This window comes from Urtica dioica, chromosome 1 (genome assembly GCF_054948205.1).
Source record: "Urtica dioica subsp. dioica isolate 48M chromosome 1, U.dioica_male_clone48M_v1_H2, whole genome shotgun sequence".
NCBI lineage: Eukaryota > Viridiplantae > Streptophyta > Magnoliopsida > Rosales > Urticaceae > Urtica > Urtica dioica.
The window spans coordinates 51,835,100-51,907,188 of record NC_142756.1 but is presented as its reverse complement, the minus strand read 5'-3'; the positions used below and the strand labels follow the sequence as shown (position 1 = coordinate 51,907,188).

Genomic DNA, 72,089 nt, shown 5'->3' with positions numbered 1-72,089 from the left:
CATGACTTGATCATTGGGCCTTGTGAATTAATTTCGTTTCATGAGAATTTTATTGAAAATTCTTAATGGGCCTTTCTCATGTTGTCATGAACAAATGAAGAAGCTTCTAGAAGCTCCTTCTAGAGAGACTTGGGCGCCTACCCTAATAGAGAAATAGGAGAGTTTATTTTGTGCATAAATGTATTTAGATACTTGCCAAAAGAAAAAGAGGAAACAAATTTGCATAAGGATGCACAAGGGAATCGGCCAAGTGAGAGACAAGGCAAGGCCTTGAACAAAATTGGAAACAAATCAAGGCTTCTAGAAGCCCTAGCTTGGCCGAGTATCTCAAAGGGAAAAAAGAGGAAATTGCTCATGAATATGTGATATTCTATAGAAGAGGAAACTACCTTATTCAAGGTGAGACCTCTCCTATAAATAGGAGCCTCATTTCCTCACAATTCATTCATCCAAGTTTAAGAGATTTGAGAGACTCTCTCTCTAGAACTTTGGCCGAAAATCCTCTCTCTCTCTCTCTAGTTTATTTTCGATTATTTCTTGTCTTGGCACCTAGGTCCTCACTCGACCTAGTGTTTAGCTCTGCGACTTCGAGACTCGTTCTCAAGTCGTAGTGTTTAAAAGTGCCCACTCACTGATTCCTTCTTTTCGAGTGATTTAGTGATAGAAACTTTCGTGGTTGCTCGAGGTGCCGAGGAAAGAAAGAGAGACGTGCTGCGAGGGGAGACGAGCGTTGCAACTTTCCAAAAGCTTCTACAAGGTTCAAGCTTCAAGAAAGGTTAGTAACTTTAATAGCTCATATTAGTTTTTATTTACATGTACATGCTCTTGTCTAGGTTAGTAAAAACTAGTTTTACTTAAAAAGAAAATTTTTAAAATTCCGCCGCTTAACGAAGCGTTAAAGTTTTTCTCAAACCCTAGATCGATTCCAACAATTAGAGTAGGATTATTTAAACAAGAAAACTAGGTCAAAACAAGTTCAAAATGTTGAACTAGACAAGTTTTACGAAAATTGTCGAAAGGGTAATTTTGTCCTTTTGGACATAGGATGGTATGAATGTCTATAAATAAGTTTTTTTGACATTGTCATATGATGACAATGAATTCATGTCACACGGCCATACTTGTATATTGGGCCTTGAGGATTGAATTTCTTTACATGATATTTTATGTGAAAATTCTACATGAGCTTTTCTTATGTTTTCATGAACAAATAATGAAACATCTAGAAGCTTGTTTATAGAAGCACCAAACCGTCCAACCCAATAGAGAAAGAAAATTATTTTATGCATTGATGTATGAAGATACTTGCCAAAAGAAAAAGAGGAAACAAATTTGGTCTATGAGGAAACATGTTGGGCGGCAAAGAGAGAGGCAAAGCAAATGAGGAAGCAAATCCAAGTGCCTTGGTGGCATGTTGGACGTGCAAGAGTAGAGAAAGAGGAAACAAGGATTTGCTCATGAATATGTGATATTCAACGGAAAATCGGAAACTACCTTTTCAAGACAAAACCTTCTCCTATAAATCGCCTACCTTATTCACAATTCACAACACAATTTTAGAGATTGAGAGCCGCTCTTTCTAGAATAGTTGGCCGTCCCCTCTCTCTCTCTCTCTCTCTCTCTCTCGATCTCTTCTTGTGCTTTTGTTTTGGCACCAAGGTCCTAGTGTTTTGTTTTAGCTCTTTGGCTCCAAGACAAGTTCTTGAGTCATAGTGTTTAAAAGTGCCCACACGCTAAATCCTAACCATACTGAAACGTTCTAGTGGTAGAAACTTTCGTGGTTACTCATAGGTTCAAGAAGACTAGTGGGAGGCGAGCTAAGTGTGGAGACGAGCGATTCAATCTTCCTAAGGCTTCTCAACGCTCAAGCTCCATTCATGGTTGGTACCTAGTGAAAAGTCAAAGTGGTTTTAAAATTTTAAATTATAAGCTAACGCACTTTATCTAGGTTGTGAAAACGTTTTACGAGTTTTTAAAGAAATTTTTATATTCCGCCGCTTGCTAGAAATGATAATATTTTCTTAAACCCTAGATCTATTCCAACATCGACCCGATCAAGGATACTTCGAGTTGACGTTCAAGTCCACGAGTTGACTGACAAGTCCTCGTGTCAAGTCCACATAATTCCTCGAATGGAGCTCACTCCTTGAGTCGAGTCTCACGCCCACGAATCGAGTAAAAAGTCCTCATGATAGCCCAACAAGATTCCTCAAGAGTTGACTGATAAGTCCTCGTCTCGACACTATGAAAGGTTCCTCGAGTCGACGTTCAACTTCTCGAGTCGAATCCAAAATCCAAGAGTTGACCAATATGTTCTCGTGCCGACGCTATGAAAGATTCCTCGAGTCGACGCCCAAGTCCTCGAGTCGAGTCCCAAATCCACGAGTTAACTGATAAGTCCTCGTGTCAACCATATGAAGGATTCTTCGAGTGGACATTCAAGTCCACAAGTTGACTGACAAGTCCTTGTTTTAATTCCACATAACTCCTCGAGTTGGAGCTCATTCCTTAAGTCGCGTCTCACGCCTACGAGTCGACTAAGTAGTCCTCATGACAGCCTAATGAGATTCTTCAAGACGAGTCCTCTCTCCTTAAGCCGAGCTTTGGGTTCACGAATAAACCCTTGAATCCTCGCAGCTGGACCCAAGTCAAGAAGCTGACTTTCAAGCTCTCTTACGAGTAACCATAATACTGTCCCTAACGACGTACCTAAGTTTCCTTAACGGCGTGCCAAAGCTTGCTCCGCGACATGCACGCCAAGACATCACGCTCACAAGGGTACAAGACTCAATCAACGCACTAAGGTGCCACACTCGCTGGGGGATCAAGTCTGCATTTGGCTCAACCCTGCATAAATGAGGACGAGTATCACGCTTACCGCCCGATAAAGCAAGTCGTAAGGCAAAAGGCCATCGACGACGCCGGGTTCAAGGTCTGCATCCACATGATGAATAACTGATTTTACCGGCCGTCCATGGGAACTCAAGTCCTCACAAGGCCATATTTAACCCCAACTATCACAAGACATGCACACTCAAGGGTGCCACATTTGCATGGGGTGGCCGGTCATGCTCACCGCCCGATAAAGTTTGTCGTAAGCCAAAAGGCCATCGACGACACCATGTTCATGGCCTCCGTCCGTAGGGCGAATAACCGGTTTGGCCGGCCGTCCACAGGAATAAAGACGCCCATGAGGTGCACCAAAGATGCCCACGAGGCGCACCTAAGATGCCCATGAGGCTCACCGAAGAACCCACAAGGCGCACCTAACACGCCCGCGAGGCACACTAAAGGTGTCCATGAGTCGCACCGTAGGCGCCCCTAAACGACGCCCCAAAGACGCCCACGAGGTGTACCTAAAATGCCAATGAGGCGCACCGAAGACACCCACGAGGTGTACCTAAGATACCCTCAAGGCACACTAAAGGTTCCCATGAAGCGCACAGAAGACACCCACGAGGTACACCTAAGACGCCCGCAAGGCACACTAAAGGTTCCCATGAAGCGCACAGAAGACGCCCCTGAACGACGAACCAAAGACACCAACGACGCACCCCTAAGAAACCGAAACAGCGCACCTAAGACACAACCGTGGCGCACTAAAGATACCCACAAGGTGCACTAAAAGCACCCCTAATGGCACAATCAAATCCGTCTCCTCTCCACGCATGGATCCGACAAAGTTCAGTCTTGAGTTTCCACTCGACCTACGGTCGATAGGAAACTCACGGGGCTAATGTTATACGTCTATTCCGGGCCTCCCGCTTGAGGGTCGAGTATATCTAAAGTAAGCTCGCTCGGAAGGACCTCGGCCAGGCGGAGACATGCCATGCCTTCACCCCAGGCTACATGACCGGTCGAATGATCGTGCGCTAGACCAGCCGGTCATGGCAAGGCAGTCGAGCATGGGGCTGTTTGGACACAGCCGGATGGCTCTTTAAGGAGCAGCCGACCATGGCCGGACAGATGGGCAAGGCACCAGCTGGCCATGGCCGGATGGAAGGCTATAGGAGCAGCCGGCCATGGTCGGGCGGCCGGGCAAGGGACCTGCCGGCCAAGGCCGAGCGGCCGGGCAAGTCACCTGCCGGCCATGGCCGGGCGAATGGCCAAAGGATCCGCTGGCCATGGCAAAACGGATGGGCAAGCACTAGCCGGCCATTGCCTGACGGCTGGGCAAGGCTCCAGCTAACCATGGCCGGACGGTCGGGCATGACACCAGTCGGCCATGGCCGGACTGGTGGGTAATCAATTGGCCTTGGCCAGCCTGCTCGACAACCAACTAGCCATGACCGACCGGGTGGGCAACCAACCAGCTATGGGAGGACGGTCGTGGTTGTGACCCGGCCGGCAATCTCCTTCTCCTAAGCACTTCAGACCTCTTCTATAAATAGGTACCCCGTCCCTATTTGAAAGGTACTCCATTTTTTATGCCTAAAATGCTGCCGAACATCCGGGTCACTCGTTTTACTCATCCTTGCCCTCTCACCCTCTAAAACCTCTATACTCGACCTCAATCCCTCTACTGTTGAGCGTCGAAGAGGCACCCCTCAGTTTCCCGTGTCTAGTTCATCATTTAGTCATCCATTTCACGTACAACGACGAGCTCGGCTACCAATCACAACTAGGGAGAACTCGGGACACCGAGTTCAGGACGCTCAAGCCCGGACGCGACCACTTGGTCCGGCCTTGGGTCAAACCATTTTGGGGCTTCTAAATCGCTCTCCAAAAATGATTGATAACATTTGTGCGCTAGAAGGAGGATACTTCTCAACCTTGGCATCTTGTTCGCTCAACATCAACGATCTTGCTCTCGGGAGATGACTAAAGCACCCGCCACTTCCGCAGTGGACCATCGAAGCGACCACGATATTCGAGCGACTAGCTCGAGGTATGAATTTCACCGAATCCCAAGACCATGACTACGTTTCAGACGATAGGGTCGTTGCGACCGAGATGGGTCAATCCTTTACCCGATCACCAACTACTCCTGGTGACGAAGAAACACGCATGCCCTCATGGGGACACTCTCGAGCGACCATTTCAAAGCGTCAAGATTGGAGGAGCACTTGAGGAGGCACAGTCTCAAGATCCCGCAAGGGGTGTTCCAAGTTTAAAATATACACCCAATCCCCCAGAGAGAGGGTGGCAACGATAGTCAGGATGTCGTTCGAACAATATTCCCGCGCGGAGAGTCGTGGGAACGATTAATGGAGATCTAAGGGATCACCTCAATTCTTGAAGGGAACCCTGAGAGGGAGATTTGAGGCATAGATTAAGACCCTCCGTGGGGCCAAATGAGGAATAACTCTAGCACACCTGCCAGCCAACGTTGTCGATCAAGCATCCAACAAGAGGCATGTCACCACGCCCATGGCCCCGACCGTTGGTCCTACCAACAACTTGGACATGATCACGATGATCCATTGCCTCCAAAATCAAATAATGGAGTTGCGAGAATCGGGAGCTGGTGGCCACGGGCCATACAGTAGGGTGGAGACATCGTACTTACTCTTCACTGCTCAAATCCTCGCATAACTCTCTGGTGGGAATTTTTAATTCTAAAATATGTTTTTATAGTAGGAGAGAGAGAGAGAGAGAGAGAGAGAGATGTTGCTCTTTAAACTAAAAGCGAATTAGAAGCGATATGTCGTTTCTCCTAGTGGTGCCACTTTTAAAAGCTGTTTAGGAGAGAGAGAGAGAGAGAGAGAGAGAGAGAGAGAGAGAGAGCTCGGATTGGCTTAGTCATTAAAAAAGTATTTGGCATTTCACGTGTTTATTCTGTGAAAATTTTAATTAGCTCGACTAGTTATTGCTATTTTTCTTATGTCTAAGCTATTTAGCCGAGACTAATAGTAGCTAGTTTTAGTTGTGTCCGAGTTTTTAATTCATTCTACTGTAATGTGTTAAAGATTTTTGGAGAACATACTTGAATCATCACAAACTACGAGTATTATAAGTAGGAAAATGGACGTGAGATTGACTAAATGAGATCTAGTAAATGTAAATGATATATTTTTCCTCAATAAATATGGGCGTCGTAGTTATTTAGCCATTACAAAACTTAGAATTTGCTAGTCGGCAATATTTAGTTGATATTACATAATAGTCATTCACCTCAATAAACGAACTTTAAAATGCAAAAATATCCTTCATTGAATATACAATTACCAAAAATAAATTAATTAACGAAAATAAAATAAATAACTACCCTTCCTATTGTAGATCCCCAAAATTTATTGTTCACAAAATTCATACGCATTTGAAAAAAATATATTGGGATCTTCACGTCCAACCTGACCGACCATGAGAGCTTCACCGTGGTGTCGTAGGCTGCATCTTAGTCTCATAGATTTATTCATGTTCTGTTTCAGTAACATATTTACCGATACCAACATAAGTATACCGTTAGTTACACAAATATACGTAGACATTATCACAAATAACCACAATATACTGATCGGACTGTGGAAGAACCTCTAGGAGTCACATTGCGGACCGGCCCACTGAATCCGATGCCTGATATGTCATTTACTTATAAATGGAGATTTTTTGCGGCCTTCTCTAGGAGTCACACCTTTCGATTTTATCAAGTCTTAAAGAAACTTAAACCCTAAACCAAAGACTAAATCACAAACTTGTTTCAACATAATTAAGCAACATGTCTCTCAACCATTTCTCCATCATCCTTTCCTCGAACAAACTCAAAAACGAAAAACTACGTAGATTAGAAACTTAACCTCGACATAATACCTACCGTTAACAAGCACAAATGAATACTCACAACCCCGTTTCCTCCTCTGACGAATGATGATTCGACTCAAGAGGACAAAGACGCCTTAGCGGCCTGGCTTCGATCCGATGAGATTGTGAGATGCTATATCTTAGCATCAATGAACAATATGTTGCAACAACAACATCGTGACATCAAGACTACCGCTGACATGCCCTACAATCTCCATGAGATGTTTGAAGGGCAAAGGCGTCAAGAAAGGCAACAAGCAGTCCGAAAATTTATGAACTGTCACATGAAGGCTAGGACTCCTATCAGAGACCTTATGATACAGATCATTAGTCATCTGAATGAAATGAAAATCCTAAGATCTGAGATTGATGGGAATAATATCATAGATATGATCTTAGAAACTCTCCCCGCATCTCTTGATACCTTCAAGATGAACTACTCCATGAACAAGCTAGAGTACAATGTTACCGAGCTTATGAAGGAGCTTCACACTGCTAAAGGTCTAACTGAGAGAAAGAGGAATCATAAAGAGGCACATGCTACTGAGCACAAAGCTTCAGCCTCTGGATCTAAGAAGAGACCTTACAAGGCCAAGAAGAAGAACTGCACTGCCTACCTCAAAGCAAAGGAACATAGTATTGTACTAATTACCGAAGCATGCTTAGTAGCTAATAATGTATCAACGTGGATTCTTGACTCCGCTGCTACTAACCATATTTGTTGTTCCTTGAATGGTTTCAAGAAAACCAAAAGCTTAGAGGAAGGCGACTTCTGCTTCAAATGGGTTGATGGGAGCCTGGTGTCTGCGAAGGCTGTGGGATCTGTGACGCTGTTTTTTGAAGACCGCACTTAAAACTTGAATAATGTTTATTTTGTTCCTACCTTTGGGAAGAACTTAATATCCGTTGCTCGTCTTCTTGAGCAATATTATTGTTTAAAGTTCATTAAGAATGGAATTCGTATTTCGTTTCGTAAGAATTCTTTTGTCACTGATGCATGTATGAAGAATGTTTTTTTTTTACATTCATCCCACTCAACCTTCCCTTTTAGACACCGAAATAGATAACGATCTAATTAGGGAGCCAAAGAGGATCAAACTTTCTGAATCCTCCAATCTAACAAAATCAACATACCTCTGGCACTTAAGACTTGGTCATATCAGTCTAGACAGGATTAAGAGACTTGTGAGGGACGGTCCACTCCAAGCCTCTGCAATAGGTTCACTACCTACTTGTCAATCCTGCATAGGAGGAAAAATAAATAAGCGACCTTTCTCCGATAAGGGACGAAGAGCCACTGAGTTGCTGGAACTAGTACATTCTGATGTATGTGGTCTGTGTTGTCAATGGTGCCCACAAGAAGAGTTGTAATCTTTATATTGTACATTTGATGTAATAAAGTCTCATGAAGACTATTGCTTGTAATTACTTATTCATTAATAAAAAGTTGAAACGTTCATTCATTCCTCCTTGTCTGGTTGAAGCTTTCTGATAAAACATTAGTCTTTAGTCCATAAACAAACTAAACAACTCACGAAGAGACAAATGTAGATTTGCATGAACAAACTCTTCATAGTTTGCTTAAAAAGATATATTCGCAATCTAAGGGTCAAAGTACTATTGACCTCAGTATGATTGTTAGGAGAATATATGATGTCTGGTTATGGGGCACTGAGAGTTGGAGACTCTATAGTTCTTCTAGGTATCTTCCGAAGGTACTGAATTGACCACTGCACTTCTAGAGACAAAATAAGAACAAACCATTTAACCTCTTATGTCTCGAAGTCACTACGTATGAATAGCATCGTGCTTACCTTAATCCTGAAATGAGACATGCCATTTCACACCTTAGTATTCTCATTTGAGAAAGTAAGAGTTCGGACTCACTATGTGATTCCGAACAAGGCCTATTGGTGAAGTACTAAGTTGTGAGAATGTCATGAGTAACTTTGTGAAGTTGTCATAGATATGGAATTCATGTACAAGATTGCTGAAATGCAATGTATATCACCTCATGCTTTGTTACTTGGAGTGTGAATAAATGAACTGGCCAGTGTCCAAATTGAGTCCTGACTCTTTTGGATGAAACAATGTGACTTGTTAGCTCTTCGTCAATACATTGTTTCTAACTTCTTCACAAGCAACAAATGAGTTGAGGAAATAACAGCTAGAAGGGTAAAATGGTAATTTTGTAAATCCCGACTAACTGATGATATTCATGAAGGGTAAACACTGATAATATTATGTGAATCCACTCATTACAATTAGGTTGAATTCTTGAGTAGAAAATAAATTCATTTGAACCGAGAGATTTTCAGTGTCAACTCTTTAGTGGAGTCAGTTGACATTAAAGCTAAACTTGGAAAAGGTTTTGTGAACTTTTGAGTCCACGAACTTTTGAGTCAGTTGACATCAAGCTTTGTTCATTTGGATCCATGAGGTCACTGTCACGAATCACATCGAGTAGGAATAGTTAAACTGGAAGCTAAGTCAAAACAAGAACGAGATAAGTTTTACGAAAATTGTCGAAAGGGTATTTTTGTCTTTTGAGACATAGGATGAAATGAATGTCAATAAATTTTTGACAAGGTCATTTAATGACATGTATCACTCGGCCAATATCAGTCTTATTGGGCCTTGTGAATTAATTTCATTTCATAAGAATTTTATTGAAAATTCTTAATGGGCATTTTTCATGTTGTCATGAACAAATGAAGGAGCTTCTAGAAGCCCCTTCTACATTAAATATGGGCGCCTACTGCCCAAGGGAAAGAGAGAATATTTTGTGCATAGATAAATCAAGAGACTTGCCAAAAGAAAAAGAGGAAACAAATTTCCAATGCATGGCATAGAAAATTTCGGCCAACTAGAGAAAGGAACAAAATAGGAAACAAATCAAGACTTCTAGAAGACCTTGTTTGTCCGAGTATCTCAAGTGGAAAAAGGGGAAATCAATCATGAATATGTGATATTCTATAGAAGAGGAAACTACCTTATTGAAGGTAAGACCTCTCCGATAAATAGGAGCCTCATTTCCTCACATTTGATTCATCCCAAGTTCTAGAGATTTGAGAGCTTCTCTCTCTAGCTCGGCCGATCCTCTCTCTCTCTCTCTCTCTCTCTCTCTATTCAATTTCGTTTTATTGTTTTGGCACCTAGGTCCTCATTTGACCTAGAGTTTAGCTCTGCGACTTCAAGACTCGTTCTTAAGTTGTAGTGTTTAAAAGTGCCCACTCACTAATTCCTTTTCTCTCGAGTGATTTAGTGATAGAAACTTTCGTGGTTGCTCGAGTTGCCGAGGAAGGAAGAGAGACGTGCTGCGAGGGAGACGAACGTTGCAACTTTCCAAAAGCTTCTCAACGTTCAAGCTTCAAGAGATGTTAGTAATCTTTAATGCTCATATTAGTTTTTATTTACATGTGCTTGCTCTTTGTCTAGGTTAGTAAAAACGTTTTACTTGAAAAAGAAAATTTTTTAAATTCCGCCGCTTACCGAAGCGTTAAACTTTTTCTTAAACCCTAGATCAATTCCAACATTTTTATTCATCCCTTTAAACACCGGCTAAGTCTTGTAATCTTATAATTTTGGTTTATTATTTTTGACATCGTATTTTAATTTTTGTTGTGTAGAGGTCATTGGACATTAGTTGTTATTGATGGTTCAGGTAAGATGGATTATTACAATGACCCACATAGACAGACTATGAGTAAAGCTACTTATGATAAGATTGACGAGTAGTGTTTTTCTTTATTTATTATTGCACTTATTTGCAAGGTTTAAAAATTTTGAGAAAATACGTGAAAATTGCACCAAAATAGCGGTAGTTTGAGAAGTTCGGCACATTTACGACCTTATGTGCGTTTCACCATTTTGTATTGTTGCGGGTATTGTGTCGAAATTGCGTGAAAATTTCCATATCGTTGTGTCTATTAATGTCGTTTAGCCCATGGTATAAAACACAAAAAATCGTGTCATTTTCGTCACAATTTTCGCGCATTTCACGCCGCAATTTCGATCGCGTCATCCAAAAGACAAAGTTAGTGCAAATTCAACAATATTTCGGGAAATTGTGTGGAAATTGCGTGAAAATTGTGTTTATTTGTGTTTTTAAGCATATAAAGTATAATTTTTAAGGTCTTTTCATTTTTTTTTCATTGGATGTTGTTTGTACTTGTTTCATGGTGAACATATTATTTTTTGAATATTTTTGGAAAGGTTACATATTTTAAATTGATGTTAATTGAAAGTTTATTGTTAGAAAACTGTAGTTATATGTATGTATTCGTAAACAAGTATTTGAAAATATGAAAAATAATACCATGTTAGTGAATTTCATATTTGGGGTAGTACATGAAATTATGATGTGTTTAGAACTTATTATGTGTGTTTCTTATATTGTGCTTGACTTTGATAATTTTGAACTTATTATGTGTGTTCATTATATGTATCTGACTCTGAAGTTTGAACTTATTATAGTTGTGCATTATGTTTGTTTGTAATTGAAATTGTATTATGTATATTTAGAACTTCTTATATGTGTAGGAAACTTATTTTTTATATTTGAAATTGTGCAACATTATTTCCTTCGCAATTTCCGTGTTTTGTCGCAATTTTCGTCCATATAATTTTTTCAAATTTTCACATTATTTCCGTCGCAATTTCCATCAGCCATCGCAATGTCCGCTTTTTTGGACTATCAGCATAAAATTGACAACCGGAATTTTAAACCTTGCTTATTTGCGATGACGCATACCTTTTTTTCTCACACGTACTATATAATCATGATAGAGCGATGATGAAGTTTGCATTGCTCAAAGGACGTTGCAAAGTACATCCAAAAATTTGTATTTTAATTTAACACATTGGAATGTAAGTATAACTGTATTTTTTTCTTATAAATCGTGTGTTATTTTCTCTTTGTATGTTTTTCAAGTAAAAATATTGTATCAATGTTGTAAGTCTTTTTTACATATTTTGTGTTGTTGTCATTATAGTGCCCAAGAAAACCATCGAATTTCGAATGCGGCTTTTATGTGCTAAGATTTGTGCACGAACTTATAACCGCACGTGACTTTGACACCGTTGTCTATTCACATGTAAGCGTGTATATATATATATATATATATATATATATATATATATATATATATATACTAGTCTGAAACACGTGCTTCTCACGTGGTGTTTGTAATTGTAATCAGTAAATGATTAAAATATTCTCATGAAAAGAGAAGTTAAAGTGAATCTTTTAATTTCTTACCAAAGTCGAACATTTCTCTGTTCTTATGACCATGATCATTCCCAAGAGCAGTTAAAAAAAAAAGGCAATAAACTAACCCAAAAATACATATTTTTTTTTTCACCACTCTATTATGTGCCTCTTTCTTGATAAGAGCTACAAAACTGTAAACATTTGATTGAATAAATTTACAAATGAGATTCATTAGAAAAGCTTTAATTTTAGGTCAAATATTCCATTCAATATATCCAATATATTTGTTGTTTAATTGGAATAAAGACAATCACACATATTTGTTTGAACATGAAGTAGGGACAATTAATAATGGACACGTGTTATCCATTGTCTCTTGGTTGCATTTACAGTCTGTGCGTTGTAATGAACAAAAAGAGAGAGAGAGAGAGAGAGAGAGAGAGAGAGAGAGAGAGAGAGAGAGAGATGAGGTGAGGTGGCATGATATTATTGGCTAAGAATAAAATGAAGTCTATGAATAGTAATTTTGCATTGTGACTTATTTTATTATATAGATATATATATACATATATAGATATATATATACATATATATATATATATATATATATATATTCTTTTTATGTATTATTGATATAATATTTTTCTGAACCCTATTTGGTTATTTTGAAAATGCAGTTTGATAAGAAATAATTATATACGGTTGTTGAAATCAACAAGGTGCAAGCGATTTCGACGGGATGTGTAATTGAAGGATTACAACTTAAGTCTAACTTTAAGTTATGCAAGAAAAATGAAAGCAGCGAGCCTCTTCTCAAAGTGAAAGTTCAAAGTTGTATAATCTTTTATGAGACAGAAGGTTGATTGAACATCTCTGGAATCGTTCATCTGCAAGGCTCAAGGCAGGCTCTTTTTGACACTGTTTTCTTTTGAATATAACATTGTGGCTGTTGTTTTTTTTGTTAATTTACAAGACACAAGACATACTCTTTTTTTCCACTATTTTCTTTTGAATATAACATTGTGGTTGTTATATTTGGTGTTACTACATTTGCATTTTGGAATGTTATATTGCAATTGGATAGATATATTGCATTTTAAATTGCTATTGTGAATTTGAATATTATAAATGAATTTTATATTTATTTTTGGTGGTGTTATTTTTTTTAATATTGATTAGGTATTAAATATATGATTATAATTATTTAAATTTCTCAAAAATAATAAAATTAACGCATCCACGTCAGCAAACCGAAACGCTTATCGAATTCTACATATAATACATATAAAAAATGTCTTTATAAAAGAGTCCATGTCAACATTTCCTGGTTACGTCAGCTTTTATTGAGTCATTTTTTAAAGAAATTTTAGAGACGTTTTAAAAACGTCTTCATACATTTCTCCATGTCATCATATACTGTTGATGCGGACCCATTTGAAGTCGTTTTCTAGAGGAATTGGAGTCGTTTTTTTTTTTGTTCTTTCGAGACATATAAAAACCGTCTTCAAAGACATATCCATGTCAACATATTTCTTTCTTCGTGGACACTCTTTTAAGAAGTTTTATTTAGATTTTAAGTCATTTTTTTATGGAATTGAAGACGTTTAATAAACGTCGTCTTTAAAATATAGACTTTGTAAGTCACTCACTTAGAGATCGTTTTTTGGTACGACTTTGAATGCTTTTTAAGTCACCATTTTGATTTCTTAAAACGTAATTTTTGAAGTAGTGGACCCACAAAATGAAACCAAAGGTTTACCAAATCCCTATGATTGATAACCCATAGATGGTACGGGAATGCTGAGAGAGCTCAAGGGGAAAGAGCAGTTGTGAAGAATTAAGTGATTGGGGAGAGACGACCAAGAAGCTTGTTCTCATCGGCGACGAGGTCAAAGCACCACACCGAAGATAGTGTTAGCCCAAGCTCAGGCTTGCATGGTGGCGTCGGAGACTCCCTAGTTGGCGATGCCAAAGTGGCCGCCAAATCGTGGATCGTAGGTCATTCCGAATTCCAAAATATTTCAATCTTATAGTGCAATTGTTATGAAATTGTTGACTCTGAAATTCAAATTGTTTCACTCTTATCAATCCGTGTGGTCAATATTTTTTTTTAATTGAAACAATATAAATTCTTGAAGATGGAGGGAGGGGCAAACAGATAATTATGACTCTAAATACAATCAAAGAGAGATATTTTGCTTATTATTGTTTATTTTTTTAAATGATTTATTACTGTATATTATAGTACCATTTCATCTGAGCCGTTTATTTTTTTAGAGAATAACGATGCTACTAAAAGTAAACTTTAGTGATTTTTCCCATCGTAAAAAAAGAATGAAGAGTAAACAGTTTACTCTTCATTCTTTTTTTCCCGAAAGCAAAAATCACTAAAGTTTTACGTTGGATACAATTTACTGTAAATTGTATCCAGTTTTGAAGTTTCGTGATTTTTGCCGCCATTTTTCCTATGTTCTATAACAAGACCGATTGAGTTTGAGTTTATGGTCCATAGGTATATAACCATATTGACAGTTTCACATTGCTAAATAACCAACGTTTCGAAAATCTTAGGTAAATAACTATGTCCATGTATTTATTCGTGTAAATTGATGTGAATACCCCACTCTTTTATTTAAATGAACGGATAATCCAAGAATGCTACGTCATTTTCATGGCTATTTATCTAAGATTTACGAAACGTTAGCTATTTAAAAATCTATAACGTTTTAATTGACTGGTTATTTAATTTTTATTTATTTTTTTAATTTTTTTTTTTTTTAAGTTATGGTCACCATTGCGCAATGAGATTGTATCACATTGTAGTAGAAGAAAAAATAAAGTAAAGATGATAAGAAACACCGGTCCAGCTTTCTGACCCACTACTTCATTACCCACTACTTCATTACCCAACCCAAGTCAATATATATTGAGTTTCAAGGAGGCAGTTCTTATTTTTCTTTAACCTTCAAGGAAGCAGTTCTACCTGACATATATAATAATATAAGTATTATTTTTTTGTTATTGAAAAATAAAAATTATAACCCAGTACTGCGGACTGGTTTTCTTCAAAACCGGTTAAAATTTTCTTTTAAACCATGTAATTAATTTAAAGAATAGTACTAAAATATTTGTTCTTATAGTATGATATTTTGAAATTCATCAAATTTGAGGGTATGTGAATGATTTTTCTCAAAATTTTATTGTTAAGTTATATTAATTGGTTTAGCAAAGTTAAAATTATATAAACAATATTGGAGACAGTTAATCAAAATAAATTTTCACATAACTCAAAAATATTATATGTATATATATATATTTTTGATATATTCCATATTATCTACAGTGACCAATCTCAACCTAGTGATACAAAAGAACACTGTTTTTTTGTAAAAAGTATTGTGGATCTCTGTAATGAGTCAAAAGAATATATTAGTTAAAGGAGCTAGTGAGGTGGCTATGCCTAAGCCCATGTTAAGGTCTACATTAATTAGAGCCCTGTTTTCATACATACACACAAGTCTATGGATTTTACCAAGCTCTTTTACATATTATATCCAAGAGAAATTTCATTAATTGGCTTAATAAGCCATTAAATATCAAGATTAGACCCTAATATTTAAAAATATCTAAATATGGACTTTTGACCCAAAATCGGACAAAAATACCCTTCTGAACCCTATACATCTCTCACACTTCATTTTTATCATTTCAATCACACTCAAATCCACTCAAATCCTCTCTACTTAAGCGGGTTTCAAAAGAATCATGGGTAAGATTACTAACTTAATCATTTTTACAAAGTTTATGATTGTATATGATAGAATGTAGCAAAAAAAAATCGATCAGATCTGAAAACAAAGTCCAAAATCTGGGTTTAACTTGTTTGTACGATGGTATACGATGTGGTAGGATGAGATTTAACTTTTTGTACGATGAAATTTAGAAGAAAAAAAAATTTGCGTTCTGTACGATGCTGTACGATACTGTACGATGTTGTACGACGCATCTCTGTACGATGTTGTACGATTCAGGACGATGATGTACGATATAGAAGCTAATTTTGCATAGTTTGACTGTTTTTGCAGTTTTTGTCATGATTAACGGCACTTGGGAGAAGGAAGGACACCAATGGGTTTTCACCAATGCAGAATTTCGTGCATTCGTAGTTCCGAAAGAGGTAACGTACACGGAGTTAGTAGATTTGTTATACGAGAAGTTCGAGTTAGACAGATTCGTGTTCGACTTAAAACTCGAAGTCCCATACACAGTCGGTACAATTCCGCTGGGTCCTGCCGTATTGAAGGACAATGGTGATGTTTCGCATTTTATGAAGCACAAATATCGTAATAGATTTCCACTTTGTGTAAGTTTGGTACCAAAACAGATCATTGCACCTATTGCGTATCGAGGAGTATGTAAAGGGAAAGATGTGGAAGTTGGAATGGTGTCTCGCAATGAACCGAAGAAGAGACGGAATACTCATGTTATCGAGTATCGACAAAATGATCCTATAATTGAAAACAAAGACGGTGACTGTGACGATGACTTGTTTAATGAGTACAAGGGTGACGAAAACGGTGACGAAGTATACGGGCGTGATAGAGATTGTAATCACAACAGTGACGAATATGATGGACACAATGGTGATGAATACCACTAGAACAAAATACGTTATCCGGTGCGACGAATGTCGCACCCAATGCTTAAAATGTCGCACCTAAAAGTTTATTAGGTGCGACATTGGGTGCGACAGCGTCGCACCGGATAACCCGTCGCAGAAGGTATTGGGTGCGACATGTCGCACCTAATAAGTCCCCTTTTAGGTGCGACACTTTCAGGTGCGACTTATCGCACCTAATGCCCAAGTTATTTTCCTGCCAAATTTTATAAAATTGGTGGGTAAATACATATCGGGTGCGACACTGTCGCACCGAATATGTTCGCGCCATGATATTCGGTGCTACATTGTCGCACCGAATATGTTTTTTAAATTAAAAAAAAATACAAAATAAAAAAAGTAAATTAAAATTCATTTAAAATTAAATAAAAATTAATTAACAAAATTCTAAATGTATTAGAAATAATATTCTGAAAATAGAATTCTTAATTAAAAATACAAATTCTTTCCAAAAAAAGCGAAAAAAATGAATTCCTAATTCTTTTTCTTATAAAACTTATCGATAGTAGAATTCCCTCTACCGAATAAGTTGCCAGAACTTCGAGAACCGCTTCCGCGTCCTCGTCCACCGTTGCCTGACGCGCTGCCGCTCGTTCCGCCGCTTTCGTAAGGACGGTCTCGCAAGTAATCCATAGAACTCGGCGTGGAACCTGGCGTCTGCTGATCCGTCCCACCTGCTTGCGATGCAGTCGGAGGTTGAGGAGTCGTGGGAGGCTGGTTGTGCTGCTGGCTGAGGAAGGCGATCTGTTGCCGCATCAATTGCAGCTCGGCTTGTTGGGCATCCATCTGAGCTCGCATCTCGGCAACCAGTGGATCGGTCTGAGATGACGAACTTGACGAGCCTCTATCTAGCGTTTGGGCAACACCCAGTGATGACCTTGGGATCGAAGGCCCTAAACCAACTTCCCAGTCTCTGCGTACTCCCAAAACCGACTTCCCAGTCTCTGCGTACCCGGGCCGAGGGCTGTTAGGGTGGCAGCGGGTACGGGGGGACGACCGGGCTGAGCCGAGGTGGTCACGGCGGCGGGGGACGATCTGCAGGGCTGAGCCGAGGTGGTCACGGCGGCGGGAGAAAGACAGAAATAACAGAGAGAGAGAGAGAGACGTACGTCACGGTGCCGGGGAGGTCACGGCGGCAGAGAGGCACACGGGCGGCGGGGAGGTCACGGGTGGCGCGGGGAGGTCACGGGCGGCGGGGGACGACCGGGCTGAGTCGAGGTGGTCACGGGCAGCGCGGGGGACGACCTGCAAGTCGGAGAGAGTACAGAAAATAAGAGAGAGAGAGAGAGAGAGAGAGATAGATAGATAGAGAGAGAGAGACGTACCTTGGAGGAGGACGACGAAGGGGTCACGGTGGCGGGGAAGTCACGGCGGCGGGGGAGGTCACGGTGGAGGAAGAAGAATGAGCGTCGGAGAGAGAGAGAGAGTTAGAGAGAGAGTGGTGGTTTGGGCGAAGAAGAAGACGCTCGGGTATTTAAAATACCCTAAAACTATTAGGTGCGACACTGTCGCACCTAATAGTCATGAGTGTCGCACCTAATATGACTATTAGGTGCGACATTGTCGCACCTAATGTGAAACTCCAGAACCAAAAATATTCGGGGGGAATTTCTGACCGTTTTAAATTTTTGAACCCATTAGGTGCGACACATGTTGCACCTAAAGGTATTAGGTGCGACATTATCATATTGGGTGCGACAAAGTCGCACCGGATAGCACTAATCATCAGCGAAAATTTTAGTCGCTTGGAGGATTATCTGGTGCGACATGTCGCACCTAATATGTGCCTAGGTGCGACATGTCGCACCTAATACCCTTCGCACCTAATATGTTAATTTGTAGTAGTGTACGAAGATGGCGAATGTGATGAAAACGAAGGTGGTGAAGGTGATGAAAACGAAGGTAGCGATGGTGATGAAGAGAATAGTGACGGATATGACGGAGATAACAATGGTAGAGGTGAAGAATTTGAAGAATTCGCCAATCCCGAAGAATATGAAGAATTTGTGGAAACGTCTACGGTACCAACGGGTCATTGTGAACCATCGGGTCAATGTCAGCGTGAGCCTCCGATGATCGGATCACCTATCGTTCCTTATTCATGGAAAGCACCCGAGTTCAGCGCCGATGATGTTGTGAAGGAAAACCCGAGTCATTATCCAAGTCATACTTCTACAGGTAATTTAAGTGGATTCAAATGAGATTCAAGTATAATATGAAACCACCTATTGTTTAACTAACCTTTGAAACTAACCGGTAGCTCAGAAGAAATATATATTGGGCAGCAATTTGAAAACAAGCATGAACTGAAGAAACATATCCACTTTTACGCGTTGAAACATAATTTTGAATTTAGAATGAAATCTTCTTCGAAAAAGAGATGGTATGTTCTATGCAAAGACGAGAGATGCACATGGAGGTTGAGGGGTGTCGTGCAGTTGTCTGAGATGTGGGAGATTACGTCGTACGAGGGTAAACACTCATGTGGGCATGTTGTTCGAACAGAGGGCTATCGAGGAGCGGCACCATGGGTCATCGGTCACGTATTTAAAGACAAGTACTCAATTAACTCTATGGCGGAGTATTCGGCGCATAACGTCAGGGAAGAAGTGAAGATAAGATTGGGTGTGAACATATCGTATTTGAAAGCTTGGAGATCCAGGGAGAAAGCTATTGGGTACGTGCGGGGTACTCCGGAACAATCGTACCAGAAGTTACCGTCTTGGCTGTACATGTTGAAGCAAAAGAATCCTGGGACGTTAACAGACTATGTGCAAGATGGTGACAAATTCAAGTATGCTTTCTTTTCCATTGGGGCGTGTCGTAGAGGCTTCAAAGCTTGTCGGCCGGTCATAGCATTGGACGGTGCATTTCTGAAGACAAAATACGGGTGACAGTTGCTTTGCGCAATTGCAATGGATGCGAATTCACAATTATATCCACTTGCATTTTGAGTTGTAGATAGCGAGTGTCATGCTTCTTGGATTTGGTTTTTGAGAAGATTGCGAGAAGCTATCGGTGAAGACGTACCTAATTTGGCGTTCATATCCGATCGCCACGTTAGTATAATACATGGTGTCGAGGTTGTGTTTCCTGGTATCCCTCACGGAGCATGTTACCATCATTTACAACTGAATGTCCAACACAAGTTCAAGACAGACCATTGTCGCTTTGAACTTTACGATGCGGCTTACGCCTTCAGTAAAACAGCATTCGAAGCTAATTTTAGACAGTTGAGACGTAAGGATGTCGAGATGGCAAAGTATCTCGAAGAAGTTGGTGTCGCACTACTACAAATATGGGCATCAGGTGCGACAAAAGTCGCACCTGATGCCCACATAGTCGCACCCGATAGTACTATCGGGTGCGACTTTAGGTGCGACTGAGTCGCACCTAAAAGTCCGCAGCTAATATTATTGGGTGCGACATGTCGCACCCAATAGTATATACTATTAGGTGCGACACTATTGGGTGCGACTTATCGCACCTGAAGTCGCGCCTATTTTTCCGTGGGAACTTAAGAATAAGGAGGGAATTTGACTTTAGGGTGCGACAATACCCTACTCGCCAACGTATTGGGTGCGACGAGTCGCACCCAATAGCCTACCCGCCAACTTATTGGGTGCGACTAGTCGCACCCAATACCCTTCCCGCCATAGTATTGGGTGCGACGAGTCGCACCCGATTCCCAATTTATTTAAATTTTTTTTATAAATATTAGAATTAGAATATAATATTATTAAAATTAGAAATTAATATTATTAGAATTATAATAGAATTATAATTAGAATTAGAAATTAATATTTCATATTAAAATATTTTTAATATACAAGAAACTAATACGAGTTTGTTCGCTAATATAAAAATATACAAGTGCAACTATTTTCATTGTTGCCTATAAAACTTATCTATAGAGGAATTTCCTCTTCCTCCAAATAAGTTGCCTCCGCGGCCACTACTGCTGCTTCCTCCTCGGCCATTGCCGCTACCGCTAGGACGATCACGCTGAAACTCCGCAGAACCTGGCGTTTCATTATCAGCCATTGCCGCTGATGTCTGCGTAGGGGAAGCCTGAGTATGCATTTGTGTAAACGAAAGCAGTTGTCGCTGCATCTCTTTCATCTGCATTTGTTGTGCCGCCATTTGAGCTTGTTGTGCTTCCAACTGAGCTTGCAACTCGGTATACAGTACTGGATCGGCGCGTGACTGAGGTGACGAACCAGACGAGCTTCCATCTTGAGCTCGAGCCACACTCAAAGCCCCAACTGGTGTCGTGGGTCCTATCCCGACATCCCTATCACGGCGTGGCCCGAGAACTTCATGCATCGCATACTCCTCTGCGCGTTCGAGGCTCACCTCTTCGCCTCTCTCCTTCGCTAATCGCAAAATATCTGCCACTTGGGCGTTGATTCGCGCCTTTACAAAAAAATCAAATAAAATTATTATATAATTATTATTAAGTAATTAAATAAAGTAACTTACAAATTGTTGACTCGCGAAGGGCGTTGTCCAGTTGTCGTTAATATCTTGATGCTTTTTCTCCCACGTCGCTAATGCGGAGGACAATGTCCCATCCTCCTTCCTCTACAAGTTTTAATCATCAAAATAAGACTAATGTGTCTAATGTTAATAAAAATTAAGCAACTTACGCTCTTCTGTCGATGAGCGAAAAAAGGTATCGACCCTTGTCTGGCCTTTGTCAGCTTCTTCTTCGCATTTTGTCGGTTGCGGTCAGCCTTTGCCTGCGAGACATAAATTCATTTAATTCGATTCGATGAGAAAAAAATCATGTTCAACTCATACCTTATGTTCCGGTGTGTTGAACACCTCTATTGCCTTCAACCAAGCCTCGTGCGTATAGCCCTTTGGTGTTTCTTCTCTGGCGAGCTCTATTTTCCCGCAAAACTTGTTGAAGAATCTAGATGATAACTTTGACTTTTGGTTGCGTCGCAACCGCTTCATTTCGCGAATGATAGTAGACTCTATCTCGTTGCGAATGCAATTAGCTGGCACTCTCTCGCTAGTTGCAGGATCCTCGTACACAAAACGGTACTCGTTATGGATTGCGGTCATAACGGCCGTCACATGCTGAGGCTCGACTTCATTCCAGTCATTTGCGTGTGCTTGAAACGTCGCCTTGATCAAGTTTCCAAGACGGTTCGAGAAGGTGCCGATCAAGGGATTTTGCTCCCTGATGTCCTGGTAGAACATCATGTGTCGCCGATCGTAGCGAACTACATTCGCACCAGGAGTCCCTACCCCTGCTCTCGCTGACACGAGACCCTTCGTTAGTCCACGTGTGTTCTTCGATCCAGAGGATCCCGGCGTCTGTGGTGGATCCTCGCCTCCACCTGCTCCAGTCGACATCCTATAAGAAGAAAACAAAATTAGAAAACAAAGAAACGTGGACGACACCACGAAATTTTATTACAATGCCCTCACATATGGCGGAGGAAAACCGTGGTTACATATTAGATAAATATTACTCATTCATCATCATCACTGCCTATAATGTTAGTATCTTCTATATCTACATCAACATCTTCTCCCTCAAAAACGATGTGTACCTCATTATCCTCATCAAATTCTTCATCATCGTCAACGATACTGACTAGCTCAATTTCAGCGGTTTCGTGTCGATGATTCAGACCTTCGATGTTTGACAATTCTATTGTCAATGGGACCAAGGCTGATATGGTAGGGTCAACTTCGGGAATGTCCCAAATCCCTCGATGATTGCATTCCTGAACAATTTCCCAATCGCCACCTTTAACAAGATCTTGGATGTAGAAGACTTGTTTCGCCTGAGTCGCGAGTACGAACGGCTCATCTGTAAACCACTCTTTAGCGGTATAAGAACTCGTCGCTCCAGTAATCTTATCAATATGCACTATTCGCCCTGTATTGTACTTGTCACCATACCAAATGCATTTGAATAGTACGACACGACAGTTATGTCTATAGTTAAGCACGATGACATCTTCCATTCGTCCGTAGAAATTGTACTCATCCACGGGCACACATACACCACTGTTTTGAGTTATTCGTTGATTATCACGACGACGAGTGATGAACTTCACGCCGTTAACAAAACAGCTCGAATATTGATGGGCGATTTCCAATGAACCGACAGACAATTCGTAGAGCTCTTCAGACACGTCAGAGCCACCAACTTTTATGTCATAAATCTGGTTCAAAACAAAGGAATTCTTAGCACTTTTAACTCTTTGAATTATTTGGTTTGAGGTTTAGGGTTTACCTTTTTTGCAAACCAATCTTTGAATTCTTTTCTATGCGTTGCTTCGAGTTCAGCATCTTCAATGCCCACTTGAGAATTCCTTCGTATGAGTTCCAAATGCTCACTGTTGTTCGAAACTTTACTCAAATAACAGATTATTTTCTATACCACTCCGCCTTCTCTCTCTGCTCATCGTCTAATATTATCGGCTTCATCATCCCATAAGGCACACACATCTCGGATCGAAAAACAGAAAGCTCTCGAACTGGAACTTCATTAACACTTTTCTTATCCTCCAGATACCTTCCAACGAACGTTAGAGCTTCTTCTACAACGTAAGCTTCCGCAATAGAGCCTTCAGGCCTAGCTCTGTTTTTAACAAAATGTTTTAACGTCCCAAGGTATCTCTCAAAAGGGTACATCCACCGCATATGAACCGGGCCGCCATACAACGCTTCCTCTGGTAGATGAATCGCCACGTGAATCATGATCGTGAAAAAAGCAGGTGGAAATATCATCTCAAGCTTACATAGTATCTCGACAATGGAATTTTGTGCTTTTTCGAGATCTTCCACTCTCAACGTTCTAGAACTAATCAACCTGAAAAAGTTGCAAAGTTCGAAGATCGTATCCTGTATTGCCTTTGGCACAAAAGGGCGAATACCAACAGCCAACAACCTCTGCAAGATCACGTGGCAATCGTGCGACTTCAAACCTGTGAGCTTCCCGTCAGCAATCACATTTTTCTACTAATTACCAGCGAGGCCATCTGGAAATTCGACAGATTGGAGGAACTCGGTAAACCGCTGCCTCTGCTCAAGGGTCAAAGTGTACGCTACTTGCGGTTTGTACCACCTATTCCCTTGTTCTTGCAAGTGCAAACTGGTTTTGATTTTCAAGTCCATTAAATCAAACCTCGCCTTCTCGGTGTCATAGTTTTTATTTTCTAAGCTAAGCATGGTCCCAAGAAGATTCTCGCACACGTTCTTCTCTACGTGCATGACATCCAAGTTGTGCTTCAACTCCAACTCTAACCAGTAAGGCAACTCGTAGAAGATGCTTTTCTTCGCCCAATTAAGCTCACTCTCGGCTCGCTTTCGTTTTCTGCCAAAGGAACCAGCGTGTTTACCAGTTTTCGTGCAAGAAACACTAGCCAACTGAACTAGTATGTCTTGCGGAGTCAACTTGTCGGGTTTACTGTGTCTCTCGTGGCGATTTGTGTAGTGATCGCTACTTTTCCTCAATCGGTGACGCGTGGGCAAAAATCGACGATGGTCGTGGTACACAATTCTGTTTCTGACTTTCAGTGACGGCGTGTCAAGGTTCCACGTGGGGCAAGCGAGATACCCTTGGCCACTCCATCCCGATAAATACGATCGAGCCGGAAAGTCGTTTATCGTCCAGAGTAGCGCAGCACGTAACTGAAACACTTCATCGTTGGCTCCATCTCGAACGTTGAATCGCGTCTCCCACAATTCTTTCAGCTCTTCAACTAGTGGCTGCAAGAACACGTCCATGTTTTTGCCTGGTGAGCTCGGCCCGGGAATCAGAAGCGTCAGCATAAGGTACTCTTTCTTCATGCACAACCAAGGCGGCAAGTTGTACGCAGTCAGCACCACAGGCCACATGCTGTACGCTAGACTCATTTCTCCAAACGGGTTGAACCCGTCAGAAGCTAATCCAAGCCGCACGTTCCGAGGCTCTTCAGCAAATTCTGGGTATCTCTCGTCCAGGTTCTTCCACGTCGTACCATCCGCAGGATGTCGCAAAATGCCTTCTTCTCTGACGCGATCTCTTTCGTGCCACTGCATCTGAAGCGACGTGTGTCGAGAGGCGTACAACCGCTTCAATCGATCTTTCAGGGGAAAATATCGCAATATCTTTTGCGGTATCTGTTTCCCAGTCGGCTTCCATCTGCTCTCGTTGCAAACTGGGCACACTTTAGCTTTCTCGAGATCTTTTCGAAACAAGACGCAGTCGTTTGTGCACACGTCGATCATCTCGTACCCCATGCCAAAGCGCTTCAGTTTCGCCTTTGCCTCGTAGTGCTTTTCCGGAATTCGGTTACCGGTTGGATGAGACTTCCTCGAGAGCTGCAAGAGTTCTGTGAACGACTTGTTCGTCCAATGGTTCGTGACTTTGATGTGCATCAACGAAACCAAGAACGACAAAGACAAAAACTCTTTGCATCCAGGGTACAATTCCGCTTCCAAATCGGCAAATAAGTCTTCCACTTGCTCTTCTGCGCGCACCTCGCTCGGGGTCGGATCCGCAAAGTCGTCGAAATCCTCGTGGTCCATGATATCATGCAGGGCATCGTGCAATCCTCCTACTCCTCTCTGATCAGTTCCAATGGGGTCTTCACCATGAGTAAGGACAAGGCGCTCGCCGTGATGATACCATTCTGTGTAGCCTGGGCTAAACCCATTGTCCAGGAGGTGATGCCTTACGACCCCGATGGCGTGCCATCTCACGTTGTTGCAAGACTTGCAAGGACAACGATATTGGCCATTTTCGTTCGGTTGTCTGCTTGCAATGCGGATAAACTCGTTAACCCCTGTTTTATACTGCAAGTTCAACCTCTCGTTCTCGGTAACCCAATCTCTACTTGGATTAGACATTGATTTCGCTGAACGAGAAAGACAACGAGAATTATTAATTAGCATTGAAAGTCCGATCTTACTAAAGGACCGAGAGCGAATTTAGAAGGAATGAGAGAGAGACCGTGAAAGGTATCTTATTTTTTTAAAATGGATTGTAGAAATTATGGGAAAGATACTAAAGCACCTCAAGATCCTGGAAACAATCCTGGAAAATGGATTGTTTTTTAAAATGGACTGTTTCTAGTGGATTTCGATTCTAATTGGTTCAAAACTCTACCGAAATTTTGGCAGAGTTTCCCCTATAATATTGTTAAACCAAAAACCTGCAAACTACTTTAAAAACATTTAAAATCCAACCAGAAACTATCATATTAATTTACTAATTTCTAAACCGAGCCTCCGTGGCTCGGTCACAACATTTTATCAATATCTATAAAACAATCACTCAATAATTAATTAATTACAATATCATAAAGAACTAATCTAATAAAATAGTTTTAACAATTAACCAATTTCAATCTTAATTAAACTAAGATTTAAAATTTAAAATTAGTTACATAACCAGTTTCATTATTAAGTACAAATTGTTAACAATTAAACTACAAATTAATTAATTAACTAAACTAACAACTTATTAACCAATTTGATTTCCACTACAAATTAATTAGTTAACTAAACTAATTATATATAAACACTATATATATTAACAATTATAATTACATTAATTAATACATGTACTTATTAAACAAAAATATACTTCATTCATTAAATTAACAAATTAATCAACAAGTTAATTAAATTAACTACTTATTAACCTAACATATTAACATACTTATTAAAATGTAATAACTAATTAGTATTTTTATAAACATGTGAATTAATTACATAAATAACAACTTAACTAACTAATTACTATAACTAATCAATTAATTTAATTAACGTAAATAACCACTAACCTTCACCGACGGGGCTGCGAGGTACAAGGCGCGGCAACGTGGAGGCGACGCGGCGCTCGTATAGGCTGAGGCGATGCGGAGAGGACGGGATGATGACCAGGGCTGGCGAGGCACGAATAAAGGTCAAGGCGTCGGAAATCATGGCCATAATTTACAAAAATGAAATAAAATAAAAAACATACCGAGGCTGAGAAGATAGTGGTCGGAGGTGGTCGTGGCGGAGGGATGGTGGTCGGAGGTGGTGGTGACGGAGAGATTGTGGTCGGAGAAACAAAAAAAAAAGTAAAGATGGTGGAGGTGAGGTGGCGGCGGAGCTTCACAGGGCACGGTTGGTGGTGGTGATTACTCGGTGGTGGCGACAATCTTGCACTCGGTGGTGGTTCTTGGAGTTGAGATTCCGGCGTGGTGGTCTCGGTGGTGGCTTGGTCGGAGAGAGATATTGTGGTGGTGAGGTGGCGGCGGAGCTTCACAAGGCACGGCTGCGGAGGATCGGCGCGGAGGAGAGGACCGGTGCGGACTTGGACGTCGGAGAAGACCGGTACGCGCGCGTGGTGGCTCGGAAAAGAGAGAGGGACAGAGGGAGCGAGGTCGCAGAGGGAGGGAGAGAGGGAGGGAGAGTCGCAGAGGGAGAGAGAGAGGGAGGGAGAGTCGCACAGGGTGTTGGGGCTGTTGTGAAGAAGATGAAGAAGACGCAGCTTTAAAAACTAACCCTAGTAATCAGGTGCGACAAAGTCGCACCTGATACTCGAGTAGGTGTGACTAGTCGCACCTAAAAAGGATGATAGGTGCGACTAGTCTTACCTGAAAGTTAAAAAAAAAATAAATAAAAAATAAATACCACGTCAGACAAATGAAAAAAATGAGGGGGAGAAGTTGAGCGCTTTTTTTAAGACTTTCAGGTGCGACTAGTCGCACCTGAAAGTTTTCAAAACTATTGGGTGCGACTAGTCGCACCCAATACCACTTAAAATCAGCGAAATTGTTTTCATTTTTGGAGCCCTTTGGGTGCGACAAGTCGCACCTGTTGCCCATTTAGGTGCGACTTTTAGGTGCGACAAGTCGCACCTAATGCCCCTCCGCACCAGAAAGGCTTATTTGTAGTAGTGTCGATCGGTGGGCCAGAGGTTTCTTTCCTAAAAAACGGTAAAAGTCTAGAACTTCTTTTGTACTGAATTTTTTATGTCGTTGATTATATAAATCAAGTATGTTTTATATAGGTACGACCTAATGACGAGCAACAACGCAGAAAGCTTCAACAACAAAACAAGGAATGCTAGGACGTTTCCCATTACGACGTTGCTCGAGTTTATTCGATTCACACTTCAAACTTGGTTTTTTGAACGAGAAGAGATAGCGAACAAGTTGAACACAAAATTGACACCAACGTGGCAATATGATCTCGCACAGCTAAATAATAAGGCAAAGTTCGTCAATGCGTACGGGCTTGGTCTATATGAATGTCATGTCAAAGACGCAAGAGGTGATTTCGATGTAGACCTTATGGCGAAGACATGCACTTGTGGACTACCACAACAATTGAATATCCCGTGCGAGCATTCTATCGCAGCAGCCCAACATCGAAGTGTGGACGTGTACTCGTTATGTAGTGACTTTTATTTGAAGGAAACGTGGATTGAGATGTACAAGGAAGCCATATATCCGGTTGGCAATGAAGATCAATGGGATGTCCCGGATGAGATAAAAAAACATGAAAGTTTCGGAACCCATTGAAAAGAAGCAAGCCGGTCGACCGAATAAAAGTAAACAAGGAAGAAGAAGAATTAATCGATACCCATCTCAAGGCGAAAAGATTGTTGTCCAGCGAAAATGCGAGAAATGTGGTGGTAGGGGATGTTGTCGCTCATTTTCGGACAACGATTTAGGAACCAAAAGCGGTTAGACCCAAGGCCGGACCAAGTGATCTCGCTTCGGTTCGAGCGTGTCGGACTTGGTATCCCAAGTCGTCCCTTAGCTGTGAATGTCCCTTGAGTTCGTCCGAGTACCTGAAAAGGAAGAAAGAACAGGTGAACTAGGAAGGGAAAACAGAGGGGGTGCCTCTGTTTACCTCTCCGACGCTCAACATTAGTAGGATTGAGGTGGAGTAAAGAGGTTTTAGAGGTGGTGAGAGGCCAAAGATGAGCGAAACGAGTGAAGTATGAGTTCGACAGCGTTTCGGGACTCAAAAGTGGATTACCTTTGGGAGAGGACAGACCTCTCTATTTATAGGCGACCAAGGGGTGTTTGGAGAACCCCTTGGCCGAGCGAGCTTCTTGGGTCGGCCATTGGCCGAGTGAACTTCTTGGAAGGTTCACTCGGCCATTGGCCGAGTGAAGTGCATGGCCGGCTGAAGGTTCACTCGGCCAATGGCAAAGTGAACTGTTTGGGAGGTTCACTCGGCCATTGGCCGAGTGAACTGCATGGCCGGCTGAGGGTTCACTCGGCCAATGGCCGAGCGAACTGTTTGGGAGGTTCACTCGGCCATTGGCCGAGTGAACTGCATGGCCGACTGAGGGTTCACTCGGCCAATGGCCGAGTGAACTGCTTGAGAGGTTCACTCGGCCATTGGCCGGCTGAGGGTTCACTCGGCCAATGGCCGAGTGAACTTCTTGAGAGGTTCACTCGGCCATTGGCCGAGTGAACTGCATGGCCGGCTGAGCATATGGCCGGCTGACCCTTGGACCGGCCATGGGCCGGCTGAGCACATGGCCGGCCATGGGCCGGCTGACCCTTGGGTCGGCCATTGGCCGGCTGAGCATATGGCCGGCCATTGGCCGGCTGAACCTTGGGTCGGCCATTGGGTTGGGCCGGCCAATGGCTGAGGCAAGGCTTCGCCGCCCGAGGCCTCACGCCGATCGCGTGGGTCGAAGTGACACCTTTGTCCTCGTCGGTCCGAGACGGGCCGACAACAGGGGACATAACAGAAAAACATGCACTTGGAGGGATTAAAACTTTAGACTTTGTGTTATTTTTATTTTTAAATTTAAAACTTTAACGTTTATTTGAGTTACCTGTTTATTTTGGTTAATGGAGTGTCATGACATGGACTTTTTTCGATTCAACTCCGTGACAACGACGAAGATCTCAACTCGCTTTTGTCCCAAAACTCATTTTCGTCCACAAATGTCTCGAAAACTAAACCCTTTGTGAATGTGTGAATTTGTGATGTTTTTAGGGCAAAGTGGAAAAGAAAAGTAATTAAAAATAGATATATGATAATAACTCGGTCATAGAGTCATATCATCATATATCTACAGTCTGTGTTCCTCTGTCAAAGTGGACAAGTAAAGTCATGTTATCATATCATCATGAATGAAGAGATGAAGAAGGAAGACACCAAAAAAAATTGCAAACCTTCATTTTTTTCTTCACAAATTAAACGTCCCTCAGACTTATGGTATTCTCATTTTTTTTTCTCGGGCTAGTTAGTATTTTTGATATAGATATATATGGGCGTGTGTGTATGAAAGACCGAGCGCCGCCATAAATCCTCCCATGCAATGATGAGTAATGATTTATGTTTATCGTATCAGTTTATTGTGTCAGTTTCTTTTTCATGTATTTTGCATTTAATGTTGTCCAAACATTTTGGAATTAATGCCATTTATGGGCGATGGGTTTAAAAATAATTTGATCTTCACTCATTATCCGTTAAGTTTACACTTTACACACATCACATCTTTTTAAATCATAGAAAACATTGATTCTCAAATTTACTGATATAGTCTTTATATAGATTATAAAATTACATGTTTATAAGGTACAACAAAAAAAACATATTCATTCAATAGTCAACAAACCATTACATACAATCCTAACTTGTAAAAAACTTGTAACAAAAAATGTAAAAATGTTTACCTGTATGCACATTGTGGGACATTTTGATCGACGAGTCACGTCGGGTGAGTGAACTTAATTTCACCGTGCTCACTCTCTCGGTAAGAGTTGGGATGGTTCTTGAAGAAACCACCTATGGCCACAATCCTAGCAAATGCTCGAGTCCAAGTCTGAATAATAAACATTTTAACAATGTTAAGTAACCCCTATAATTTAATTGTGAATAACATAACATTTTACGTACCTCCATCATCTCCGTGAAGTCTTTTTGATTATTTGACGACTGCATGAGATCCTTTTGGAAATCCAGGACGGTAATGGTCCAGGCCTCGATGTCTATCCGAAATGTGAACCAATGAACGTTCTTGAAGTTCACGACGAACAGGATCTCGCGAGCACTATCCCCAGGCAAAATATCGGTGTCCCTATACCCAGTCATTGGGGTAATAGTTGCCCTCATGTCCCAGTCCACGGGTTCGGGCTCTGCCCCCAGCTCGATGGCCTTCTTGATGTTCGCTTCTTCCATGGTGAATCGGCCGTACACGTGCTGGACCCACCGACAATCCATGATTCGAACGTCTTGCCGATATCCGTCGAGAGCTCGTTGGCGAGCCTGAATCATGTGAATTATAGCATCAATATGCTGAGACACAACCAACATATAGCGTTATTTTAAATTGATATGGAAAGTTAAATTATATAATTAATAACGTACCGAATCACGTAGCCATCTGGTTTCTGTCAATATCGTGTCGAAGAAATTCGTGTCTCCGTCGCACGTCTTCAGGCGAGCAGACTCCATGAACTTGCCGTCCCACTTTTTTGTCCGCACCCACTTAACGAAATTATCAAACTCTTTTAGCTTCGCGTCCTTCAATGGCTTGAACTTGGGGATCGGCTTTTCTGAATACCTGGGCCTCGTCGGATCAGTGAAATCGGCCCAATGCGACGACTTCTGTCGCACTTGCCGATCTGGACGTGGCAGAGTAAGTTGTGCCTTGTGGTTTTTCCTTTTAAGCGGAGTTGTGAGCGGGCGTTGCTTCTCCGGAATGTCTTCTCTACGAGGACTCGATGAAGACGTCGACAACCTGGGCGAAGTCACCGGCCTGATCTCCGATCGCTTCGACGACTCGCGATGCGTAGAAGACGGCTTCTTCGACTTCTTCGATGACTCGCGATGCGTAGAAGACGGCTCTGGCTTGTGCGATGAAGACGCCGACTTTTGACCAGCCGCCGGAAGAGGAAGAGGAGGAGGAGGAAGGGTCCGGCGTTTACGACGACCATCAGCTTGGGTCGTGGGAATATCACCCCCAGGCAAGCCCGTTTCTTCCTCAAACAAAATGTTCAGCCTCTTCCACATATCAAGCTGAGAGTCAAAGTAATAAAATATGTCACGAAATTTAAACTTGTCACAAAAATTTAAACTTAACTCTAAAACGTTAAATTAAATTTAAATTTAACTCTAAAACGTTAAATTAAATTTAAGCTTAACTTTACAACGTTAAATTAAAGTAAAGTAAAATGAAATTTCAACTTAACTTTAAAACGTTAAATTAAATTTAAACTTAACTCTAAAACGTTAAATTAAATTTAAACTCAACTCTAAAACGTTAAAATAAAATTTAAACTCAACTTTAAAACGTTAAATTATATTTAAACTTAACTCTAAAACGTTAAATTAAATTTAAACTCAACTTTAAAACGTTAAATTAAATTTAAACTCAACTCTAAAACGTTAAAATTAAATTTGAACTCAACTTTAAAACGTTAAATTAAAATTTAAACTCAACTCTAAAACGTTAAAATAAAATTTAAACTCAACTTTAAAACGTTAAATTATATTTAAACTTAATTCTAAAACGTTAAATTAAATTTAAACTCAACTTTAAAACGTTAAAATAAAATTTAAACTCAACTTTAAAACGTTAAATTATATTTAAACTTAGCTCTAAAACGTTAAATTAAATTTAAACTCAACTTTAAAACGTTAAATTAAATATAAACTCAACTCTAAAACGTTAAATTGATTTAAATATAACTTGATTTAAATCTAACCTGGTTATCCCTGATGCGCTCAACTCTACGGCCGGTCGTGCTAAGAGCACGTAAGACAATCCCTTGTGACTGCATCATTTGTTCTTGGGATGCTCGCAGTTGTTCTTGGGAAGCTCGCATTTCTTCCCACATTTCCCGTGTTATGACAAAGGGCTCGGGAATGTCGGCGCGAGAGGTCGGTGTGGGCCTCGATCCCATTGCGGGAGTGGTCGGACTACCAAGTCCAAGACCAGGAGTGTCTGACACGTGTTCGTCGTCGGAGTCTCCGACGATGACATCTTCTGCAACAGTCGCGACTCGATCTATTTCTTCTTCGATATCCCGCGGCTCTATCGCATCTTCTCCCTCGACGTCTATGGGATACAGACATTTGCTCGTCTGTGTCTCGAGGAGAGTGAAAAATTCTTTCTCTGGTGCCCTTGGTCGCAGCATTTGAAGAACACCCACCTACAATACATTAATAAACGTTACCAATATTCCAAAATAATGTAAAATACATTAATAAACGTTAAATAATAAAAAGTTACCATTTTTTTATTCAGGATGGCCTCGATGTCTTTGCCCATTATGACCACATTACTAGACCACGAGTGCATCATGGGAACACGAATCCCCTGGTTCGATCCGAACCTCATCCCGATCTCTAGGATAGCCTCGTACGTCCAGTAATGAAGGGTATGGAGATTACCCGTCAATGTGTACTTGGCCTCTTTCTGTGCCACGTCCGGCTTGTCCTTCAACTTCTTTTGCAGCATCTCGTGATAACGCCTTAGGTTCACCGAGAGGCTGGAATACGTCTCCGCCCAACTCAAATTTCCCCAACGCATCGTGAAGAAGAACGGGAGGTCTTGAACGATGTATAGAAATTTCTGCCACCTTTCTTCGATGGCTTTGTTGGCTGGCTGCCTTAGAAGATACCCATAGACGAATACGAGCAGCCCGAGCTTGAACGCATCGTCATGGCTTTGACATATGGGGAACGCGTTGATCAACACGCTCAACTTGCTTCCGACAACGCCGTTCAAGTGGTCCGTGATCAATCGATCGTTGTTTCGCTCGTCTTGTTCGGCTTTGGTCGGACCGTCTTCATAGCTCATCCCCGAGACGAGTGCGTGCTCGAGGCGTCCAAATCGTACTCGTTTGCCTCCGATACCAAAATGCATCTCCCCCCGTATGTACGAGCACCGGTGAGAAACCAAGCTCGCTCTCCGTAAAAAATTGCTCGAACGGAGTCCCGAGGATTCGTTCTTTTATCCCGAGCTCATCGAATCTCCTCCGTACCAGCTAAAAGATCCCCGTCCCACCGTAGGTGATACGCCCCGGGAATGAGACGTTGTATATGTAATTCAAATTTTCCTAAAAAACAACAAAATTAGGTCAGAATCACAATTCATCGTATGGCATCGTACAGACTCGTATAGCATCGTATCACAAAAAATTCTATTTTTTTAAAACTATCGTACAGCATCGTATAACATCGTAAAACAAAAAAAATTAATTTTTTTAAAACTATCGTACAGCATCGTATAGCATCGTATCGCATCGTACAACATCGTACGATATCGTATCGCATCGTACGACTATTTAAAAAAAAAAACTTAAACCCATCGTACACCATCGTATCGCATCGTACAGCTCTATGAATTTCGTCGTACGACATCGTACAACATCGTACGACATCGTACGATGCATCAATCTCATCGTACACTGGCCCTAATTTCAAACCCTAACATTCTAAATCCGACCAAAATCAACTCAAATAAGATTAATACTAACTCATAAACCCTATTCTAACTATTTCCAAAGACATTTAACAACAAATTAGTTGAAAACTTACCTTTTTAGATGATTTTTGAGCTCGGGATTTCTGTGTTTCACCGCCGCCGAAGATTGAAGCATTTCCATCGTACGCCATCGTCCTCTATCGTGTTATATCGTACTGGCTCGTACAAGATCGTATGATGTCGTACAATATCGTAGGAGTTTTTGTTTTTTCTTTGTTTTGAAGTGAACGAGTGAAATAGAGAGAGAGAGGCGCGAATGAGTTCAAATAGAAGACATGGGTATTTTTGTCCGATTATGGTACAAAAGTCCATTTTTGGATATTTTTCAATATTAGGGTCTAATCTGATGGTCCCCCAATTCTTCTCTGAAGCCTGGGGAAATAATTAATTTAATGTTTTATACACAAACAGATCTCTGAAATTATCGGTCCAGATATCTTTGACAAGGATTTCACATGACTGAGGGCTGATCCGACGGCTCATATCAACAGAATGCCTTTATCAATAATACCTGTTATCTTTAATCACTGTATCGCTCTCATTTAATACAAGAGTCTAGAAGAAGTAAATAGAATCACATTATTCATACCAAGAGCGCTCAAAAAACTTATTAGATCCGGTCTATGTATTCTTTTAGAATCAAGATATTATACCTCAACCCTCAAACATCTAGTTTGCGTGGATTTCTCTCCATTATTTATTTGATCTTTTCAAGATTTCTTTGTAATCTAAACTTAAATCTTACATATAGTCAAATATATCGAATGTATGAATGAAAAAATTGTATATATATATATATATATGTATATATATATATATATATATATTTTACACGTCTTTTCTTTTAAAATATAAATATATATTTTATTATCATATATTAAAATCCATTGTATTGAGGATATTCGATAAAACCACAATTTGAGTAAAATTGTATAATTAAAATTGAGATTTTACTTTTCTTAAAAAAACAATACTAAAAATGAAATTTCAAATGAATTCGCATGGTTCCAAAATTATACTAAGCTTTAATTTTTTCCTCTTTTTTATTTTCTCTAACACACTTTCTTTCAAAGTCACCGTTCAAGCAGACCGCACTTCGACAAATCTACAAAATTTTGGCACTCCATCGCACTTCGACAAATCTACCAAATTTTGGCACTCCATCGCACTTCTTTTTGCACATTTTTCATATATTTTTACATTTGTTTACCCAAAACAGTTATAAATTAGCTCCCTTGAAGTTTTTTATTTTGCATATTAGCCCCCCTCCCAGAAAAAAAAAATCAAATTTTTTGGCTTCGTCCCACCATTAAATCAAATTGTCTTTGTCCCTCAACTAATTTCGAAGTAATTTTGACTGATAGTTTGGACCTTCAAAGATAAAAGGATAAAATTGGGAAGAAAAAATTAGTTTAAGCTTCAACATTGCTACAGCTTACATTTGAAAAGTAGAAGAAAAATAAAGTTTACATTTTGACAAAAAAAAAAAAATTGTTAATATTTAAAATCAGAAAAATTAGTGAAACGGGGACGAGAGCGTAATCTATCATATTCTTCACGCCCTACAACGTCAGAAAAATTTAATTTTTTTGTATTTATTTCCCAAACCAATTTACCACAATACTAAAAGGAATTCATTGGAACCACAAATAATAATTCCCGGGCGGGCGTAATGCCCACATTTAATTATTTTTGGAGTGTGTTTGTGTGGTTCTAGAAATAGATAGTTATATTTGTCCAGCCTCCCATATTTGTAAATATCTGATCTTGTATCATTGGTTACTTATAAAGTCATCTCTCAAAAAATAAAAAATAAAAAATAAAAAAAAGAGTTATATTTTAAAAAAAAAGTTCAACCCTACAAATTCGAACTTCGAAGTGATGTTTTTGTCCTTTTAAATATAAATATATATTTTCTGTTCTGTGGAACCCACGTTTTTTATCAGCCAATGAACTGTACCGAGACAAATATATCATCAAGCAACAGGGACTGGCTTGATCCGTCAAATATCAACTTTCATTTTTTTTTCCTTGTTTTTTTTTTGTAATTCTTTCCTTCGCTACTCAGGCTTGATATATAGAACTAATAGCTAAATATTAGCGTTCGCTTATAACAATAAGCTAAGAAGAAGCCTGGTGTCACTCTCAAAATGGACCGAAGGAGATAAGCTGCAATGAAAACAGTCTTATCATCTTATCATCAGAGAAACGTGGACCGTCCGATCGTCCTTACGAGTAATAGATACCGCTGATCTTCCTTCTCTTTGCGTCCCTGTCGTCGAAAGTGACGGCGTTATCGACGACGCCGCTTTCGGAACCCGAAAACCGCTGGTCAAGCACGTTGACTGGCGTCCGAGCTCCAAACGACGTCGCATTGTGGAGCCTCGTACTCTTCCAACACCAAGGCTTGCAAGGCCGTGTAGCACTGTGACAACTCATCCTGGCAAATGAAATATAATGAAATGCGTTGACTTTAACAGCAACATTGAAGACTTTGGTCAAACGTGACAATTTCTTACGTACTGTGTCGAGACGAGAATAGTTCTCGAGTGATTGCCTAAAGCTGGGATATTGCAACGGAAAGAGCTCGTGAGAAGCAGACAGTAGAGCTGTGGCTGACATTGTTGAAGGCTTATACTCCAACAAGTTAATATCTAGAAAAAATATAATACAAATTTAGATACTTGAAAATGCTGTAGTGGGAATTTGAGCTTGTGGGTTTTATAATTTTTTTTCTTTTAATACCATTTTGAGCTTTGAAGATAATTTGGATGCCTCTAGCTTTAAGGGCTTGGCACAAAGCTGGGTCTTGGACTTGGAGTTTGAAAAAAGAGATGAGAAAGGGAATGAAAGATAAAGGAGTGACTGAGCGCATTCTCCACTTTAGAGCTCCCAAAATTAAGCTCTCCATTCTTCCTATTGTTTGTGTGTCAAAAACTATCCCACCATCATTCTACACCCAAAAAAAAAAAAAAAAAAAAAAAAATTACCCGTCAAAATTTCACTAATAAAAACATATTCAATGGTCAAACAAGAATACTACACTACAAGTCTACAAGTAGTGAGAGAAAGGAAAGAACGCAAACATTTGTACTTCTCTTATTATTTTCACCTGAAAATCAGTGTGATATAGCTCTGTTATGTTCATCATCTTGGCAGCCAAAGAAACGCATGAGATTGCAATAAGCTTGATGACCCGTTTCTTGTTCAACTGTTGCTTACCAATTAAAACAAATCATGATTCACTACTACAAAAATAGGATTCTACAACGTTTAAAAACAGTTGTAGAATGATTCTACAACGCTTCTTAAGCGTTGTAGAATCCTGCGTTGTAGAAGTTTCTACAACGCATAAAAATCCGTTGTAGAATCTAACAGCTTTCTACAACGCTTAATTATCCGTTGTAGAAACTAAGCTTCTACAACGGATTCTTAAGCGTTGTAGAAGTTTCTACAACGGTTTGAATCCATTGTGTAATTTTTAAATATTTTCAAACATCTCGCCGCGGCGAAGTATATTTCTCGCCGCGGCGACATATTCTACAACGGATCTTCAATCCGTTGTAGAAGCACGTCGCCGCGGCGAGAAATATACGTCGCCGCGGCGAGTTATTTGCCGCGGCGAGGTACGTTTCGAGCCGCGGCGAGAACATTCTACAACGGATTTTGAAGCGTTGTAGAATCAACTCGCCGCGGCGAATAATACACTTCGCCGCGGCGACGTGAAATCTTAGCCGCGGCGAGATGATTCTACAACGGATATTATGCGTTGTAGGATGGCGATGAATTTTTTTTTAAAAACTCGCCGCGGCGAGACTAAGATTTCTAATTTGCCTGCTCTCGGTATCTTGTCTCGCCGCGGCGAGAATCATTTATTTTCAATCCAGAATCTGTTTTTTACACGATACTAGCACCTGAAAATAATCTTCAATACAAAAAATATCTAATATATACATTCATCTCAAATATCCTCATCTTCAAAACATTCAAAATCTAATATATACATCTTCAAAAAAACTAGCTAATCATCTCAGTTAATAAATGTTTGTACATAAGTTACCCATTCTTCCCTAACTCTCTCTAAATCCTCTTTTGTATAGGATTTCTTATTTTCTAATTTTCCTACACCTCCTACGACTATATCACACATATAAGAAATGACAAAATACCCGCATTCCGTGTTTCCCGTTTGTCTCGGAGCGTCCCAAGCCTTGATGTACGTTGATTGCCCGTTACTATGGGCGTTTTGATGCTCGAGCTTGAAATCAACAAGAACCCTATATAACACGGAGATTATAAGAGAAAAAACATCTAGAACGATTTATAATAAAAATTATTTAAGAAATCAAAATATTACCTTTTTATCAATCGATTTAAATCGGTTGGGATTTTATTTTTCAACGGGTCAAAGAACATAGCGCTATTTCTCCAAAAGTCGAGGACAACGAGCATCCAATGCGCACCTTTGTTATACGGCATCAAAACTAATTCACCAAATTTGCAATCTCGTACCACGTTTCCAACGTCCTTGACTCGTTTTGACAAATAAGCCTCCTCGTCGTCATTTTCGATATACGAACTTAAGCTCGGATTTATAAAACAAAAATTTCGAGTCTTCTTCGCCTTTTCTAGCCTCGAGCGTAGATAGCTATGACAAACAAATATTTAGTTGATCAAAACACTAAATATTGAATATTGATATTAAAAAACGCATATAAAGAAAACTCTTACTCCATATAAACCGTTATGCTCCCCGCGCCAATTTCCAAGTATTGCAAAAAATCGGAAATGTCTTCAAATGACACCGGAATCGGGATAGCCGCGAGACTTGGACTAACATTGACCATAATCACATCCCGTTCCGGTAACATTACTTTGTTGGCATGTTGAGCGAGCAATCGATACTTGGGATTAATCACCTTGTACAGAATCTTCTTAGCATCATCGATGCTAGCTTCACTCTCAAAACCGAGCTTTGAGAGTTGTTTGACAACCGGACCGCGACTCTCTATTCCCGAGTCCATTTCCATGAGTCTCTTCGGCCACGAGACAAACCCGCCTATAGCATCTTCAACGGTTTGAGCTTCTTCGGTGGAAATTGGCAATTTTGCTTTTTTAATCAAAACCCCCAAAACGGCCACGCGTAAATTTCCTTCCTCCAAAGGTGAGAAATGAACTACGCCTCCATTCATGTACGCTCGCCCATTTGCAACATGAATTGTGCCTCCGAACTCGGTGTCATCAATGAAAAGAAGACACTCGACGCTTTCATCCGAACTCGGTGTCACCGACGTGGTTGGATTCAAAGAGCAACTAGCACGAACACTATTGGGTTTTTCCACAATAATAGGATCGATCTTCGGACGATCATCAACAATGATAGGATCGATCTTCGGACGATCATCAACATCGTCGTGTTCTAAGCGAATCAAGAATTTTATCAATAACTTAATACCAAAACATTTATCTTTAATAAATAGATAAAAAAAAAATTAAACATACCTAAAGAGACCGCTTCATTGACGTGTTCTTCAACATTTGCCATCTCTTTATCATCAACAACATTCGCGTTGAGATTCTCTTTCACTTGCTCGACACTAGGCGACTCGACATTAATGCTACCATTTCCACCGAATGCCTTCATCACCAAAGACTTTAACTCGCTCATTTCCCGACGCATCTTCATTACTTCTTCGTTGGGCGTTGGAGGAACAAAGTACTTAAAACGCGACGTGTGTTTGGATTGACCGCAAACTCGCGACGTTCCCAAAGCTTCTTGCAAAACACTCTTTCCCGATTCCGGCAACCATGTCCCTTGCGATGCTTGTTGTGATAACATTTTCTACACATAAAATTATTTGAAAATAAAATTACAAGGTTAATTGTTATAACAAAGGTAAAGAACTTACGATTTTTTCTCCCATCAATTTGTCTTTCTCATCCTTGTAGTTATCTACGTCTTTCATTCGCGAGTCAATCCAAAGTTCCTCTTTCGTAGGCCATTCCCCCGTTTCGTCATGCTAGTAAGAAGTAATTATATAATAAATTAAAAAATAATTGCAACATTTGAAATAACTAAAAGAAAAAAATGAATCTAACCTTTTCTTGATCAAGCTTTCGATATCCATTTCGGCCCGTTCGAGATTTGTACACACTTTTTCCGATATTTGATTTCCCATGTTCCGATGTTTGTTTGAACATTTCGGTTCGTCTATACTCAACAAATGCTATCCAATCTTCTTCGGTGATACTTGTATAGTATTTCAAAATACAAGCCGGTCTCTTTAAGGCGATTGGTTCGTTGATTATGTCTTTGAGTAGATCGTTGTATATCTCATGACGAAATAACCTTGCGGCTTCTCCGACTCTCATAAGGCAATCGTGTTTTTGTTCGATAGGAAACGTAAATCCTTCTTGCATTTCGTTCCAAATCCGTTCTTTAATTTGGGCGTTGTCTTTACATCTCCAATCACGCATCGAAAGTGGAACGTGTTCTCTTGCTAACACGCCAAAGTAACTCGACAACTCATCACCCTCTTTACCGATTGGTTGCCCTTTATCATCAAATTGTACCGGGATTTTTTTACCAAGTGTTTTAGCCTTATTAACCCGACCCATAAGAGTGTTTCTTCGTTTTCCTTGTTCATCGGAGTTAAGCGCTAGTTGTCTTCTAATTTTTCTTTTACCACTACCGCTAGAAGTAGTAGTAGTGGACGACATTGAATCTAATAAACAAAATTCAAATCATAATTTCAATTTTCAACTCAAATGTTATCAAAATTTCAACTCAAATGTAACAAAAATCAAATATAAACTCAACTCCAATCACAATATAAACTCAAATCCAATCCGATTCTAAACAAAAACACAATTTCAATCCCAATTCAATCTACTATCAAATATATTTCTCAAATCAAATCAATATAAAACTTCAATTCAATAAACTCAAATCCAATACAATATCTCCTAATTTCAAATCAATATCGAATTCACACTAAATAAGTTCATGTAAAAATGTTCAAAAACATTACCCAGAGTTGGACGAGCACAAGGGCGGCGAAAGAAAGTGGTGAGGCGAGGTGAGGGCGCGCGGCGAGGTGAGGGCGCGCGGCGAGGGTGGGCACGAGCAAGGTGAGACCGGAGGGCGGCGTGGGCGCACGGCGAGGTGAGGGAGGGGGCTCAGCGAGAGGGCGGCGTAGGCGCGGCGCACGGCGAGGAGAGGGAGGTGAGGGTCGGAGAGAGGGAGAGAACGCGCGGGGCGAGGGCGCGGTAGTTCAGCGAAGTGAGTGACGGAGAGAGAGAGAGGGGCCGAGAGAGAGAGAGTGGCGGAGAGAGAGAGGGACGGGCGGCAAGAGAGTGGCGGAGAGAGAGAGGGACGGGCGGAGAGAGAGATGGACGAGAGAGATGAGTAGTGGAGATGAGAAGAAAATGAGAATGAGAAATGAGGGAAAAAAACGCTAAGTATAGATATGAATGGGCGGGTAGTTAAAAAAAAATTGAAATTTTCAGATTTTAAGACGCTCCTACGACGCTTATTCTAAGCGTTGTAGGAGCTCGCCGCGGCGAGATGATTCTACAACGCTTAGAGTAAGCGTTGTAGGATCCTCGCCGCGGCGAAACCAAATTCTCGCTGCGGCGAGAGTTACCCAGAAACGTCTCGCCGCGGCGAAAATGTGTCATCGCCACGGCGAGGAAACCCTAGATGTCCTCGCCGCGGCAGTATACAATTTCCGCCGCGGCGAGACCTTTCTACAACGCTTAAATAAGCGTTGTAGAAGATTCTCCGCGGCGAAGGCGAATTCCCGCCGCGGCGAGGAATACATTCGCCGCGGCGTAAAATGTATGATGCCGCGCCGAGAGTATATGTCTGGAACATGGTGCTCTCGGTAAGATTTTCGCCGCGGCGACGACGTGTTCCCGCCGCGGCGCAGGACCCCTGTAACGGGGTTAAAGGAGTTCCAGTTAAGGTACGTACATTTTCATCACTTGATTAGGAAATCCATGTAGCTCATATTCCTCCCATGCCGCGCTTTCGTCAAATGTTTAATAGTGTCAAACACGCGAAGAACATGGTTTGGCACTCCGAAAAGCGTATCGATGATGGTATGTTGAGACATCCTGCTGATGCTGCACAGTGGAAATCATTCGATTTAGAGTATAAGGATTTCAGTGTTGATACTCGAAATTTGCGCCTTGGTCTAGCTTCTGATGGAATGAACCCGTTCAGCATGATGAGCAGTAAATACAGTGTTTGGCCGGTTATACTTGTGAACTACAATCTCCCTCCAAAGCTATGTATGAAGAGAAAGTTCTTGATGTTAACGCTTTTGATTTCAGGACCGAATCAACCAGGAAATGATATTGATGTCTATTTGGCACCGTTGGTCGATGATTTGAAGATGTTATGGGAGAAAGGGATGGAAGTTAAAGACGCTAACCGTGGAGATTCGTTCAACTTAAGGGCAATGTTAATGTGGACTATTAACGATTTTCCGGCCTATGGAAACTTGTCAGGATACTCTGTGAAATGCTCGATTGGTTGTCCGATTTGCATGAAAGACACATCTTCCATCCGTTTGAAGCATGGTAAGAAAACTGTTCTTCTGGGTCATAGAAGATTCTTACCAAGAGATCACTCGTATAGAAGATTGAAACAAGCGTTTGATGGAAATTCAGAAGAACAACCCCCTCCTAGAATTTTGTCTGGTGAAGATGTCTATGAGATGGTTAAAAACGTCAATGAAGTGCTTGGGAAAAGAAAGCGGAGTGCTAGTACTAAAGAATCGTTCAAAGAGAATCCTTGGAAGAAGAAATCGATTTTCTACGACCTTCCTTATTGGAAGACACACTACGTCCGGCATTGTCTGGATGTTATGCACATCGAGAAAAATGTTTGCGAATCGCTTATTGGTACACTTCTTGATGATCCAAATAAATCGAAAGACGGAATACAATCTCGATTGGATCTCAAAGAGATGAATATAAGAAGTATTTTGCATCCCGAGGAGGGGGGTGGGAAAAAAACAAAATTACCACCGGCAAAGTACACTCTAGATCGAAAGGAGAAAAAGAAATTGTGTAACTGGTTTGCTTCTATTAAAGTCCCCGAAGGTCATTCGTCAAACTATAAGAGGTTCGTGTCTTTGAAAGATTTGAGACTTACTGGAATGAAGACGCAAGACTGTCATGTGCTGCTACAACAAATGTTGCCTCTTGCTTTGCGAGGAATTGTGCCAAAAGATGTGAGGTTTGCAATATCAAAGATATGTGTATTCTTTAACTCGATTTGCTCGAAGGTCATCGATCCAACTCGATTGGATTTAATGCAGTCAGAATTGGTGAAAACTCTGTGCTTGCTCGAAAAGATCTTTCCACCTTCGTTTTTCGACATAATGATCCACTTAACCGTCCACTTGGTACGTGAAGTGAAATTAGGAGGGCCCGTGTTTTTACGGTGGATGTATCCAATCGAACGTTATATGAAAGTGTTGAAAAGCTACGTGAAGAACTACAATAGGCCGGAAGGAAGCATAGTTGAAAATTACATAGCAGAAGAGTCGGTTGAGTTTTGTTCTGAGTATTTAGCTAAAACAGACGAAATTGGGTTACCCAAGAATACCAATTTTGATTAAAAAGCTCTATCTAAAGGTATTTTTTTAACACTTTATTTGTTTATTTAAATTATATATGAACATTATTTTTAAGTATTTGTTTCATTTTAGGTACTTATTCGATCGTCAACCGAAAAGAATGGGAGCAAGCAAGTCTCCATGTGCTACACAACGTTTCCGAGGTCAAGCCATTTGTGGATATTCATTTGAATGAGTTGAGAGTGAATAATCCAAAGAAGGGTAGAAATGAAAAATGGTTGCAAGAAGAGCACAACCATTTGTTTCAAAACTAGCTTGGAAAACGCATATTTATAGAGGCAGGACATTCATCTACGTTGAGTAAACTATCTGGCGGGCCGTCCTCAATGGTTACAAGGTACACTGCTTGGTCTGTTAATGGTTTTACATTTTACACAAGGGAACGAGACAACAAGCATCCCGTACAAAATAGCGGTGTTACATTGTTTGCTGAAGCTTTACATGTTTCGTCGGCAAAAGATAAGAATCCAAAACATGCTTTTATGAAGTATTACGGATACATTGAAGATATTTGGGAACTTGATTATTGCGGGTTGCGAGTCGCATTATTCAAGTGCAAATGGGCAGACAATAATCACGTTAAAGTTGATAATGAAGGAGTTACAATTGTCGACTTTAGACGGATTGGCTACGAGAATGATTAATTTATTTTGGCTTCGCAAGCAAGTCAAGTGTTTTATGTTTCGGATCCAGCGAATCCTGAGTTATCGTTAGTGGTTCATATGAAAGCGAGAAACGGTAACGAAGAAGAAGACGAAGACATGTCTAGCATTCCTCCGTTCACATCAGGATTACCGCCAATTGATCAAGAGGTGGATGATTTTAATGATGACGATGTGTCACATCTACTTCGTAAGGATATAGATCCTATTTTTTTTTATATTGAACATTTAGATAATGTATTTTCATTTTGGATTTTATGTTATTTTCCTGTGGACAACGTTATTTTTCATTAAAAATTTCTCTATACAATGTCATTTACATTTCTCCAACATCGCCGCGGCTGAGTACAACTCTCGCTGTGGCAGGATAATCTCGCCGCGGCGAAATACAAATCCTGCCGCGGCGAGGGACCTTCTACAACGCTTAAAAAAGCGTTGTAGAAACCTCGCCGCGGCAACGTATAGTCCATGCCGCGGCGATGTCATTACGCCGCGGCGGGAATATCAACTCGCCGCGGCGAGACAAGTTCTTAAACAACACAGACTCTCGGTATAAAAAAATCAAACTCTCGCCGTGGCGAAATACAAATCCTGCCGCGGCGAGGGACCTTCTACAACGCTTAAAAAAGCGTAGTAGAAACCTCGCCGCGGCAACGTATAGTCCATGCCGCGGCGAGGTCATTACGCCGCGGCGGGAATATCAACTCGCCGCGGCGAGACAAGTTCTTAAAAAACACAGACTCTCGGTATAAAAAAATCAAACTCTCGCCGCGGCGAAATACAAATCCTGCCGCGGCGAGGGACCTTCTACAACGCTTAAAAAAGCGTTGTAGAAACCTCGCCGCGGCAACGTATATTCCATGCCGCGGCGAGGTCATTACGCCGCGGCGGGAATATCAACTCGCCACGGCGAGACAAGTTCTTAAAAAACACAGACTCTCGGTATAAAAAAATCAAACTCTCGCCGCGGCGAGGACTCTTCTACAACGCTTAAGTAAAGCGTTGTAGAAACCTCGCCGCGGCAACTTATATTCCATGCCGCGGCGAGGTCATTACGCCGCGGCAGGAATATCAACTCGCCGCGGCGAGACAAGTTCTTAAAAAATACAGACTCTCGGTATAAAAAAATCAAACTCTCGCCGCGGCGAAATACAAATCCTGCCGCGGCGAGGACTCTTCTACAACGCTTAAGTAAAGCGTTGTAGAAACCTCGCCGCGGCAACGTATATTCCATGCCGCGGCGAGGTCATTACGCCGCGGCGGGAATATCAACTCGCCGCGGCGAGACAAGTTCTTAAAAAATACAGACTCTCGGTATAAAAAAAATCAAACTCTCGCCGCGGCGAGGTAATATTTTAGCCGCGGCGTAGATCACTCGCCGCGGCGGAAAATATACTGTGCCGCGGCGAGAAAGGTACCTAGCCGCGGCGAAGAAGCACTCTACCAGGTACTCATTCACTTTTTTGCAATATTTAACCAATTCTCCAACTAAAAATGATCATTCAATTAAAATTTCTACAATAAATAAAACAAACCAAACGAGTCTCAAACACACAAATAAAACACACCAAACGAGTCTCAAACACACAAATAAAACACAGTAATCTAGTCATAAACATAAACAAACCAAGCGAGTCTTAAACTGAAACTTAAATTTAAAAAGAGTTTGAAATTTATATGGAAGAGTTGGTGTTGTTGGTTCTTGAAATTTACTCGTCATTCGGTGGTGGTGGTGGTGGGTTCGCCGGATATTGAGGAGGTGCCATATGCGGTGGCCACTGTGGTGGTGCGTACGGATAGTCGAAGTACTGAGGATATGGAGGAAATAACACCTGATTCTCTTGGTTGATGTCCCACCGAGAGTAGAGATCGTTCAACTGATTGATGTGAGAGGCGCCATACTCCGCTTGTTGGTGCATGTACTGTTGCGTGTGTTGGAACCCGCCGACAAGATAGTTGGAGCAATGAGCAATGTAGTCGATGGTGGCGGGGTCGATTACCGGAGGCGCTGGTAAGCGCAATAGGGGCTCCGCTTCCCCTTCTTCACCCTCTTCCTCCGCTTCTTCCTCTTCCTCCGCTTGTGGATCCTCCCTAATCTTGTACCGCTCGATAATGGAATCCGTAATAGGCCCCATTGAACTGTGTATCGTATCCCTTTTCGAGCGTGGTACCCCCGCATTTGTACAAAGGCCGGTAATGATCGCCGGATATGGCAAACCGTGTCGTTCATTAGTATAGTCGAGTTTCTTCATCCAATTATAGATGAATCGACCGACGTTAATGGAAAGGCCTTTAACAATGCAGAACAACACCTGGATACGATCCTCGTCGAGAGTGGTGAAGTGCTTGATTGGATAGAGACGAGCGCAAACAAAGTAAATCCACGCTTTAGCGATCCTGGTGAGTTGGTCACGCTTGAGTACCCTTTTTCCTTTTTTAGTGACCCAATCCTCTCCCGGAATGCACAACACCCGTGACATCTCCTCATGGCTGCAACTTCTTAGCCATTCTCGATAGCCCTCGTTCTCGAAAGGCACATCTGGGGTCCCAAGAAGATCGTTGATAGCTTCGATACTCATATCGACCCGTTTCCCACGGACCGTCACAACATCACCTTGGGAGTCCGGCAAGTTTGCGTAGAATTCGTACACGAAGTTGACGTTCGAATCGAACTCGGGTACAGCACAATACCTCCCCCAATCATGACCAACTATGCTGTTGCGGATTTGCTTTCCTATATCCGACGTATTGCTTACATTGAATCCTCTCTCATGGATAATGTTACGCGGCAAGATTTTGTCGTAGCGTTCCTCTGCGACCTTGCTAGTAAAGATACTCGAGTTGTATTCCTCTTCGGGAGACTGTTGACGAGGTCGCTTGCTTTTTACTTTACTCTGACCTCTGGAAGAGCTCGGAGCCTTGGAGGCGGTGTTTTTAGTTCGAGGCATTTTCAAGCTCCTACAAAACATAATCATAAACAATTCTACAATTAACATATAACAAATTATATATCAATTCCAAGAATATATATTTAAGTACATGACAAATTAAAACAATTCCAACAATCACAAATAATTCATAAACAATTCGACCAATCACAAATTCATGAACAATTCGATCAATCACAAATTCATAAACAATTCAATCTCAACATTAATATACATAACCATTTTAACCACTAACCTATGTAACAATATGTCAAACACAATCCGGACATTTCAATTTAACTCAAATTCTCATTCAAATTCACTCATTCAAATTCCACTAACCTAAATTCACTCATTCAAATTCCACTAACCCAAACCCTAATTTCTTGTTCTAATAAGAGAAAATCAAACAAAACCCTAAATTTGTGAATTCAAAAAATCAAACTATATGCAATTCGGGTAAACAACAAGAAATCCATATCAACAACACCAAATTAAATCAATATACACCTTAAAAAACTTTTAAAATCATACCTTACAATGATGCGGCAAGAGAGAGAGAGAGAGAGGCGCGAGAGGAAGCACGGCGAGGACTCGGCGAGAGAAAAGTGACGGCGAGGACAAGGCGAGAGAGAGTTGGCGGCGAGGACAAGGCGACGGCGAGATTTTGGGGCGGCGAGGACGTGGCGAGGGGTTTTGAAAGAAAAAAACTGGAGAGAAGCGGCCGAAAATGGTTGTCTCGTGTGTGGGTATTGGAAAAAATGAGAAAAAAACTGAAAACGGCCTTTTATAGTGAAAACCTAAAAAACCTCGCCGCGGCGAAAATATGTCTTCGCCGCGGCGAGACGTTCCTACAACGGTTATAATATCCGTTGTAGGAACGGGTCGCCGCAGCGAGATTCCTCACTCGCCGCGGCGAGACAGTTTCTTAAAAAACTGCTTGGCTACGGTATCCACCTCGCCGCGGCGGAGGATATTTCTAGCCGCGGCGAAATTATCTCGCCGCGGCGAGAAATACTTATCGCCGCGGCGACATGAATCTACAACGCTTGTAACAAGCGTTGTAGAAAGAGTCGCCGCGGCGATGTTTAAATTGTGCCGCGGCGAGACCCATCCTTCTACAACGCTTTTACAAAGCGTTGTAGAAAGTTCTCGCCGAGGCATAAATCACGTGGTGCCGCGGCGATGATTCTACAACGGATAGTGTAAACGTTGTGGAAAATCTGAAATTTATGTACTTCTACAACGCTTAGCTTTAAGCGTTGTAGAAACTATCATATCCTACAACGCTTATCCATAAGCGTTGTAGAAACACCGAAATTCTACAACGCTTAGCCATAAGCGTTGTAGAAACACTACGTTTCTACAACGCTTATGTTAAGCGTTGTAGAATCCCTAGTTTCTACAACGCTTATGTTAAGCGTTGTAGAAAGTGGGTTGTATAATCCAACATTTGTAGTAGTGATTAGATCTCCAAAACGCCAAATGTACAAAAAAACAAACTGAAGAATGAAAAGAAAATAAGATTGATCTTTTAAGACAAGACCCCACAATTATTTTACCGGCATTCCGTGGCAGGACAAGAACCGATCGAGATAATTCACGGCTAGGTACGTCAGCAGAGGATCGAAACCGCACGATAACTGTTTGATATTTGGCGAACCAAACCCAAAATTTAAGAATGAAACACATCAATGAGAGATAGAGAGAGAGCGTAAATAATGGAAAAACTTGGGAACCTGAGTGATTGAAGTAACGGCTTCTCGTCTCAGGAGGACATCGAAGTCTCCGGCTTGGAGGGCAAAGAAGTAATTCTCCGACGGCATGTGATCAGACTCCACGCAGAACAGAGGAGATACTGAGTCAGAGTCCTCCAGTGGGTTTTCGAGATCGAAGTCCATGGGTGACGAAAGAGCTGAGTCACTGAACCAGCAAGTGAACTAGTCATCCATTCTCAGAGAAGAAGAAGAAGAAGAAGAAGAAGAAGGGTTATGATATAAGGTAATGAAGAAGCTCTCTGAAATTCTCTACTGTGTTATGTTTCTTTTTCGGCGTTAAAAGAAAAGAAAAGAAAGAAAAAAGAGGCGTTTGGTTTTGTGTGATTTATTCTTAATTGTGAGAGTGACTCGATTCGAGTAGAGAGAATTACTCTCTCCCTCGTTGCCGTTGGTGGTATTATCATGTATGACATATATATGTGTGGAAATCTCTGAGGGAGAGGATAGAGAATGAAGTGTGTGTGATTAGATGTAACGAGGCCAAAATGGGTGTAAGAGTTGTAGAATGCACGTCGGAGAAGGATTGGTGAGAAACTTGACAGACTATAAAGTATAAACTAATTGAGTTACGAGGACTTAGGATAGTCAATACTCAATACAACAAACAAACATGGTAATATACTAATACCTTATCTCATAGATCTCACTAGTGAATCTACCCGCGTTGCTGCGGGTTAAATGAATTACCTAATTTCTAAGATAATCAATAAATATGATAAAAACACAAGTATATATTTTTATCCATATACATATATGTATAAATTATAAATCAATTCATAGTTAATCTTTTGTATTTTGTTAATCATTGTATATGTCTCAAATTACAAATAATTATATGAACATAACAAAGAAAAGAAATACAGTTGTTAGTTTCTTAATGTGCGGATAATATTACATAAATGATACAATGCTTCTCTAAATTTTAGGTAATATATATGTAGAAGTATATACAATATCAATTGATAGACATATTCGTAATTGTTAGATACATGTATAAAATTTTAGATCTTCCTTAGTAATCTATGTACTTATTACTTTAATTATCTCACTTACCTTAAAACAATAACCAAAATTATATATAAATATGAAAAAATTTGCATTTTAATCAATGTTTTGTAACTTTTTTGAAAAAAAAAATAGCACTACCTATACTTAAAGTTATGTGTTTTGTCGATAAAGACAACTCTTATTCATATATAAAATTTATCCATTCACGTTAATATTTGAGTGACTTCTTTTATTGATAATCACAAAAAATTTATTTAGCTAATTTTTCATGTAATCTTTAGTTTTTGTTTTGTGGCTAATGATATCAAAATTATATATATGGAGTAAGAGAGACTTTTTTTTTTGTTTTGGGTAAATATCGGCGTAGCGATATATGAAATCGTATACATGTATGTATACATATATATACATATATATAGAGAGAGAGAGAGCAAAGTTTACACAATCCGCCAAAATAAGAGAAAATTGTCAAACAAATGGATAATTATATATATATGGAGTAAGAGAGGCTTTTTTTTTGTTTTGGGTAAATATCGGTGCAGGGATATGTATGTATATATATATACATATATATATATATATATATATATATATAGAGAGAGAGAGAGAGAGAGAGAGAGAGAGAGAGAGAGAGAGAGAGAGAGAGAAAGAGAGAGAGAGAGAGAGAGAGCAAAGTTTACACAATCCGCCAAAATAAGAGAAAAATGTCAAACAAATGGACAATTAGCTTAGCCGTGTGTTTTCTCTGTTGTTCAATTATTAAATTCGGAAATTAAGATAATGATAAGGTTAAAATAGTAATTCAAGTTGTTGTACACTTCTTTAGCATATAATAGAATGCCAAATAAAATTGGTCAAAAATTAATAACGGACTGACAGTAATGTTTTGGCATAGAGAAATTGCCTTATTTGTCACCAATTTTATAATTTTTTCCCACTTTCCACCAAAACACTAATTTTTCCCAAAAAGTCACCATCCATGTCAACAATGTTGACATCTATTTTTGCGCTTCACTATGAGATGTCAACATTGTTGACATAGATATAAACAATGTTGACATCTCGGTGGCATTTTGGGAAAAATTAGTCTTTTGGTGGAAAGTGGGAAAAAATTATAAAATTGGTGACAAATTGGGCAATTTCTCTTTGGCCTAATCTCATCACTGGGCTGGCTTGGATATGGTAATAAATTTTTATAAGCTAAAAGCATGATATTTTATTAGAGATGCAGCGGAACGGATATTAGATTTTATTGAGACGATTGTCATGAGAAATTTTATTAGGTAGACTTAAAAATTGATTAAGTATCAAGATTGGACCTCAATTTATAAAATATCCAAATATAGACAAAAATATCATTCTGTCTATGTAAACCTCTCTCACTTTTAAAAATTATTTCATTTTAACTCTTCAATTTTATCTCTATCTCTCAAATCCTCTCTAATTAAGTGGATTTCGTGGAATCATCATGGGTATGGGTAAGATTATTTAGTCATTTTAAATAAGTTTTGATTGAATAACATAGAACGTAGGGATAAATACCGATCAGATCTGAAGTACATAGCTAATAAAATGGGGTTTTAACATGTTTGTACGATAGTATACAATATGATATGATGAGATTTAACTTTTTTGTACGATGAAATTTTAACAAGCTTCTTGATTTGTACGATGTTATACGATGTGATACGATGCCTTGTTGTATGATGATGTACGATATGGTATGATGTTGTAAAATACATATGCTAATTTTGTTGGTGTGATTATGCACTCGCACCCATATAACCATGCGAATTTTTTTTAATTACGCTACTTAGCTAATTAATTAAGGTGATATAACACGATCTAATTTTGTTTAATTAATTTAACCATGAGAGCATATATGTCAAGCAACCAATTTCAAGAGACGAGTTATAGAAAACTTACGGGTTTCTCCTTAAGCTTTTTAGATCGGGATCTCCTCGAGGTCCTTGTCTTCTTCTCGTCTTATCTCAGCCTCATAGCGTCGTCTTCTACTATAGAACTTCGGGATGTCTCTGAAACTCTCGGGATCTCTTTTGTTTTGCCTCGATGACATAGTCTTCTGAAACGAAATCTCCGGGCGAACAAGCATAAGGTGTGGACCACACTCTGAATCTCACTACGACTCTGATTTATATTTCCGATCGTACCATTTTTATCGGAATGGAATCACATAATTTCAAGAGAGAGGAAGAGAGAGAGAGAGCACACGACCAACATAGAGAGTTGGTCGAATTTTAGCTATTAGCTTGAGTGTCTTTTTTGCTTTCTCTTAGACCCCTATTTATAGTGGTGGAAAGGAGATATTCTAGGAATCTCCTAGATATATTTTATTATCCTTTATTCTTTCATGTTTTGTAGTTAAGCATGAGCCATTGGATCTTGACTACAAATCTTACTTTTTGTCTCATCCATCAGATCATAATCTAGAATAATTATTTCATTATTTTCTTCTGTATTTAAGAAATCTAGATATTTGAGAATAATGGGGACAATATCTTATTTCCTTATTTAATAGAGAGAATATATCTACCATTATTATTCTCTCTCTTATTTAATTAGTTACCACAAATCTAGCAACTAATTAAAGAGAGAATATTGGTATTTAGTACCCATAGTAGGCGTCCACTTAGACTGGTATTGGGCCTAGGAATTTCTAATTTTACAGTGCCCATAAGTCCCAACTTAAAATTCAATTAATTAGTTACTTGATCCAACAATAAATAATTAATTCAACAATAAATATTTAATTAAGAAAATAGACAAATTTTCGAACGAATGCTGCTAAACAATTTACATATGTGAGATTATAATAATATTCATTATTACTAGAAAGTTCTTATTCGTCTTTATCGAAACCGAATCGGGAACTATGGACCTAGTAATAGAATCTTAACAAATCCGATGAAAAAGACGAAAAAGTCATTTCTCTTTTTTCATCGATTCGTCCAATCTTGGTCAAATATTCCACCATGTAAGCCAAGACTGAACTCTCCTTTATACTAGGATTATATTTACTCATCATGACGAGTGTCCACTGATCTAGTCAGCTCGTGAACAAGATCCTCCAGGTTCAACCCGTATCGAGAAAGGTCTATTATTCTGTTATACCTTTCTTGATACATATATACCCTAAGCACCGTTGCTTCCCCGTCGAAAGATTCTTCCGAACGTTACTTACTTCGAAAATGCTAGCAATCTATCGACTATGGAATCAACCCTTAGGTGAGTGAACATTAACCTTCTTTCAGGAAGGCTGGATTCCGCATCTGTCAACCACTTTCTTCTCATATCATATTCCGAATTCCCAAGACATAAGGTTAATCAGGGTCTCAGTAGCCTTTAACGAAATGAGTCAAAGAACCCGGCGAAATAAACTAGATGTCCATGATCACTTCAAAATTTAGATCAAGTGTCTCACTGTGACCATCATAAGCGACCCCGGCTAGTGCGTCATAACGTTACTTAAACGACACATCTATAACCAATGTCTGCCCGGGTCGTAGACTTACCAAAAGTGCAGAATACTCTCACAAAGTGATCATCCTTCACTCGTGTTCCACATATATGACTTTAGATATAGCTTTCCAGGCGTGTATCTGTCATCGACCATGTTTTAGCTCACCGCCCGAACTCAGGTGCCCAGCACGTGATTCAATTTAATACGGAAGCTATGGAAGATAGTTGTTATTGATTATATTTTCAGAACTCAACCTACTAATCATATGATGCTATAAAATAAACTTCTCTTATTCAGTAATCATTCATGTTTATTATCTTCAAGTGGGTAATATTCCTAACAAATTTTGCATAGTTTGACTGATTTTTGCAGTTTTTATATTGATTAATGGCACTTGGGAGAAGGAAGAACAATTATGGATGTTCAAAAATGAAGTTACACATGCTTTCACAGTTTTGAAAGAGATAATGTACACAAAATTAGTGGATTTGATATACCAGAAGATTGATGTAGACAGATTCGCGTTCGACTTAAAACTCGAAGTCTCATATGCAATTGGTACGATTCTAATGGATCATGCTGTATTAAAGGACGATGGTGACGTTTCGTATTACATGAAGCACACAAATTGTAAGAGATTTCCACTTTGTATAAGCTTGGTAACGAAACAGATCATGGCGCCGATTGCGTATCGAGGAGTGTGTAAAGGGAAAGATGTGGTAGTTGGAGAGTTGTCTTGCAATGAACTGAAGAAGAGACGGAATACTCTTATTATTGAGTATCGACAAAATGGTCCTATAATCGACAACGAACACGATGGTTGTGATGATGAGTTGTATAACGCGTACAAGAGTGCCGAAGATGAAGTGTATAGGCGTGATAGAGATGATTACCACAACAGTGACGAAGGTGATGAACACAATAGTGACAAGGATGATGAACACAATAGTGATGAAGGTGATGAACACAATAGTGACAAACATGACGGAGATAACAATGTGAGGTGAAAATTTTAAAGAATTCGCTAATCCTAAAGAATATGATGACTTTGTGGAAACTTTTATAATACCCTCGAGTCACTGTCAACCGTCGCATGAGCCCCTGATAATCGGAACACCAATCGTGCCTTATTCATGGAAAACACCCGATTTCACATCCGATGATGTTGTGAAGGAAGAACCAGTCATTATCCAAGTCGTTCTTCTACAGGTAATATGGATCTAATGTGCTTAAATTTGCATGTGAAATATGTTAAGTTAATAATTTTTTAACTAACCTTTGAAAGTAACAGGTAGCTCCGAAGAAATATCTATTGGGTAGCAGTTTGAGAGCAAGCAGGAATTGAAGAAACATATCCACTTGTACACTTTGAAACATAATTTTAAATTAGAGTGATATATTTTTCGAAAAAAAGATGTTATGTTCTATGCAAAGATGAGAAATGCACGTGCAGGCTGAGGGGTATCGTTATATGGTCTAATATGTGGGAGATTACGTCGTATGAGAGTAAACACTCATGTTCACGTGTCGTTCGAACATAGGTCCATCGAGGAGCTGTACTATGGGTCATTGGTCACGCACTTAAAGATAAGTACTTCATTAGCTCTATGGCAGAGTATTCAGCGCATTACGTCAGAGAAGAACCCAAGACAAGATAGGGTGTGAACACATCGTATCTGAAAGTTTGGAGATCGAAAGAGAAAGCTATTGGGTACGTGCAGGGTACATCAAAACAATCCTATCATAAGTTACCGTCTTGGCTATACGTGTTGTAGCAAACGAATCCTGGGACGTTAACCAACTTTATGCGAGATGGTGACAAATTGAAGTACGCTTTCTTTTCATTGGAGCGCGTCGTAGAGGGTTCAAATCATATCGACCGGTCATGTCATTGGACGGTGCATTTTCGAAGACAAAATATGGCGGACACTTGCTTTGCGCAATTGCGCTGGATGAGAATTCACAATTATATCTACTTGCATTTGGAGTTGTAGATAGCGAGTGTCCTGCTTCTTGGATTTGGTGTTTGAGAAGATTGTGGGAAGCTATCGGTGAAGACGTACCTGATTTTGCATTCATATCCGATCGACATGTTAGCATCATACATTGTGTCGAAGTTGTGTTCCATGGTATCCCTCACGGAGCATGTTACCATCATTTACAACTGAATGTCCAACATAAGTTCAAGACTGATCATTGTCGCCTTCAGTAAAACAACATTTGAAGCTTATTTTAAACAGTTGAGACGGAATGATGTCGAGATGGTAAAGTATCTCGAAGAAGTTGGTGTCGATCGGTGGGCCAGAAGCCATTCTTTCTTGGAAAATGGTAAAAGTCTACAACTTTTTGTTTGTTGATTTGTATTTATTTCTTAATTTAAAATGTTGATGATTATATAAACGTTGCTCTTTTTATATAGGTATGACCTAATGACAAGCAATAATGGAGAAAGCTTCAACAATAAAACAAGGAATGCTAGAGTGTTTCCAATTACGACTTAGTTTGAGTTTATTCGATTCACACTCTAAACTTGGTTTTTGGATCGAGAAGAGATCGTTCACAACTTTAACACAAAATTGGCACCAACGTGGTAAATTGATCTCACAAATCCAAATATTAAGGCACAGTACGTCAATGCGTATGGGCTTGGTCTATATAAAAATCATGTTAAAGACGTAAGAGGTGATTTCGATGTAGACTTGGTGGTGAAGACATGTAGTTGCGGACTACCACAACAATTGGCATCCCGTGTGAGCATTCATTCGTATCAGCCCAACATCGAGGCGTCGACATTTACTCGTTATGCAGTCACTTCAATTTGAAGGAGACGTGGATTGAAATGTACAAGGAAGCCATATATTCGGTTGGCAATGAAACAGTACAATGTCCCGGATGAGATAAAAACACATGAAGGTTGCGGAACTAGTTGAAAACAAACAAGCAGACCGACCAAAGAAAAGTAAACAACAAAGAAAAAGGGTCAATCGATACCCATATCAAGGCACAACGGCTGTTATCTATCGAAAGTAGTGCGAGAAATGTGGTGGTAGGGGACATAACAGAAAGACATGCACTTGGATGAATTGAAGAAGAGTTGTTATTTTTAAAACATTAGACGAATTGTTGTTATTTAAATTTAGAAGTTTAACGTTTATTTGACCTTTATGTTAATTTTTTTCAAACTTTAGACCAATTGTTGTTTTTTAAATTTAGAAGTTGATAAATTTAACGTCTATTTGACCTTTATGTTAATTTTTTTAAAACTTTAGACGAATTCTTGTTTATTTTTAAATTTAGAAGTTTATAAGTTTAAATGTGTTGTTATTTTTATTTTATAAGTAAAAAAAGTGTTGTTATTTTTTTTTAATCTAAATTTCGCTATAATGTTAGAAGAGTTGTTAATTTTTATTTTAGAAGTTTAGAAGAATCCGGGTTTGAAGTGACAACCCAATCAATACTCATCAAACCAACTGAGAATCATACCACATTCTTAATAATAGTAAATTACTAAGTTACTTTAGTTCATACATACCAAAAATATTACGACAATTCGTTCATTACAAAAATTTTGTTCACGGGACAATCTTTCTATAAAATAAGTCGACGTACCATTTTTTTCCGGAACGTTCTCATATTCTCACTTTGAAGCGTCTCAAATGATTTGTTCACTAGTATGTGCTCGACGTACTTTGCTGCAAACATCCCGCGCTCACCGCTACAAAAAAAAAAGGATACAAACAAGTTATAAAACAATTTAAATATGTTTAGTACTTGTCAATTTTTTTTGACATGTTTACCTTTCAATACATTGTGGGACCTTTTGATCGTCTAGTCATGTCAAAGGATGAAATATTGTTTCTTCGCCGTCTAGCTCCCGATATGCCATATGATGCTCGCTAAAGAAATCACCCAAGGCCATAACCCTAAGTAGTGCTCTACTCCAATTCTGCACGATTATAAAAACACAATAATCATATTCTACTACAAATGTTAGTAAACATGTTAATAACCATAAATAAATTTTTACGTACCTCCATCAACTCATTGAAATCATTTCGATTACTCGTCGTCTAGACGAGGTCCTTCTGGCAATGGAGGATGGTAATGGTCCACTCATCTACGTCGCCCCGAGCTGTGAACCAATGAAGGGTCTTGAAGTTGACAACGGATACGATGTCGCAAGCTCCCGTCCATGGCAATATTTGGGAGTCTTTGTACCTAGAGATCGGGGTAAACATTGTCTTCATATCCCATTCCACATGCTCGGGCTTCGTCCCTAGGTATCGACCATACACGTTATGGACCCACCGACAATCCATGATTCAGATGTCTTGACGATATACATCGAACTGTCGCTGGCGAGTTCGAAGCATGCATAGGATGGCATCAATATGCTGCGAAATAAAAAACATATTAATTTACTTTAAAATAAAAGAGAGTGTATATTATAACATATAAGTATTCATTCAATGTACCGAATCGTGTAGCCACCTCGTGGACTCCAACAACACCGTGAAGAATAAAGGAGGAGCATTGCGAGTATTGAGGGGAACTGAAGCCAATAATTTGTCATTATATTTCGATGTGGATTAAAATCCTTATCCTTTGCTTTCTTCAAATTCTTGAACGCAGAGAGGCACTTTTCAGCGCACTTCGGCTTCGTCGGAACAGTGAAATCGTCCCGATGCATCATCTTTTGTCACAGCTGCCGCTCTTTCCGTGTCAGAGTTTTTTTATGGCTCTCCGCTTTCCTCTTAAGTTGTGTCGTGAGCGGAAGTTGATTGTCTGAAATGTCTTTTGAATGGCGAGAACTCGAAGACGGCTTCGGGGAAGAAATGGGCGGTTTTTTCAAAGGCCGCCTCTGAGAAGAAGACGCCTTTTGAGAAGAAGACGACTTCAGCGATGAAGATGACGGCTTAGTCGAAGCCTGCTCATGTGAAGGAGGAGAAGGAGGACTATGCCGACGACGTCGCGAGCCTTCAGCTTGGGTAGTGGGTACCTCACCCCCAGGCAAGCCCGTAACATCCGTGAAGATGAAATTCAACGTCTCTAACATGCAAATCTGTACGTAAAAGTCACAAAATATATGAATTTCATAAGAAAGTAATGACTAAGAACAACTAAAAAATTAAATTTCTATTAAATATATTTATACCTGGTCTCGCCTAATTCTCTCAATTCTACAGGCCATTCATATTCAAGACGTGTAAGACCATCCCTTGACATTTCCTTAGTTCTTCTCACATTTCCCGGGTTACTACAAAGGACTTGAGATCTTCAGGATGAGCAGTCGCTTCAGGAGCGGGATACTCGGGAACCTCGCCACGAGAAAATGGTTCAGGGCGAGCAGCCGCTTTGGGACGAGGAAGACGTGGAGTGTCTGACACATGTTCTTCGTCTGAATCTTCGTCAACTCCAAGGACATCGGCCTCCAGTGCGACATACGCTACTCGGTCGATTTTTTCATCAACAGTACGCGGCTCCGTCACTTCATCTTCCTTGATGTCTATCGGATATAGACATTTGCTTGTCTGCATCTCGAGCAAAGAGAAAAATTATTTCTCTGCTGCCTGTGGTCTCAGCTAGGGATGGCAATTTCGTGTTCGTGTCGTGACCGTGTCGTGTTAATCGTGTTTTTTAAAATAATTATTAGAACCAAATCCGACCATTTATTAATCGTGTTTGAAGATTAGATCCAAATCCGACCATTTATTTTTTTTACAGATCCATAACCATTTAAATTAAACCATTAAATAGTCGTGTTAAATGGTTTATTTAATCGTGTTTTAATCGTTTTTAGTCATTCGAAGTAAATTCATTATGATTAAATTGTCAAAAACATAGTATAATATAACACTTTGTTCAACCGATTCAAAATTAAAATCTATTTGAAATCTGTCAGTTACATTCCATAAAAAGTTAGCAGTCAGTGCGTTACAAAGTATGACTTTAAGAAAGAAAAAAAAAAACCATTTATTATCTGCCAGAGAAGAAGAAAACAAAAGGCCAACAAAATACATCTAAATCTGATTTTTTTGTGTACAGAGCTTACATGTATATCTGATTATAATAGTTAAAAGAAACTACTTCTTGCCAAAATAATCAATCTCGCAGGTTATATAATTAAATTCATGAACATAACTTAAAACAAAAATAAGAGTTTTGAATGCAATTTACATTTTTTTGCTTCTCTAGATTCCTCAATTATGCCTTCACCCCTCCAAATCGAAAATGTATGCCTGAAATATCCACAAATATATTTTAATGAGGGGACCAAATAGTTCAAACCTAACCTTCTAAATTATTTCATTGCTTCAGATTCCTCAAAACTCAATATACTAAAACCAAGTGGAAGCAGAGTATAATAATAAAAAAAAAGTATACAAATTTATAGAACCCACTCACCAGAAAAATGAGAACGAGAACTAACCCATTATCATACAGTATGCATTACTTAAGCCATCCCACTTGATTTAATCCCTATGCCATGAAAAGCCCTAAAACTAACCCATTATCATACAATATGCATTACTTAATCATAATTTTGTAAAACATTTCAAGTTACTGAAACAGAGATACAATTGATAAACATGAATAAATCACAGGCCAATAATAAGATTAAGGTTTTTTTTTTTTTTTATTTATCTATTTTCAATCAGATACCTTAAACTCTATAGCACAAAACTTTCAACATCCAATAAGTCTTCTAGACCAAAAAAATAAAGTTCAAACCTCTATCTCAATTCTCAACCAAACAGAAGCATAAGCATCAGAATCAATAAATAAGAACTCGTCGAACTAGAATGAACCTGATTTCACAAACACAGCGATGAAAAATAAACATTAACCTCGGAGACAGGGTGGCGACAGATGGGTTTGGGTCCAACTTTAGCTTCACAAACGGAGATATATCATTTCGAATAAAAGCAATCGTGGATTACAACGATAATAAAAAGTAGACAGTCGAAAGAAAGATAGGCATTCACGAGAAAACTTACGAATTTGTTGTTCGGAGTGACAATCCTTGATGATGATTCCTAAAATAAAAACCCCCAGATTTTGAACCCTAAAAGATAACCCCAATTCAGATTTCTAACCCCAATCGTCCTCCACTCCTTCGTTCCGATTCTCAGTCCTCACTCTCGATTTTTTTTTTCTGTCTCGATCTCTCTCTCTCTCTCTCTCTCTCTCTCTCTCTCTCTCTCTCGATTGTCGTTCTCATTCTCTTCTGTGTGTGCTTTGTATTGAGTCTTCTCTTTCTTTATTTGAGTCTGCGTGATAACAAAATAAAAAAAGTTAGATTGAAATATCTAGGTAAAAAAAAGGGAGGGAAATTGATGGAGGGTAAAACAAAATAAAAAGAATAGATTGAAATTTTGTGGAGATAAATGGAGGGAATGTCAAATTTCAATATTAATCTAAAAATTTGTAGTTACATGAATAATAAAAGTTTAAAATTACACGAAATATATTATTTATATCATATATTATAATTTATATTTAAAATTTCAATCTTATATACTATATATTAAATATTAACACAAGTAAAGTAAAGTGACTAAATTATATTTTATAGGAGAATGTAAAAAACCTTAAAATTGGTGTCTATATTTTAGATAAAAATTAGAAATCGAATTTGAAAAAAATGGAGGTAATAAGTCATTTTACTATAATTGAAATCAAATAAAATTGAATACAATTTATGTATTAGTTAACAAAATTATTTATGGCTTTTTTAATCCAAGACTACTCTGATATTCAAAGGTTATTTATCATAAATTGTGATTGTTCAAATACTATTGATTATATGATTATGGATTGAAATCAAATAAAATTGAATATGATACGTATTATGATATTATAGTCATTGTGATTGTGAATTGTGATTTTTCGATATGAATTGAATTAAAATTGAAACAAACAAAAATTGAATATGATACGTTATTATGAGACTATAGTAATTGTAATTGTTCGATATGAATTGAATTAAAATTGAAATAAAAAAAATTGAATATGATAAAATTATAGTTATCGTGATTGTGAATTGTGAATGTTCGATATGAATTGAATTAAAATTGAAATCAAATAAAATTGAATATGATACGTTACTATGATATTATAGTTATTGTGATTGTGAATTGTGAATGTTTGATATGAATTGAATTGAAATCAAATTATAAAATTGAATAGGATACATTATTACGAGCTTATTGTTATTGTGATTGTAAATGTGAATTGTGATTGTTCGATATGAATTGAAATTAAATAAAATTGAATATGATACGTTATTACTTATTATGAGACTATTGTTATTGTGATTGTTCGATATGAATTGAATTGAAATCAAATAAAATTGAATATAATACGTTATTATAAGACTATTGTTATTGCGATTGTGGATTGTTAATTTTGATTGTTGGATATGAATTGAATTGAATTGAAATCAAATAAAGTTTAATACGATACGTTATTATGAAACTATTGTTATTGTGATTGTGAATTGTAAATTGTGATTGTTCAATGTAAATTGAATTGAATTGAAATCAAATAAAATTGAATACAATACATTATTATGAGATTATTGTTATTGAGATTATAAATTGTGAATTATGAGAACACGACCAGATGTACTATTTAAATTAGTAATTGAAAACAACTAATTTGATATATTATTATTGCTCTCGTGAAGTTGATTGATATACTATCGACTATATGTTATCATACGTAAATTGATATTGATATTAATATACCTTATTTTATTTCATCATATTTTATAATATCAATTTTATGTTTATAGTTATAAATTAATAATTTTACATATATAATATTAATCATGTTTAACTGGGTCGTAATCGTGTTATTATTCGTAATCGTATTAATTGGGTCATATTCGTGCGGGTCGTAATCGTGTTTCGTGTCAACCATTTAATAATCGTGTTAATCGGATTTTATTCATGGTACCGTAATCGTGTCGTTTTGACCCATTATTTAATCTGTTGGAATTGATCTAGGGTTTAAGAAAAAGATTAAACGCTTCGGGAAGAGGCGGAATTTTAAAAAATTTCTTTACAAGTAAAAACAGTTTTTACTAACCTAGACAAAGAGCAAGTACATGTAATTAAAAACTAATATGAGCTAGAAGTTTACTAACCTTTCTTGAAGCTTGAACTTTGAAGAAGCTTTTGGAAAGTTTACAACGCTCGTCTCCCCTCGCAGCACGTCTCTCATTCTTTCCTCGGCACCTCGAGCAACCACGAAAGTTTCTATCACTAAATCACTCGAAATAAAGGAATTAGTGAGTGGGCACTTTTAAACACTACGACTTAAGAACGAGTCTTGAAGTCGCAGAGCTAAACACTAGGTCGAGTGAGGACCTAGGTGCCAAAACAAGAAAAATCGAAAATAAACTAGAGAGAGAGAGAGAGGAGTTTCGGCCAAAGTTCTAGAGAGAGAGTCTCTCAAATCTCTTAAACTTGGATGAATGAAATGTGAGGAAATGAGGCTCCTATTTATAGGAGAGGTCTCACCTTCAATAAGGTAGTTTTCTCTTCTATAGAATATCACATATTCATGAGCTAATTTCCCTATTTCCTTTATTGAGTCACACGGCCAAACTAGGCTTCAATAAGCCTTGGATTTGTTTCCTATTTTGTTCCATTCCTTTGACTCTCTCTTGGCCGAAATTCCTAATGCATGAATATGCAAATTTGTTTCCTCTTTTTCTTTTGGCAAGTATCTTGATACATTTATGCACAAAATAATCTCTCCTATTTCTCTATAGGGTAGGCGCCCAAGTCTCTCTAGAAGGAGCTTCTAGAAGCTTCTTCATTTGTTCATGACAACATGAGAAAGACCCATTAAGAATTTTCAATAAAACTCTTATGAAATGAAATCAACTCACAAGGCCCAGTAATCAAGTCATTGGCGAGTGACATTAATTCATCAAATAAACTTGTCAAAAAATTTATTGACATTCAATTCATCCTATGTCTCAAAAGACAAAAATACCCTTTTGACAATTTTCGTTCTTGTTTTGACTTAGCTTCCAGTTTAACTATTCATATCGATGTGATTCGTGACAGTGACCTCATGGACCCAAATGAACAAAGCTTGAGCTAAACACTTGGACTCAAAAGTTCACAAACCTTTTCCAAGTTTAGCTTAATGCCAACTGACTCCACTAAAGAGTTGACACTGAAAATCTCTCGGTTCAAATGAATTTATTTTCTACTCAAGAATTCGACCTAATTATGATGAGCGGATCCACTGAATATTATCTATGTTTACCCTTCATGAATGTCATCAGCTATCCGAGATTTACTAAATTACCATTTTACCCTTCTAGCTGTTATTTCCTCAAATCCTTTGTCGCTTGTGAATAAGTTAGAAACAATGTATTGACGAGGAGCTAACAAGTCACATTGTTTCATCCAAAAGAGTCAGGACTCAAGGAACAAAGCATGAGGTGACATACATTGCATTTCAGCATTCTTGTACATGAATTCCATATCTATGAGAACTTCACAAAGTTACTCATGACATTCTCACAACTTAGTACTTCACCAATAGGCCCTGTTCGGAATCACATAGTGAGTCCGAACTCTGACTTTCTCAAATGAGAATACTAAGGTGTGAAATGGCATTTCTCATTTCAGGATTAAGGTAAGCATGATGCAATTCATACATAGTGACTTCGAGACATTAGAGGTTAAATGGTTTGTTCTTATCTTGTCTCTAGAAGTGCACTGGTCAATTCAGTACCTTCGGAAGATACCTAGAAGAACTATAGAGTCCCCAACTCTCAATGCCTCATAACCAGATATCATAGATTCTTCTAACAATCATACTGATGTCAATAGTCCTTTGACCCTAAGATTGCGAATATATCGTTTTAAGCAAACTACGAAGAGTTTGTTCATGCAAATCTACATTTGTCTCTTTGTAAGTTGTTAGGTTTGTTTATGGACTAAAAGACTAGGGTTTTATCATAGTTCAGACAAGGAAGATTGAATGAACGTTTCAACTTTTTATTAATGAATAAGCAATTACAAGCAAGAGTCTTCGTAAGACTATATTACATCAAATGTACACAAATAGACACTACTACTCTTCTTGTGGGCACCATTGACAACAAACTCCCACTTGACTCAAAGAAGATGTGAGTAGTCCTTTATGCCTAATCCCTCTCGATGTTGGTCGAAGACCATGTTCGCTAGGGCCTTGGTGAATGGATCTGCCAGAGATCTACTTCACCTCCACATCTCCGCGTTGCACGATATCTCGAATCAAATGGTATTTCCTCTCAATATGCTTAGAGCGCTTATGGCTTCTAGGTTCCTTTGAGTTAGCGACAGCCCCACTATTATCACAATAAAGGGTTATGGGCTCGTCGACGTTTGGAACAACTTCCAAATACTTAAGGAATTTTCTAAGCCATACAGCCTCTTTGGATGCATCACAAGAAGCCACATATTCTTCTTCCATTGTGGAGTCAGCAATGCAAGATTGCTTAATACTCCTCCACACAACAGCTCCACCATTAAGGATGAACACAGATCCCGAAGTGGATTTCCTGGAATCCTTATCCGCTTGAAAATCGGAGTCGGTATATCCCGTCATAGTCAGGTCAGTACCTGAGTATGTAAGCATAAAGTTCCTAGTTCTTCGAAGATACTTAAGAACATGCTTAACAGCAATCCAGTGCTCGGGTCCAGGGTTGGATTGGAAACGGCTAACTACGCCAACGGTGAAACAGATGTCAGGTCGAGTGCAAAGCATAGCATACACGAGGCTTCCTACGGCAGAGGCATAAGGAATTTTCCTCATGTCTTCAATCTCTTGTGCAGTCTTGGATACTGGTCCTTAGAGAGTGAAACTCCATGCCTAAAGGGTGTTTGACCCTTCTTGGAGTCTTGCATCGAGAAGCGATCCATCACCTTATCAATATAAGATGCTTGAGAGAGCGACAGGGTCCGGTTTTTCCTATCTCGAAAGATTTGGATCCCCAGAATGTACGCGGCTTCTCCTAGATCCTTCATATCGAATTGCTTTGCCAACCAGACCTTAACTTCAGATAACTTACCCACGTCATTACTAATGAGTAGTATATCATCGACATATAGTACCAGAAACACAACTTTGCCTTCGTGTATTAACTTGTAAACACAAGGCTCATCTATTGACTGTTCAAAGCCAAAGCTCTTTACAGTTTCATCGAATCTAATATTCCATGACCTAGATGCTTGCTTTAATCCATAAATGGACTTAAGCAACTCACAAACCTTGGTCTCTTGACCTTCTTCCACGAAACCGTCTGGTTGAGCCATGTAAATGCGCTCGTCAAGATTGCCATTCAGAAAGGCTGTCTTGACATCCATTTGCCAGATCTCATAGTTGAGAGCTGCAGCTATGGATAGGAGTATGCGGATGGATTTAAGCATCGCGACTGGCGAGAAGGTTTCTTCATAGTCAATCCCTTCTTGTTGGGTATAACCCTTCGCCACAAGTCGTGCTTTGAACGTCTCGACGTTCCCATCAGGACCCCTTTTCTTCTTGTATATCCACTTACACCCTACGGGTTTAATCCCTTCAGGAAGGTCTACAAGTTTCCAGACATTGTTAACATACATCGAGTACATTTCAACTTTCATGGCGTCAAGCCAAAGGTTTGATTCAGAACAAGCCATCGCTTGGCTATATGAAACAGGATCATCCATGTCAGAGACGGCTACGAGAGAGTCTCCATAAGACATGTACCTGTCAGGCTTTTGAGTAGCCCTCCCACTACGTCGAAGTACTACTTGACGAGATTCTGATGAGTTAGGTTGTGTTTCAGTTGGGGTAAGAACAGTTCTTACAGATGAGGTAGAAGCTTCCTCACCCAACTTTTCTTCAAGCACAATTTTGCTTCTAGGTTTAGCATCCTTCATAAAGTCCTCCTCAAGGAAACGAGCATTCGTGCTAACGAAAGTCTTATCGTCCTCGGGACTATAGAAATTAAAACCTTTGGTTTCCTTTGGATATCCCACAAACAGGCACAATTCTGACCTACTAGCCAACTTGCTAGTCTTTTACCTCAGCACGTGTGCAGGGCAACCCCAAATTCGGATGCGGCCAAGATTCACTTTACGGCCAGTCCATCGTTCATAAGGAGTACCAGGAACCTTTTTGGACGGAACTTGGTTCAGAATGTAGGCGGCTGTTTCAAGGGCATATCCCCAAAAGGAAAGAGGGATCTAACCATCTCCATAAGAGTTCAGTTTCTTCTCTCTGACACTCCGTTTTGTTGAGGTGTGCCAGGTGCGGTAAGCTGAGAAGCGATACCTTCTTCTTTAAGAAAGTCATCGAACTCTCCAGACATATACTCACCACCTCGATCAGATCGAAGGGTTTTGATCACTTTGCCAGTTTGCTTTTCCACTAAAGCCCTAAAGACCTTAAATACGTTAAAGGTCTCGGATTTGTGGTTGAGCAAATAGACAAACCCATATCTTGAGTAATCATCAGTGAAGGTAACGAAGTATTCGTATCCTCCACGTGCCTGTTGCGTGAGCGGACCACATACATCAGAATGTACTAGTTCCAGCAACTCAGTGGCTCTTTGACCCTTATCGGAGAAAGGTCGCTTAGTCATTTTTCCTTCTATGCAGGATTCACAAGTAGGTAGTGAACCTATTGCAGAGGCTTGGAGTGGACCATCCCTCACAAGTCTCTTAATCCTATCTAGACTGATATGACCAAGTCTTAAGTGCCACAGGTATGTTGATTTTGTTAGATCGGAGGATTCAGAAAGTTTGATCCTCTTTGGCTCCCTAATTAGATCATTATCTATTTCGGTGTCTAAAAGGGAAGGTTGAGTGAGATAGATGTAGAAAAGAGCATTCTTCATACATGCATCAGTGACAAAAGAATTATCAGGAAACGAAATACGAATTCCATTCTTAATGAACTTTAAACAATAATCTTGCTCACGAAGACGAGCAACGGATATTAAGTTCTTCCCAAAGGTAGGAACAAAATAAACATTATTCAAGTTTAAAGTGCGGTCTTCAAAAGACAGCATCACGGATCCCACAGCCTTCGCAGACACCAGGCTCTCATCACCCCATTTGAAACAGAACTCGCCTTCCTCTAAGCTTTTGGTTTTCTTGAAACCATTCAAGGAACAACAAATATGGTTAGTAGCAGCGGAGTCAAGAATCCACGTTGATACATTATCAGCTACTAAGCATGCTTCGGTAACTAGTACAATACTATGTTCCTTTGCTTTGAGATTGGCAGGACAGTTCTTGTTATAGGCCTTGTGAGGTCTCTTCTTAGTTCCAGAGGTGGAGGCTTTTTGCTCAGTAGCATATGCCTCTCCTTGATTCCTCTTTTCTCTTAGTGAGACCTACAGCAGTGTGAAGTTCCTTCATAAGCTTGGTAACATTGTATTCTAGCTTGTTGATGGAGTAGTTCATCTTGGAGGTATCAAGAGATGCGGGGAGAGTTTCTAAGATCACATCTATGACATTCTTCCCATTAATCTCAGATCATAGGATTTCCATTTTACACAGATGACTAATGATCAATATCATAGAGTCTCCAACAGGAGTCCTAGCCTTCATGCGACAGTTCATAAACTGTCGGACTGCTTTTTGCCTTGCTTGACGCCTCTGCCCTCCAAACATCTCAAGGAGATTGGTGAGCATGTCGGCGGCAGTCTCGATGTCACGATGTTGCTTTTTCAGCATATTGTTCATGGATGCTAAGATATAGCACCTCACAATCTCATCGGATCGAAGCCAGGCCGCCAAGGCGTTGTTGTCCTCTTGAGTCGAATCATCTTTCGTCAGAGGAGGACACGGGGTGGTGAGTACCCATTTGTGCTTGCTAACGGTAACTATTATGTCGAGGTTATGTTTCGAATCTTCGTAGTTTTTGTTTTCGAGTTTGTTCGAGGAAAGGATGATTGAGGGATGTTTGCGAGACATGTTGCTTAATGAAGTTGAAACAAGTTTATGATTAGTGTTTGGTTTAGGATTTAAGTTTGTTAAGACTTTTATAAAATCCAAAGGTGTTATAAACCAAACGATAATTTACTCCCTCAAGAGAAGGCCGCAAAAAATCTCCTTTTATAAGTAAATGACACATCAATAATGTTAAGCCAAGATGTCAATACATCTATTTTGACTAGCCACCTTTTAAATTGGTTTGATCACTCACATCCTTTCGCAGAGCCTCAAGGGAGGATTACTAGGGATTGAGCCTAAGTGTGCAACCAACCACTTAGTCCAAAAGATCAACTTTGAAAAACAATCCCCCAAGGGGAGGCCTTGCCATCATCGTCTCACTCTCGGACGTAGCTCATTGAGCAATGATCGAAGCAATAACGCCTTGGAGTACTCCCATTTAAGTGAGGGTCGCAAGAGCGGCTCTTAGTCCCACGTTAATTGCTTCTTTCATTAGTGTTGGGGATCGTGGGTTACAAACAACAAGTATAACCCTCCCACTTAGTTTTTGGAGTTGGTTCATCGACTCTTATAAGTTCGGAAACAAATTTCCTAGTTAGAGAGCGACCGAGCGGACAACTAGAAGAGAATCCTAGATCGACATGTTCAGAGTAGTATTAGTGCATAAAGGCACAAGGTACATACTCGATCTTTTCCTATTTTCTATTTCGGGAAAGTGCATGAGGGAAGTGTGAACTTCAACTCACTCGAACACTTGAAAGTTTGAGATTACACATCTTTTTATTTTTCGGCTTGTCTACAAAGAGACCTCCCACTCAAAATTTCAAGAGCATATAGATTTTGAACATATGTGATATAGATATAGTTTTGAAAATTTTTTGAAAATTTATTTGATTTGGATGACAAAATATTTTCAAGTTTGAAAGTGAAAACGGTTTTTCAAAATTCAAACTAGTTTTGTAAAAATTCAATTTCAATTAAACTTTCAAAAATCAAAACAGAAAAAAAATTTTGCTCAAGAAAATTTTCTCATTAGAGTTCTATAACTCATGGTAGTGGGGTTTGATAATCCGGATTTCTAAAAAAAACTGGAGTTTCAGACAGCCGCTCACCTCGGAGTAAAATCGCCATATCTGGCGGCTCCGATGTCCTTTTGAGCCGAAACCGGTGGCATTGGACAGAGGACAGACAGAGCTTTAATTTGATTCAAGAATCATTAAATTTAGATTTCTGAGCAGAGCGTTATGCCACTTTTAATGCGGGTTTACTCGAGCTCGAAGAAAAAGAAATAATTAAAGCTTGGTCCTTTTCAGGTGCGAAAAAGAATCGACTGTAACGGAACGTTTTATGAAGGTTGTTAAAGCTTTTATTTGTGTTTTATTAGCAAGGTATTAACATGGTATAAAAGAAATAACAACAAGCATAAAACGATTCAATTAAAAATATGAAACTAGTAAGACTACAAAACTAGTCACAAAATTTTTCTCGAAAACTCTCAAACCTTTAAAACACGTTTTTCAATATAAAAAATTAAAACCTTTTAGAACTGATTCTAATGTGTTTTAAAAACATCCCAAACTCATAGAAAATCAACATGCTTTTTAATTTAAAGGCATGAGCACAAAATTAAAAAAAAATCTAAGATAACAATTCTAACTTGTCACAAAATTAGTAAATTTTTGAAAACGATTTTCAAGCTCATAATTTTAAAAAACATGTACATGCATATCTTTGACCATAGCTCTGATACCATTTGTTGGAATTGATCTAGGTTTAAGAAAAAGATTAAACGCTTCGGGAAGCGGCAGAATTTTAAAAAATTTATTTACAAGTAAAAACAGTTTTTACTAACCTAGACAAAGAGCAAGTACATGTAATTAAAAACTAATATGAGCTAGAAGTTTACTAACCTTTCTTGAAGCTTGAACTTTGAAGAAGCTTTTGGAAAGTTTACAACGCTCGTCTCCCCTCGCAGCACGTCTCTCTTTCTTTCCTCGGCACCTCGAGCAACCACGAAAGTTTCTATCACTAAATCACTCGAAATAAAGGAATTAGTGAGTGGGCACTTTTAAACACTACGACTTAAGAACGAGTCTTGAAGTCGCAGAGCTAAACACTAGGTCGAGTGAGGACCTAGGTGCCAAAACAAGAAAAATCGAAAATAAACTAGAGAGAGAGAGAGAGGAGTTTCGGCCAAAGTTCTAGAGAGAGAGTCTCTCAAATCTCTTAAACTTGGATGAATGAAATGTGAGGAAATGAGGCTCCTATTTATAGGAGAGGTCTCACCTTCAATAAGATAGTTTCCTCTTGTATAGAATATCACATATTCATGAGCTAATTTCCCTATTTCCTTTATTGAGTCACACGGCCAAACTAGGCTTCAATAAGCCTTGGATTTGTTTCCTATTTTGTTCCATGCCTTTGACTCTCTCTTGGCCGAAATTCCTAATGCATGAATATGCAAATTTGTTTCCTCTTTTTCTTTTGGCAAGTATCTTGATACATTTATGCACAAAATAATCTCTCCTATTTCTCTATAGGGTAGGCGCCCAAGTCTCTCTAGAAGGAGCTTCTAGAAGCTTCTTCATTTGTTCATGACAACATGAGAAAGACCCATTAAGAATTTTCAATAAAACTCTTATGAAATGAAATCAACTCACAACGCCCAATGATCAAGTCATGGCCGAGTGACATTAATTCATCAAATAAACTTGTCAAAAAATTTATTGACATTCATTTCATCCTATGTCTCAAAAGACAAAAATACCCTTTTGACAATTTTCGTTCTTGTTTTGACTTAGCTTCCAGTTTAACTATTCCTATCGATGTGATTCGTGACAGTGACCTCATGGACCCAAATGAACAAAGCTTGAGCTAAACACTTGGACTCAAAAGTTCACAAACCTTTTCCAAGTTTAGCTTAATGCCAACTGACTCCACTAAAGAGTTGACACAGAAAATCTCTCGGTTCAAATGAATTTATTTTCTACTCAAGAATTCGACCTAATTATGATGAGCGGATCCACTGAATATTATCTATGTTTACCCTTCATGAATGTCATCAGCTAGTCGGGATTTACTAAATTATCATTTTACCCTTCTAGCTGTTATTTCCTCAAATCCTTTGTCGCTTGTGAATAAGTTAGAAACAATGTATTGACGAGGAGCTAACAAGTCACATTGTTTCATCCAAAAGAGTCAGGACTCAATTTGGACACTGGCCAGTTCATTTATTCACACTCCAAGGAACAAAGCATGAGGTGACATACATTGCATTTCAGCAATCTTGTACATGAATTCCATATCTATGAGAACTTCACAAAGTTACTCATGACATTCTCACAACTTAGTACTTCACCAATAGGCCCTGTTCGGAATCACATAGTGAGTCCGAACTCTGACTTTCTCAAATGAGAATACTAAGGTGTGAAATGGCATGTCTCATTTCAGGATTAATGTAAGCATGATGCAATTCATACATAGTGACTTCGAGACATAAGAGGTTAAATGGTTTGTTCTTATCTTGTCTCT

General features: G+C 39.4%; 1 protein-coding gene and 1 pseudogene across 2 annotated transcripts; both read right to left on the bottom strand.

Annotated features, from left to right (window-relative positions):
* Nucleotides 1-20,539: 20,539 nt before the first annotated feature.
* On the bottom strand, nucleotides 20,540-34,232 carry LOC149408072 (uncharacterized). The gene is given in 9 exon segments (XM_089623655.1): nucleotides 20,540-20,702; nucleotides 20,818-21,047; nucleotides 21,114-21,215; nucleotides 21,281-21,373; nucleotides 21,435-21,830; nucleotides 22,604-22,819; nucleotides 22,891-22,993; nucleotides 23,104-24,917; nucleotides 34,155-34,232. Coding segments are annotated over 9 exon segments (3,195 nt in total).
* Nucleotides 34,233-36,052: 1,820 nt separating this feature from the next.
* Nucleotides 36,053-49,627, bottom strand: LOC149408071 (putative cyclin-D6-1; annotated as a pseudogene). Its single transcript, XR_016301606.1, has 6 exons — nucleotides 49,080-49,627; nucleotides 48,903-48,983; nucleotides 37,214-37,312; nucleotides 36,847-37,054; nucleotides 36,625-36,755; nucleotides 36,053-36,541 (listed from the first exon to the last, which is right to left on the bottom strand). The product of XR_016301606.1 is annotated as a putative cyclin-D6-1 (transcript).
* Nucleotides 49,628-72,089: the final 22,462 nt, after the last annotated feature.